Below are 72,089 nucleotides of genomic sequence, written 5' to 3'. Positions count from 1 at the left end.
AGAAAAAAAGAATGAAGTATTTATTGTCATTAGCATTGCCGCAGAGGCCTTAATTGTCTTGTTGAATTTTTTTTTCTTCTGTCACAAGATTCTAGATCCCCAGGAGAGTCTGGGAAGACACAGTTCCTTCCAAAAGCTCATCCAAAGCCTGATAAAATATGCCATCCATTTAGGAACCTTCAGGACTAATAGAAACATAGTCTTCCCCACAGAAAACACAAAAACAGGGCAGGCATTTTCCAAGCCCTGGATAAGTTTGCCATGAAATGACCGAAATTCAATGGGAAAACACACACAAATCAAAGAGATATTTCCAAGACACAGAAGTAAATGAGGATGCCCAGGCAATTACAGGGATATATATGTGAAAATCTTGCTGGCCACACGAAGCATTCAAATCTAAAGGCACTGGTCCGTGAGGAGGACTGCCGGAGATGGTACATTATTAGGAAAACTTCTGGTTCTTTTCCAGTGCAAACTGAGGGATTTCAACCATCCAATAACCCAAGTTTAATCATTAGTGGATACACAAGCAAAGGGCATAATGGCCAGTATTCATTCTGTTGATAAAGTGCCTTTTCTAATTGCCCTGTTGCAGGGCTTGAATACTTTGAATAGCTTCTCTGCATTCACCTATCTATTTAGACTGGACAAGCATTGGTTAAAATCAAAGAATTTGAAACCAGATAGCCAGGCTTCAAAGCTCAACTCTGTCACCAGACGTATGTCCTTGGGCTAGTTATGTAACTACTTCACTTTCATTTCTTCATTTTCACATGGGGAAAATAATTATATCCTCTTCAGTGGTTTACTTTTTGCAATAAAAAAAGTGTGACCCAATACCAAACCATAGAAAAATAAGCCCAGGACACTTTGTACTCTCTCATAATAGGTTATTAACTACTGTTAATATTTATTGTTATTGCTTGCCATTATAATTATTTTTTCATTAATATAGAAATCCTCATAAATTATTACGTAGTGAATGATACGTGTCAGATACAATGCGCCAGATATCAAGAAGAAATGGTCTCTACCCTCAAGGAGTTCACATTGCGGACAGGTAAGAGAAGCACCATAGTAAAACAAATCTAATTAGGACATCACCAGGCTTCCAATTCTTTGTCTTCTCAGTTCCCTGAGGAATCTGGCTTTGCAGGACTTTTGGCTCCAACCTGTAAGCACTGTCTTTCCACTTTCTCTGCTTCAACCTTATTGAATTTATCTTCAACTCCCTAAACAAGGCCCGCTTTTGCTCATCTCTGAGCTTTGTTCTCCAAGGCAATATTAAGCTATTTACTGATTCCTAATTCCGTCTCAAATGTAATTCAAAAAAGATTTTATTTTTTATTGACATAAAGTTTACATTTATATTAAAATTAAAATAACTTGTTCTAAGATTTTTTCTTCATAACCAGTTTATTGAGAATGTTTATCATAAAGTGATGTTGAATTTGTTTTTTTTAATTTAATTTTTTTTCAGTGTTCCAAACTTCATTGTTTATACACCACATAACTTGTTCTAAGATTTTATGATTATAAAAGTAGAGCTAAATTAATGGAAGCTGAATATTGTGGAGTGTTTTATTTTCCTTTGTTTTGTGTTTGTTTTTGTTTCTTAGCTCTCTCTTGCATTATACTTCCCCAATATTATGTTCAGTATGCCTATGGGATAAAACACCACAGGTGTTGACCATGTCCACAACATTTCCCTAACCTTCTATCATCTCCTCACCCTACCCTCTATGCTACTACACTCATCCCTAGCTCCCTTCAGGAAGTCCTTCTTATTTCCTCAGATCTCGTTTTAGCAATTATATTTGGCGAGCCTCCCTTGACCATATAGGGCAAGGTTTCAACATCCATTTGATCTACATTCTCAAACTTGAATGTCACTTAAGTCCCTTAGGTATCTTGCAAAAATGCAGTTTATGACTCAGTACATCTGATATCCTGTATTTCTCACAAGCTTCCAGGTGATGTCAATACTATTGGTTTTTTAGTGCAGAGATCTCTATTAATTTTCCTCCTTTATAGTAATTGTAACACAATATTGTAATTTCCCACATACTTAATTTTATTCTCCACTAAACTCTGTAACATCTCGGGCAATATCCATTTTGTTCACTGTTATCATACCCTCAAATCTTACTCAATAACAGACATATAATATGCATGTGATATTTTTGTAATGATAAATGAATGCATGAAGAATGTTGATAGAAGCATGTATAAGACATGGTGAGATCAGAGAGGAAGGGGATAAATATGAATCATAGGACTAGCCAGAAGAAGATGATAGACAGAGGAAAGGAAGAGCTACATTTCTTTATCCTCTAAAATTGAATGTTTAATAAGTAGGGTAGAATTACCATAATTCAACATGACTAAATCCAAGAGAAGAGAAAGACTTTCATTAGACTCCGGAGGGCTAGTAGAAGTTGTAGGACCTCAGTATTTTTTGTAAATAGCAAATAGATTATTTCTAGACACAATTACTGATGCAATACAGTTTTTGTTGTGATTCTTTGCTTGCTTTTAGGTTTGCCTCTACTATTTGGATATATTAATCCTAAATTATCTGATTTGCCTCTGGCCTCTTGTTCCTGTCTTAGACTGCTTCTTTTAGAACCTACACTGCCTTAGAAAACTTGCAGTCCTGAATCCTGTTTTCCCATTTCTTGATTCAGGGTGACCATCCATATCAGCTATTGCTAGTATGACTAGATAAAATACTTATTTCTGTGTCATTGAGAATTTTTGTTTCCTACATTTTCCACTGCAATAAATGTTCCTCTATATAAAATGTGGCCTGTATCTCTATTTTTCCTCTGAGTAAATTTCTAGAAATAGAATTTAATGGACCTTTTAAGCCAACAATATACTGGAAAATACACTTCCAGAAAGTTCATATGAGCACTGCAAAACAATGCTTAAGTCCATGATAACACAGCAACATAATACTGTGTATTATAAATTTCTTAACAATTTGCTAATTTGGGGGCATCTGGGTGGCTCAGTCAGTTAAGTATCTGCCTTCAGCTTTGGTCATGATCTCAGGGTTCTGGGATCAGGCCCAGTGTTTAGGCTCCCTGCTCAGCGGGGAGCCTGCTCCTCCCTCTCACTCTTCCTCTGTGCTCTCTCTCTCTCTTTCTGTTTCTCTCAAATAAATAAATAAAATATTTTAAAAGTTCTGCTTATTTGACAGGCAAGGATATTTTACTGTTTACTGTAGTAAAATATTGACATTTAATAAATAACATTTATTGCAAGTCCCCATGGCACATTTTTTCTTATTTCTAATTCTGTTCTTCATGTTTGGGTTAACAAGTTTGGAAAATACTAACATGAAGTCCAGTAATATTACAGACTGTGGTATGTTTCCCAGGTTCAGTGGTATTAATATTGACAGATTGATAATGGCATATTCCTATTGCTAAGGGATTTTATTGAGGAGCATTTTGTTCAGACTTTCAGAAGGTTGAATTGAATTACCAATTATTGTTCTGCTGGGCTGGCATGAGAGTAGGGCAGTGAGAAGGACCATCCTTTGAAAGTATGAGTACAATGTGTGTCAGTGCTCTACCACTATGCACACCAGTTCCATGTGCATGCACCAAGCTCTGGCTCAGAGTATACTAAAATATTTTTATAATTCTATTGCTATGAGAAAAAGTAACATTCTTTTGGCCAGGAGATAAATAAACACAATCCCCAAGAAGTTTCTGAGATTTATGGGAATGCAGTCACTGCCCTAGAATTTGCCCAGACTGGTAGAGAAAATGTTTCCAAAGGTCTCAAGAAGTTCACGGTAAGGAGATATAACAGATCAACCTTCATATGCAAAATACAAGTATATACAGCTGACAGAATGTTAACATCCAGGCTAGCACATAACCATGCATACATGGCATACATGCTGTTGGGTTAGAACAATTTGAATTGGAATTAGTGGCAGATGAATGGCATGTGGAGATTCTCTGGAGAATGGGTTTTAAAACTTTAAAGGGTTCCCCAATAGCCCAAGCTTCAAACAGTGGTTGTGACACTTATTAACTGAGAGACCTAAGTAAGTTACTTAAATTCTCTAATCCTTGGTAACTGTATAAATCAAAGTGATAGGGATTCTTTCATCAAATTTATTATCTTACAGTCATGTAGGTCAGAAGACTGATAAGACTCTGACGGAGCTAAAAATCAAGGCATCAACAGGGCTGCATTATTTTCTAGAGGGCATAAGGGAGAACAATACCTTTGCCTTTTCTCCTTCTAGAGACTGCCCACTCCTTGGCTCACTGATCTCCCACCCTCTGCCATCTTCAAAGCTAGCAATGGTAGATCAAGCCCTTCTCAGGCTGCCACCTCTGTTTCTCCACTTTTAAGGACTCATGTGTTAGAATGAACCCACCCAGATAATTCAGGATAATTTCATCTCAAGGTCTTCCAGACCAATCACATCTGCAAAATCCTTTCTACTGTGTAAAGGTAATATATTCATGGGTTCCAGGCATTAAGATGTGGACATCTTTGCAGGGTGCCATTTCCTCTACCAAAAACACTTTATAATATTTTGGGTACAGAATGCATGATAAAGTTTGTTGTTACATTATAAAGAATAAAGTATGTCAGGCCAAGATCTTTTCTGTGATGAAACAGACTGGATGGTAGGGAGAGATAAAGATGGAAGCAGGGAGAATAGTTAGGAAACTATTGAAATTATCCAAGTGAGAGATAATGGTGCTTAAGAAAAAGGAGGCACTTATGGTGGTGATGAAGTCTGATTATACTCCAAGTATAATTTCAAAGATATTAGTATCTGCAGGCTTATATGCAGAGTATAAGACCGAAATCAAGGGTAGACTTCAAGACTCACATGTTCTAGAGTGGTCCAGAAATGGTGGGAACATCTAAGGATCTAAAGGAACCATAAGTAGAAAAGATGGACAGTCTACATCAATCTGTGGGCACTCTATTTACTAAAGCAATTGTCACCTCTTTTCAGATTGCATTACCGGCCAGATCCACCACCCGCAAAGTCTAAGTTCTTGGTACAATGTAAGATCCGCAACATTTAAACACAAGTAGGGGGAATCCCAAGTTATTTTTGTCAGTTTCCTTCCAGTTAGTGTGCTGGGATTCAAAATAGATTCACAGACCTGTACCCCTGGGGATAAAAATATATGTTTATAAAAAAGAAAAAAAAAGAAAAACAACAACAACAAAAAAAAAATAGAAAATAGATTAAGTTATGAAAAAGTAAATAAAAATGTATTTGGTTCATGCCTCTAAGAGAACACTATCACTAATTATCAGTATGGTAATTATCAGCTAAGTGTGATTCTATACTAAACTAAGAGACCATGGACAGTAAGAACAGTGTTGAATCCCCACCCCCACTTTCTTAATCTCCAGCACTTTAGCATGATGTTTAGAATACAGGACAGTCTTATGCAATATTTTACTGGATGTGTGTATAGATGAGTAAATTATGTTTTTTCCTAGTTATAAAAGACAGGCTGCTAAAAAGCACAGGTAGGCTAATGAAACAAGACTACCATGAATAGTAATAGATGCTAACGAGCTACCAAGTGGAATGTGACTTACACTCACCAGATGATATTCCCTTTAGCAATTTAGTATAATATTTCATTTTTTAAAATCCTCTTCAGAGTGACTGCTCATGGGCATGGGATTTCTTTTTGCAGTAATAAGAATTTTCTAAAGGTAGACCATGATGATGCATGTACAACTGGGTACATTTATTAAAAACTATTGAATTGTACATTTTAAATGGGTGAATTTTATGATATGTGAATTATGTCTTAAAATTGTTTTTGTTAAAAAAAACCCACTTCAATAAGAGGGCCCAGGGGGAAAAAAATTACATCAGCCTATAAAGCACATGACCACAATGAGTAATTGCGTAATGGAACAGACAAAGACTGTAAAAGGCAAAAGAAGTCTTCTGGGAACCACCGTACCCCTGGAGACACAGTGAGTGACACCACCACGAGGAATGGGCCTCTCAGCTCTGTGCCTGTCTCCATTCAGGCTGCAACAAGTCTCCTCATAAGCTCTGTCCTCCCCTGGAATCAAGTCTCCTCAGCCTTCTGAGTCAGCCCGAGAGGGACAAGTACAAATTCTGTAAGTAAAACTGTTTTGTTCAAAGAAAAGACTTGACTCTAGGTGAGCTGAATTTTTTTATCCACAGGAAGAATTTCCTCACAATGTTCAGAATTAGATGAGATAGTCAGATGGTGGGCTGAGATACACAGCAGAATTTATAGAATTATTTATTCTCAGGAAACCTGCAGCAAAAGGTCATTTTTCTGCCCCGTGTGGGTTGCACAGTTTGTGGTTTGTTTTGTTTAATTTTATTTTATTCTTTCAGTGTTCCAAGATTGTTTATGCACCACACCCAGTGCTCCATGCAATACATGCCCTTCTTAATACCCACCACCAACCTCACCCATCCTCCCCCACTCCCTCCCCCTTAAAACCCTCAATTTGTTTCTCAGGGTCCATAGTCTCTCATGGTTTGCCTCCCCCTCTGGGAATGCAAGTTGGTACAGCCACTTTGGAAAACAGTGTGGAGATTCCTCAAGAAATTAAAAATAGTTTGTGGTTTGTTAAGCAAATGACTTAATCAGGGTGCTATATATGTTATTATAGTGGTTTGGTACTTGAAAAAGCCAAAAAGGCTGTCAGGAGCTGAAGGAATCATTCCTAAGCCCAATTATTCTTACTAAAAATTAAAAAAAAAATTTGAACATTTACTGCATGCCAGGCATTCTATTAGGAGCAAGATATAGTCTACCTTATAGATGAGGAAACTGCATCAAAGGAAGTTTACACTACTTATACATGAAACCATAATTTGGGGGATCAATTTTTTTTTATTGGGTTTAAAATCCCAATTCTGACATTCACTAGCTGGGTGTGATTCTGAACATGTTTCATAACCTCTCTCATACTCGGTTACCAGAAAAGGGGAATCAAAGTGAATTTAGTAATACTTGCCAAATGATGTTGTAATAAGAATTAAGAGAATGTTTCTCAAATGCTTAGCACTGTAATGTTCACAGAACAAATTCCAATAATAAATGGTAGCTGTTGTTATGAGTAATTTTTTTTTTATTATTGTTACAAATAGTCTCAAAACTAGTTAGTGTCTGAGTGAGGATCTGAACAGAGATCAGTCACACACTATAGCGATGCCATTAGCAATGACTTGGACAATACTGATAAAGCTATATCATCTGTTCTGGAGTTAAAGTCATAGTAGCCATAGCTCATAATAGTGCAGTGAAAGAAGAGCATCACTGTGATCTGGGAGACAGGAAAATTAATTAGGAGACTATAGCTTATATTTTACAGAAGAAAAGGAAGGTTTACCAGAATTGGAGAGGATAGACTGGACAGATTCCAGGGTGATGGCAGCATAGAGTAGTTTTAAAGAATTTTAGTACCTCCCCTTGATAAATCTCTTAGCCCCCTAACAAAGATGTTAGGAACAGGTAAGTTCATTCAATTAAGGAAAGCGCAATGAAGTTCAGCTTCAAGCACCCACCATGAATCACATTGCTATTACTTGACCCTCAAATAGAAACCTCTGGATTTTCCAGTTTTTGACATTTTAGAAGTAAAATCAATATATCGATTTGCAAGTGTTTGATGAACATTTGCATGTACAGGATGAAAGAGAGGGAGAAGAGTGTGTGAACATGTGTGTATGTGAGGGCAGTAACTCTGATGAGATGATTTGTTAGTTTGATGTCATTTACTGACAAATGAGACATAGGAGAGAGAGCCAGGTTTGGAATGGGGGAAGGAATGAGCTCCGTTTGGCCCATATTGAGGTGGAGGTGTCTGATGGATTACAAGGAGGGAGTATGCCTCATGGGTAGATAAAGTAGCTTATTCACTTTTGTTCACTGTCACCAAGCAGAGAGCTTTGACCTGCTCTCCAGACTGCTGCCCATTAGTTTTCCAAATTGCCTGTTTTATCACCTCACTCTAGTTCCAGGATTCACGACTGCCTTCAAGTTTCAGCCCAGACATTTTTGCCATTGCTTCAGATCCTGTTAACTTTCGAAATATAGAACTCAGGAGACTCTATAATTAGATTTCAGATTTGCGTGTCATCTGAATATAAGTGCTATTTAAAGCCGTGGGAAAAACCAAGATATCCCAAGTATAGTATACCAGAGACAAAAAAAAAAAAAAAAAAAAAAAAAAAAAACAGGGGCTTCTTGAAAGAAAAAGACTCTTAAAGAACACCACAACTGGAAAACTGGAAAGACAGAACAAAAACACTGTTCCATAAAGAAATTAAAAAAAAAAAAAAACAAAAAAAACTCACACAGAATAACTATCACTGAACCTAATGAAGGAGAAAGTACCTAAAGAAAAGACAAGAAAAGGTGCCTAAAACAGCAAAAATTTGAGATGAGAGAGAGAAAAACAAATCTGAAGATAAACTTTTGGATTTGGTGTTTAGAAAGTCATTGGTGACAAGTTGGAGAATTTCCCGAGAGCCATTAGACAAAGAACCCAGATTATTACTGAAGGTGAAGGAATAATAATCACAGGCAGACTGTCCTTCAAATAATATTTTTTGTCATTATAAAATGTAAGGCAGGAAATTGAGGGGAAAATAGGGTTTGTCTCTTATTTCCCTTACTAGCGAAGCACAGGAGCCGGTTAAGAAAGATGGTCCATCTGTCATAGTTGAACTTAATGTCATGTTGAAAGCATCTATATAAATGTGTAGGGAGCATTCCTTAATGGTTTGGGGTATAACTTGAGAACTGAAGCTCCAGAAAAGGAGCCACTGGTATTATCTAAGATACTAAAGAAGGAAAGGAATTTTGTTAGAGTTAAGGGAGAAGAAATGAAAAATAATTTGTTTAGTTATTCATAAAATATTTGGAAATGCCTAGCTCTGCAACTAAAATTGACGTTCCCTCTCCTTTCCGTGGAATGAAGACTCTCATGTCCTGGCCTGCTGATTTCTCTCACTCATGTCCCACATCACCCAGCATCATACTTAAGCCTCCAGCATTTTAATTTTCTTGTAGTTGTCCAACAAACCCTGTTATTATTTTATTCAGTTTCTGCCCATGTTGTTATCTATGTCAAGAACACCCTTTTCCTGCTTTGCATCCTTGTAAACTCACATCCACCCATCAAAACATTTCACAGTTCTAATTTATCTACTTAGTTAAGAGGTCTTAGAGCTAATTCCTCTTAACACACACAGACACATTCATGTATACACACACTCAGAACCCGTCACTCTACACTATTCTATCTTATCACTTAGTAATACTCTACCTGATGCACTCTACAGCTAGTAGTATTTCTTTGTCTCTGATTCCTCTTATATGCAGGGTGCCTGGCATGTAGTAGTGCTCCAAACTGGTAAGTTTTCATTTTCATAGACGTCCCTGGACTCTAATTAAAGATAAGGTTTTCAGCCTTAAAAAGATGAAGCGTTAACAACCTCTCTGGTTATCTCAGGCACCAAATCACTGCCATTTTATTTGCTTCATATCCTTAGGGCTGACACAATACCCAGTGAGCTCCCAGTTTGATACTGAAACGAACTAAGTCTTGATGACGGCTGATCAAGAGCTTAGATGGAGTTATTGGCTATAAAAAAGGAATAAGGAATCTTCTGTGTCTGTACCCAGCATGGATAAGGAGAGGGTACAGGAAGACACAGTTGTAGAGAAATGGAAAGAAAGGAATTTGATGGAATTCTCTTCTGCCAGACTCAGCTCAGATCAGTTCAGCCTACACATTGTGTTTTTCTTCTGATTCCTCAACAAAATGAGGAGGGAAAAAATGACAAGAATGAAAATGTGTAATGAATTACACATTGTCTGAATTACCAAAATAATATAAAGGGAATCAGGAAGAAATTAGGATGAAAGATAATTCGTTCTAATAGTAATTTAAAAAAAAATCTCATAGGGCGCCTGGGTGGCTCAGTTGGTTAAGCCGCTGCCTTCGGCTCAGGTCATGATCTCAGGGTCCTGGGATCGAGTCCCACATCGGGCTCTCTGCTCGGCAGGGAGCCTGCTTCCGTCTCTCTCTCTCTCTGCCTGCCTCTCCATCTACTTGTGATTTCTCTCTGTCAAATAAATAAATAAAATCTTTAAAAAAAAAAAATCTCATAAAATTTCTTAGCACTCTATAACAAAGTTACAACTCAATCATTGTATGCCATAGTGATAAGCATTGTGAAAATCTCCATGATAGCCAAACATAAGTAACACCTGTGGAAACACTCTGCACCCCCATAACCCTTTTTTTATCATTCACCACTGTACACTAGATGCTGAAGTTATTATAAACAGTACTATTCCTTCTCCCTCACTTGATTCTAACATCTTGAAGAATTCATTCTGGCTCAACACTTTCACATATGCTGTTCTAGTAGCCTTGGAATACTTCATTTCTATTTACACAAAACATAGCAATCTTTCAAGCACTGATTTTCCTAAGAAGACTTCTCCAGATACCCCAAGCCTTTTATATACAATTGAACTGTTCCCTTTTTTGTAATTACTCTAGCTCCCAAGGAACCTAGGAAGTTGTTAACCTCAAAAGCTAAGACCTATGCTCTGGAAATTAATAGTAAATAAACAGGTCAAAGACTTCTGGAACATGAGAGGTGAACCCATTTCTTTAATTATCATAAGAACTATTCATTTACTAAGTAGAGTTCAATTTGCCTTTCTGATCACTATGTATTTTTTAAAACTATAATTACTAAAATTGTTTTCAAAAATCAAAATATTTATGAAAAGTGCTAAGAGAACTTGTTAAACATCAAACCTGTTAAACTTGTTAACTTTCAGACTTTTAGTAAAGGTATATCTTCCCCTCCAAAGCAAAACAGTAAAATTCTATTAAATATCTCCTGAGAAGTATATCTTAACAAAATGGAGAACAACTAGTCTTCAGGCAGTTCAAGAGAAAACTCTATCTGAACAAGGCAGCATGCTATATCACAGATGGGGGGAGGGGCAGAGGCCTCTATCCCTAAGGTGGTAGGCATGTGTGTTCTAACTCCACTTTCCAAATGAGACACCAGATGCCACATTGCAGGTGTCACTTTCAAGGTTAGATACTGTAGACATCTGCACATGACTGCACTGGTGCCTAAGCCACCTATTAGCATTTCATAGGTGGTACTTTGTATCATAAGTATCTCTTTCTCAGTATTTTCTGGCTTTCCAGATTGTCTATAAGCTTCTCTGCTTTCTACACTTGAGGCTGATATAATATTGCTGCTCCACAGCCCCAGTCTACTTTCCTCTGATGCTAACTATATGGACAAACTAAGCTGCTACCTCTTAAACACAATTTGAAAATCCAGAAAGGATGAAATATAATTGACCAGTCTTGAGTAAAGTGACTTTCCTTCACCCAGTCATCTCTGGCTAGAGAAGTGGAAGGAAAGGTCGCATCATATGAACATAGCTACCAGCAAAGTGTCCCAGGAAAGAAAAATAATGGATAGAGGTATATATAAGAAAAAGAACAGTATCTACTACAGCAGTTGAAATCTTATATTCCTTTATCAATTTCAATGAGCAATTCATTTTTACAGAGTATATAAATATTCATCTTCGGTTAGTTTTTGGTTGAATAAAATTATTTGTAATTGGATTAATACTAGTAATACAGTATTGTTGTTGTTCCAGAGTTTCATCTTGGAACTCTGTGTTTTTAATCTAGCATGTCAAACTTCTGGAATACCACATCTACTTCCATCATTTTCCTCCTAACTGGTGTTCCCGGGCTGGAAGCCTTCCACATCTGGATCTCCATTCCCTTCTGCTTTCTCTACATAACCGCTCTCTCAGGAAACAGCCTGATCCTCTTTGCCATTGTCACCCAGCCCAGCCTCCACAAACCCATGTATTATTTCCTCTCCATGCTGTCCACCACTGACCTCGGCCTGTCCATATCCACCCTGGTCACCATGATGGGTATATTCTGGTTCGATGCCAGGGAGATCAGCTTTAATGCCTGCTTGTTACAGATGTTCTTTATTAAACTCTTCACTGTCATGGAATCCTCAGTGCTGTTGGCCATGGCCTTTGATCGTTTTGTAGCCATCTCTAATCCACTCAGGTATGCCACCATTTTAACTGATTCCAGAATAGCTCAAATTGGAGTGGCAATTGTCATCAGAGGGACACTAATGCTGACACCAATGGTTGCACTTCTTAAAAGACTGTCCTTCTGCCGCAGCCACGTGCTTCACCACTCCTACTGCTTCCACCCTGATGTGATGAAGCTCTCATGCACAGACACCAGGATCAACAATGCAGTTGGATTGACTGCCATGATCTCTACTGTTGGTGTGGACTCAATCTTCATCCTCCTCTCTTACATTTTGATTATTAAGACCGTCCTCAGCATTGCATCCCCAGAAGAGAGGAAGAAAGCCTTCAGCACATGTATCTCCCATATTGGGGCTGTTGTTATTTTCTACTTTCCATTGATCAGTCTGTCCTTTGTTCACAGATTTGGGAAACGAGCCCCAGCCTATGTTCATACAATGATTGCTAACACTTACCTCCTGATCCCTCCTGTAATGAACCCCATCATCTACAGTGTGAAGACCAAACAAATACGCAGAGCTGTGATCAAAATTATCTATTCCAAAGACACATAGAATTCTAGAGATGGCCTAACACTATCAATTTAAAAACAAAGCTGATGATCATGAAACAAAAACTTAGAATTAAAGCTGGAATATATTTAGAACATCAGCTCAACCCTTTATTTTACAGATGAAGAGACAGAGACATAAGAATAGAAGGAATGAGCAGTATGAAGCCTTAAGTCTATCATTTCTCCCATCCATCACTGTTTGTTCTAAACTGTTGTTTATCCTGCCAACAAACTGAATTTTCTGACTTTGTCTACTTTAGAGCAGTTGGTATGACACATTATGAGAAAGCCATATCTTTATGAGAAATAGGCAGTATTTTTCTAAATGCAATAATAATTTTTACTAACATTTATTATTTCCTTTGACTAGTCATGGTTTGCATTTATTAACACACATCTGAAACAACATTAAAAGGTAGTTAGTTCTTTGATCAATGAGAAAATTGAGGCACAAAAATATTAAGTTTCTTGCTTAAACAGCTCATAAACAACAGAACCGTATTTCACATGCATGCAAACTTACTCCATGGTCCCCCAACTCTCTTAACTTTAGCTATGTTGCTACCTATAATATAAACTATATATGAGTATACATGTATATAATTTGTATAGATACATATATATGAGTCCATGTAATTTGTACTAGGGGACATAAAGAAGCAAAAGAAACAAACAAACAAACAAACAACCTCACAAGTCTATCCTCTAGAAATTTTCAACCAAATTATGGAGAAAAAATCCAAAACAGAATTTTCAAACCTGAAAAATACAAATATATTTCTACTTTATGTTCTTTCCTAAGTAAACATATTCCAGAATTTTTCTCTGCCTTCCATCAACTTTCTGCCCCAGCAGAAACTCAAAAATGACTAAGAATTGTAAATGAATTTCAATTTGTGTCATTTACTTGGAAATGTTTAATTCCATTTACTTCACATAATGGCTTAATCCAGCAAGTAGGAATGGCCATTAATTCTCAAATATTTAAAGTGCATATTTCAATGATGCATTGGTATCACTGCATAAAGATGGGCTCTACAGGGGGTATGAGATCCAGCAAGGAAGGATTAGTAAGTGATATCCACAGGAAATTTATTAAGTGACAACAGTACTATTTAATAACTAGATGGTGTCAAAATTCTCAGTAAGCTTTACAATTTTCAGTCTCCATTAGTGTTGGTCTTCATTTCCATGATCTTTGTATGTTGGAATGTTCTAGGATTTTGTACTCAGACCTGTTTATTCTTTATTATATTCCCATTTTTAGTTATCTCATCTAGCATCATGGCTTCAAATCTCACCTACATGCTGGCAAATCCCAAACTAATATTTATAGTCCCGACTCATATCCTATGTATCAGTACTCCTATTTGAATGTTTAATAATCATCTCAGACTCATCATGTCCAAAAACATATCTTAATATTCACATCAACCATGTCTTCCCTAACTTAAAAACTCTATTTTTCATGTGGCTGAGATAGAGTTTTTGGAGTTATTACTGATACCTCTCTGACACTCCTACTCCACATCCAACCTATTGGCAAATGCCGATGACTCTTTCTTTCAGATACTCCAGATATTGATACCTGGAATCTAACTACTTTCTACTACTTCTACTAATACCACCATGTGCCCCGCCATCATAATAGTCTCCTGGTAGATCTTCCTTCATCCACTTTTGCTTTACTTTCCCCATGGTAGTTAGAATGATTATTTTAATACATAAAGTAGAGCATGCCACTTCTTCCATTCAACATGTCCTGTGGCCCCCTGTCTTACCCAAGGAAAACTCACAGTCATTAGAATAGTTTATGAGAATCTGTATGATTTAACTCCCCTCTACCATCTCAACTTCATCTCCTACTACTCTCCCCTTTATTCATTCTATTATACCTGTACTACCTCCAAATATTTCCTTAATATCACCATACATGTTTCAACACCAAACTTCACACTTTCTGTCCTCGCTACTTGGAATGTTCTTCCCCCAGACACCCTTGTGGTTTCCTGCCTCACTTCATGCAGGTCTCTGCCTAAATGTTACCTTCCTACATTAAAAACAACCACCTCCATCAGAAAGGATGAATACCCAACTTTTGTAGCAACAAGGATGGGACTGGAAGAGATTATGCTGAGTGAAATCAGTCAAGCAGAGAGAGTCAAGTATCATATGGTTTCACTTATTTGTGGAGCATAACAAATATCATGGAGGACAAGGGGTGTTAGAGAGGAGAAGGGAGTTGGGGTAAATTGGAAGGGGAGGTGAATCATGAGAGATTATGGACTCTGAAAAACAATCCAAGGGTTTTGAAGGGGCAGGGGGTGGGAGGTTGGGGTACCAGGTGGTGGGTATTATAGAGGGCACAGATTGCATGGAGCACTGGGTGTGGTGAAAAAAATAATGATACTGTTATGCTGAAAATAAATAAATGAAAAAAAAATTTTTTAATTAGAATTAAAAAAAAAAAAAAAAAACCACCTCCTCTCCCTTGATTCTTGTCTGCAATTACTCGCTTCCTTACCTATCTTATGTTTAATACCTGGCACTCCCTTCCCCCACCAAAATATTACATACCTATTTATTTCTTCTCTAGTTTCCCCATTACCAGGTAAGGTCTTTAAGAATAAGAATTTTGTTCATTCGTGGTATATTCCAGACCCCAAACCAGGGTCTGCCACATAATAAAATAATAGTATCCCTGTTACTACTAGCTACTAATAGTGGCTGGCTCTATTTATCTCTCAGTTGAAATTTTAATCTCAAGCCTCATTGTTTGCCCTCTGTTCGGTGCTCCAGGCACAACGAACCACTTGCCTTTCTTAACTGTGACTGCTCTGGATCACTCAAAAGCCTTTGCACAAGCTTTTACCTCCCTCTATACCACCCTCACTATTTCCCTTCTCCTAACATAGAAAAGAAGTAACTCTTGGAGACATTCCCTGATTTCTCAAGCCTGTCTGGTGTCCTTTCCAGGTGCTTTTGCAGTACCTTCTGGTTCTTTCTTAGGACATCCCTTTTCAGACTCTCTCATAACTGTTCTCTTATCACAGATTCTGTGCCCACTTTCTAAGACCAGGGACTTATTCTGGTCTTAGAATGACTGAATGACTCATTCATTCACTATTGAAAAAGTTCAGATGATATAGATTTACAGGCTACATATTTGTTTGTTTATGGTGGGGGAAAGAAACTTAGAGAAAAATGATGGGGTACACAAAGTCCTAAAAATCAGAATGAGAAGGAACTTCAGTCTAAAGACCAGACAGCAAAGATGTTCACACTACTTCTACAGATGTTTCTCTTCTACTTCACCACCCCTTACATACACACTAACCTATGGATGGCCCCTCTATCCAACGACCCTGGAAACTTGTAAGCTTTTCTTACTAGGAAGTGGGTAGTTTGAACATTTGGGAATGGGTGATTTGCAGATCAAATGTCACTCTACCCAAAGTTGACATGTTCACAGTGAATTGAAGACTTTCCTGAAAGCTGGGACAGTACTAAATACATGGCTGCTGTTGTAGCTACCTTTATTCAGACTCCAAGTTAAAAACTTTAACTGACCTGTAAAAAGTCCAATAAAGCCCTATACAATCCAATTCCATATTATCTATCCCTATATATCTATTTTTCTTCTCTTTGTTCTCCCTGCCCAGACACACCAGCCTCCTTATTATTCTAAACCCCTAGATACACTCCCTTCTCAGAAACTTTGTGGTTTTTGTCTTTCTTCTTTGGATGGTCTTCCTCAGAGATCTCATGGATATATTTCTTGCTCCCTCCAGGGTAGTCCTCAAATGTCTCCATTATATGAGGCATTCCCTGCCAACTTCAAATTAAAATTTCAACTGCCCATTCCAATACTTACCTGTTCTCTTCTTCCCTTTATTTTTTTCTTCTTAGGTAGTCATAAGGAGAAACTATTTCATTTCTCATATTAACCATGGACTGTGTGTCCCTCTCGTCAAGATATATAATCTATAAGGGTGGGTTTAAAAAAATTGCATATCTTGTTACATTGCAAGCCCCTGATAAATATTTGTTAAATGGGGATGAATAAAGAATCAGAATACCTAGTTCTCTGACCAGTATCACTAAAAACTCTGCGACCAAGGCAAAGAGCCTTCATCTCCTTCATTTCTTATCTGTAACACAGGTGCAAGAGAGTGACTTCCCTATCTCAAGGTCTATTTCATCAACTAAAAGAAGAGCTGAAAATGAAAAACTGAGATGCATGCTCTTATCCTGAGTTATAGGAATTACTAGTTTTGTGTATCCATCTTGGTTTTTAAAGAGGATGTGAATTCCTAGAGCCCAGGGACATAACCATAAACCCCTGTTGTCTGTCATGTCTAGGGAAGTGGTTAATGAGGAAAATTTCTAACCACTGTTGCTACCTGGGAGAGTATGAGTTATTTGGAAGAATGGGGATAGATTGTCAAGATCCCTGTATGTGTAAGTGTGGGAATGATGGCAGAGGCAGTGGCAGTGCCCCCTTCTTGATCACCCCCCACAACACACACACCAGACAGAAAAAGTGGGAAGCCTGTGGGACTGACTCACAAGTGAATATGGAGATACTGTCTCCTGCCCGCCAAGCCCCAGAGACCTCAGTACATACTCCCGCAGCCTGTTCCCATGGGCCTCTTAGGCAGCATTATAAATAGGCCTGCACTTGAAAGGGTAAGCCAGCTCCACCTGCTCTCTCCTAGGATTGCATGGATTTCAAGTGAGTGCACCCTCACCCAGAACTAAGAAGGCCAAACTCCTACGATTTTAGGAGATCACGAGGACCCCACAGCTGTCTCATATCAGGAAGAAGAAACCCTTGTGTCCCAAATGCATCTTCATGGGCTAAGAAGAAATATCCCACAGCACTAGCAGACAGAACAGAAAGGCAAGTAATAATGAATGCAGAAGCCACATCCAGACTCAAGAGAAGCTAAAATTGGATCTAGCCAAGGGTCACTTTGGCCAGAAAGCCAGACAACATGGGAGAGAAATATGTGGTATTCTGGGTACGTAACTGGGGAGACAATATAATGGCCCAAAGCCTTAGACTGCTACTAGAAAAGCAGAAAAGATGCCCTGAAGAAAGAGGAGTCAGGAAAGGATCCAACTCTGTGGCCAATAAAGACCCGTGTATCTGTAGGTACTCACACAGTAGCATGGGCAAGAGGCTTAGGGAAAGGGGAAATACATTACTGTGCTCCCCCTGCAATCCCTCCATGCCTTTTCTTTCATTCTGGGCCCCACAGAGGTCTAGTGATCTGGTCTTCTTCTGGGGAAGTTTCCTTAGCATTACACAGACTTTTCAGCCTGAATTGTTTAGATTTCTGAATCTCTCTCCCTAAACTACCAATGGTAGATGCATAGATGGTTGCATGGATATAAGATATAAACTTTTATCTTATTTAAGGATACAATTATCTGCCTATTACAAAGGCTTCTCATTCTCTGATAGCAGTGTGGGCCCATATTTGGAATCTCACATTTGTCAAGGAGAGTAGCTATTACATCTTTACATAAGATCTGAGGATAGGGAGAAGCGCAAATAGTGGTCAGAGGTATGAATTCTGTGATCTTTGGATCTTGGATTTGAATATTCTTTGCTTATCCATGATGGGGATCATCCAAGTTAAACATTTTAGTTCCTATTTTATCACACTATATTTTAAGACCGCTGTTCTCCAAACCCTCTCCCCTAAAGAGCATCCCCCAATTGCTGTAAAGACCCAGATCAGGAGTGATGAAGAATCCTGGGGAGATGAATAACTTTACCTATCATTGATGAAGATACCTATTGAGTTTATTCCCAAGATTCAGAGGTCCTTTTTCTTGAAGCCAAGCCCTTAGCTCTTTAGAGGCAATTAGCTCTAAAGAAGAGGGTACCTAAGAAGCCTAGCAGGGAAAGTATTTGATGAGGTCAAAGCCTACGTGTTTGGGTGGCATGGCAGGGGCAGAGCAATGCTGGGCTTCCAAAGCTCTAGGAGTATCAAGGATCAACCCAAGTTTTCCCTAGGGCAAGAGTATAGCCTGGAGGTCGCTTTCAGGTGCAGAGAGACAAATCAGCCAGGAGCAGAGAGAAGAGCCTTCACAAGGGACAAGTCTGGCAGCTAGGATCTGATGGAGGCCACATATCTTACCAGCACCTTCATCTCCAGATAAGTCACTGGAGAGAGCTACTCCCTTCCATTTGATGACCCCAAAGGAGTTTCCAGACTTTTTTTTCCCCTTAGGTTTTTTTCTCATCTTTTTAAAAAACTGTCATTTTTGTGTTTCTTTTTCCCCTTGCTGACCTTCTACCTGGGAACCCAGAATCCTGAAAATTTGAAGGAAAAAAATCCCCCTCCCCACTGGCTTCATATACCCATTATTCCCTTCTCTGTCTCACTCCTACTCATGTTTGAAGACTGATCAAAAGGATTATCTTTGTCAGGAAGTCTCCTCTGATCATGCCTCTCCCCATCCTATGCATTAAATGCACACCTTAGGCTAACACTCACCCCAAAGGTCTAATAATTGGGTTACTTGTCTATCTTCCACCATAGGCAGGGTATCTGAAGAGCAAAAGATGTGTCTTTCATCTCTGTATCATGAGCATCTAGCAAGTAGCCTTGTACATAGTAGGTCATATAAGTAGATGCTTATAAAAATGAATGAATAATTGAGGGAAGAAAAAAAAAAGAACATACCTGGAAAGGGTTCTCAATAGGGTACCTCTTAACACCTGTCTGAGAAAAGGACCACCCAATATCTGGGTAGTGAAAGTGTGGGCCAGGAGGAGTCCAAAAGAATTTGGAAAGGATACATTTTGGGATAAACTTTGTTCTCCCTAGATTCCATTTTTTAAAATGTAAATGGGAGATGCCTGAGTGCTTCAGTCAGTTGGGCATTCCACTCTTGGTTTCAGCTCAGGTAATGATCTTGGGGTCCTGGGATCAGACTCCACATTGGGCTCTACACTCAGCAGAGTCTGCTTATCCCTCTCCCTCTCCTCGTCCTTCCACTGGTGCTCTCTCTTTTGCTCTCGCTCTCTCAAATAAACAAGTAAATAAATAAATCTAAAAAAAATTAATGTAAATGGACCTGGAGAGGAGCAATTGATAAATGAGTTTTTTTTTTTAATATTTTATTTATTTATTTGTCAGAGAGAGAGAGAGAGAGAGCACAGGCAGAGTGGCAGGCAGAGTCAGAGGGAGAGGCAGGCTCCCTGCGGAGCAAGGAACTCGATGTGGGACTCGATCCCAGGACGCTGGGATCATGACCTGAGCCGAAGGCAGCTGATTAACCAACTGAGCCACCCAGGCGTCCCGATAAATGAGTTTGAACTATCATTTTCCCCTTGGAAGAGGGCTTCAGAGCTTATGAAAGAGCCTAAAGGGCTTGGAAGAGTGAGAGGGAGGAGTAGGAGAGGGAGAGCTAAGGTGCATTCAGTTTCCAGGTTTCCAGGGTTGGCCTCTGATTGTGCTCCATGTCCTAGCAGGCTAGCAGGTTGTCAGGGTGACCTCACCCTCTCCAGCGCCCCTTCTCGATGCCAGCTATGAGTTCCTGCAACTTCACACATACCACCTTTGTACTTATTGGTATCCCAGGATTAGAAGAAGCCCATTTTTGGATCGGCTTTCCCCTGCTTTCAATGTATGTCGTGGCAGTGTTTGGAAACTGCATCGTGGTCTTCATCGTAAGGACAGAGCGCAGCCTACATGCTCCCATGTACCTCTTTCTCTGCATGCTGGCAGCAATTGACCTGGCCTTGTCAACATCCACCATGCCCAAGATCCTCGCCCTCTTCTGGTTTGATTCCCGGGAGATTACTTTTGATGCCTGCATTACCCAGATGTTTTTTATTCATGCTCTCTCAGCTATTGAATCCACTATCCTGCTGGCCATGGCCTTTGACCGCTATATAGCCATCTGCCACCCACTGCGCCATGCAGCAGTGCTCAACAATACAGTAACAGCCCAGATTGGCATGGTGGCTGTTGTCCGTGGATCCCTCTTCTTTATCCCACTGCCTCTGCTCATCAAGCGGCTGGCCTTCTGCCACTCCAATGTGCTCTCTCACTCCTATTGCGTCCACCAGGATATGATGAAGTTGGCCTATGCAGACACGTTGCCCAATGTGATCTATGGTCTTACTGCCATACTATTGGTTATGGGCGTGGATGTTCTGTTTATCTCCTTGTCCTATTTTCTGATTATACGAACAGTTCTACAACTGCCTTCCAAGTCAGAGCGGGCCAAGGCTTTTGGAACCTGTGTGTCACACATCGGTGTGGTATTAGCTTTCTATGTTCCTCTCATTGGCCTCTCAGTGGTACACCGTTTTGGAAACAGCCTTGATCCCATTGTGCATGTTCTCATGGGTGATGTTTATCTACTCCTGCCTCCTGTGATCAATCCCATCATCTACGGTGCCAAGACCAAACAGATCAGAACTCGTGTGCTAGCTATGTTCAAGATCAGCCACGACAAGGACCCTCAGGATGTGGGAAGAAGGTGATCATTACCACTCTACTTTCCCTTATCTTTAAGGGCTTGACATAAGGATTTCCTAAAGCTAGCTTAATTCTAGTTATCTATAAGCATATCAATGATTTTCTCTGCTGTGAACTCCAAATTCTGCCTCTGCTTGCAGTGAAAGTTTGGAGGCTACTGTGATTTCTTTCCATAGGTCAAAATGTTATTGATAATGTTACTGTACCAAAAGTCAAAAATAGAAAATCCACCAATGTTCCAATATGTAGTAAAAAAACATAAAGAAGAGTGACAAAAAATACAACTGGCTTTTTAACAGGGAAAAAATTATTCCACCTGACTAATAATCTGAGAAATAATATATTAAATCAACAACTAGACAGCATTTTTATCTATTAAATTCACAGTTTTTATTAATGAAAATTCACAATGCTGTAATATAAATGCATGACCATCAAAGGTGATGGTATGATTGACATATGTAGCAAGAATTTTTTAAATTTTTTATTTTTTATTAACATATAATGTATTATTAGCCCCAGGGGTACACGTTTGTGAATCATCAGGCTTACACATTTCATAGCACTCACCATAGCATATACCCTCCCCAATGTCCATAACCCAACCACCCTTTCCCTACCCACCTCCCCACAAGCAACCCTCAGTTTGTTTTGTGAGATTAAGAGTCTCTTATGGTTTGTCTCCTTCCCAATCCCATCTTGTTTCATTTATTCCTTCCTTACCCCCCAAATTCCCCACATTGCAGCAAGAATTTTTTTAAAGTTCTATGCTTTAATGCTATATTCTCACTTTTGGAAATCTATCCTAAAAAAATATTCCTAAATGCAGAAAGCATGTTTCTCATAAAATATATTGATTACACAATTATTTAAAGAAATCATATTTAAAATACTAGGATATAATACATAAAAGTAAAGAATAGTAAACTCAAGTATGGCCCATTTACTTAATGGAATATTATGTGTAATAATCTATATAAAAGGAATATTGGGTAACCTTTAAATAATCTGCTATAAAATGAAAAATGCATATAATATTAAAAATAAACAATAAGGACACATGATTGAAATTAACTTGAAAAGCACCTATGCCTTGCCTTGAAGGAAATGTGTTCAAATTAATAGTGACTCACTTTGGTTTTACTTTTTAAAGTTCTTTATTATGGAGGTCTTATAAACTGACATGTAACTTTCCAAATGAAGAAAATGAAAGTGATAATTTACATAAAACAAAGCTTGTCACAGATCTCACTGTTGGTTTACTATGCATTATCTGGGAATTTATCTAAGCCCTACACAATAATGCCAATGAACAGGTCTTGAGTGCTTACCATGTTTTAGGCACTATGCTAAGTACTTCAGAGGTTTTATCTAATCTTCATGACAAGTTTTTGGAGTTGTTGACCCCCATTATAAGTGAGAGAAAGGAGGCTATCATTAACAAGATAACTAAGCCGTACAGTTTGTGAGTGCTGTGCCAAGATTTGAAACTGAATTTGATAACCAAATACAGTCATTTAATTTTCATGTTATATTGCTTCCTGTTAACATCTGCCTTTTATTTCCTGGACCTGTGTAAATTCTGTTTGCTCTCTGCTGTGTGACTTATAAAATGAATTATGATATTTGTGTTGAGAGATAACCCTGCCCTCATGAGCATCAAATCCAGAGAACTGTTCATGTTTTATAGCCACATTTCACATTCCACAGTCTGTTTCTTTCCAGATTAAGGAAAATATTTTTGTCTTTTTATCTCTTACATCTTCTCAATCGTATCTCCCTTTTTAAAGTATATTTTGTACCTGTCAAACATTTTGAATGTCTGGGCTTTAACTTAGGTAAAAGATATAATAAAATTTTATTTTAAATGTTGCTGTTATGCCTACTGCTTTTATATTTATAGAATCCTTTAAACTCAGATTTGAAGATACAGGAGGTTCCCTACTGCTGGTATAACTGTAAAGATGCTGAATGTATCAAGGTGGGATATTTTCTATTTTTTTAAAGATTTTATTTATTCATTTGCCACAGAGAGAAACCTCGAGAGAGGGAACACAAGCAGGGGGAGTGGGAGAGGGAGAAGCAAGCTTCCCTCAGACCACGGAAGGCTCTATCCCAGGACCCTGGCATCATGACCTGAGTTGAAGGCAGACGCTTAACAACTGAGCCACCTAGGCACCCCGGGATATTTCCATTGTATTGTTGAACTCAGATCTCATGAGAAACTGAAATCTGACTACAATCATTGGTTTCCCTTAATAGCTTCACTGAACAAATCTTGTATGGGGGACTTGGGTGGATAAACCATGGGGGAGACTCCAACCTGTGGGTTCTTTCTTAGGGAAAGGAAACCTCAGACACTTAACCTCTCTTCTGGAGAAGGGCCCTCCTAGTATATATATCTGTGAATATCTAATTGTGATTAATAAAGTGGCCTCCAAGGTCATGCAGCTCATCAATGCAGATAGATTAGGCTGAGAGAAAGAGAGAAGATGGAAGAAATGGGTGACTTCGCTAAAGAAACAAAGAGATGCCCGTAGTCTGTAAAAGTAGAGATTCAGCTATCAGGACCCACCCCAAATAATGATGTTAGGACCTCATTTTATTAGCTTGAACCTCATTATGTCTCTCCCTACCACCTCCATCGTCTTCTATCTTCCTATGCATTACTCAGGAGTGTACTAAATCGTTCCCTCCTGCCTACCTCCACATGCTTAAGAGCATGGCCAGGTTGACAATTTAATAAAGCTTGTATGTTTTGCTTTCAGGCCTCTCACAGTATTCCAGTGCAGCCCAACTTACTCATGTTTTCCCCATCTTCCCCACCCTTCTCTCTGCCCTAAGATTTTCATTTTTTTTCTATTAAACACTGCTTTCATTTTCTAAAGTTTTATTTTAATTGCAATTAGTTAACATACTGTTATGTCAGTTTCAGGTGTACAATAGTGTTTCAACACTTCCATACAACATCCAATGCTCATCACAAGTACATTCCTTAATACCCATTACGTGTTTCACCCATCCCCCCACCACCTCTCCTCTGGTAACCATCAGTTTGTTCTCTTTGGTTAAAAGTCTGTTTCTGGGGGGAGGGGGTTGGGGAGAAGGGGGTGGGATTATGGACATTGGGGAGGGTATGTGATTTGGTGAGTGCTGTGAAGTGTGTAAACCTGGTGATTCACAGACCTGGGGATAAAAATATATGTATATAAAAAATATATGTTTATAAAAAATAAAAAAAAATTAAAAAAAAAAAAAAAATCAAAAAAAAAAAAAAAAAAAAAAAGTCTGTTTCTTGGCTTGTCTCTCCCTTCTCTTTTCCTTTGCTCATTTATTTTGTTTCTTAAATTCCACATATAAGTGAAATCATATGATATTTCTCTTTCTCTGACTGACTTATGCTAAGCTAAATAAGATTTTCATTTTTTAAAAGTATTTCAGGGACACCAAGGTGGCTAGATCGGTTAAGCATCAGACTCAGTTTCAGCTCAGGTCATGATGTCAGGGTCCTGGCATCAAGCCCAGAGCAGAGTCTACTTGTCCCTCTCCTTCCCCCTCTGTTCCTCCACCTGCCCCTGCCAAATAAAGAGAATATTTTTTAAAAAGTATTTCAAAGCCTTGTTTGCCAATATTCATAGCAACACTACATTCATAATAGCCAAAAAAATTGAAATGACCCAAATGTTCATCAACAGAGAAATAGATAAACAAAAGACAGTAAATATATACAATGGAATATTATTCACATAAAAAGGAATAAAACTGAGACACATTTGACAATATAGATAAACCCTGAGAATATTATGCTAAGTAAAACAAGCTACCCACAAAAGAACAAATATTGTGTGATTCCATTTATATAAAATATGTAGGACAGGCAAATTCACAGAGATAGAAAGTAGAATAGAGGTTACCAGGGGCTGGGGAGGGGAGGATAAGGTGTTATTTAATGAGTACATAGTATCAACTTGGACTGATTAGGAAGTTTTAGACATGGATAGTGGTGGGTTGCACAACAATGTACAACTTAATGCTACTAAATTGCACATTTGAAAATTATTAAAATGGCAAATATTTTATGTTATATTTATTTTACAAAAATAAAAATCACCAAAGGAAAAAGGTGAAATTTTCACTATCATTATAGGGCTTTTTTTTTTTTTTTTTAAATCAAGAACATGTTAAGGAGGCTGGGTGGCTCAGTCAATTAAGCATCTGACTCAGTTTCAGTTCAGGTCGTGATCTCAGGGCCATGAGATAGAGTCCCATGTTGGGCTCAGGTCTCAGTGCTGAGTCTGCTTAAGAATCTTCCCCCTTCCTTTTCCACTCGACTCTGTTCCTCTTCCAGCTCAAACTCTAAATAAATAAATAAACTTTTAAAAAATTGAAATGGGATGTGAAATGAGCAGGGGGACAAGATGGCGGGGAAGTAGGAGGAGGCACCTTTTCGACCTGTACCCCAAAGTGAGCTGATTACCTACCAAAGAACTCCGATAACCCATGAAAGCAGCCTGAGATCAGAATTAACACATCTGGATCTCTACAGGGGCATAAGATGCCAGTGGGCAGGTAAAGTGGAGTGGGAACAGCAGACTGATATTGGAAGACAAACAAAAGGGGGAGGGAGCACCAGAGGCAACCGGTTGGAAAGTAATACCCCCAATACGAGCGAGAGTGCCCTGCATCTGGGGACCAGCATTAACTTGGAGACTGGTTGAAAGCACCCCAAAAGATAAACCATTGGCCACACTAATCCAAAAGAAAAGAGAGAAAGCCCAAATTAATAAAATTATGAATGAAAAGGGAGAGATCACAACTAACACCAAGGAAGTAGAAACAATCATCAGAAGTTATTATCAACAGTTATATGCCAATAAGCTTAGCAACCTAGATGAAATGGAAAACTATAAACTATAAACTCCCAAAATTGAACCAGGAAGAAATAGACAACCTGAATAGACTGATATCTAGTAACAAGATTGAAGCAGTGATCAAAAATCTCCCAAAAAACAAGAGCCCAGGACCTGACGGATTCCCTGGGGAATTCTACCAAACTTTCAAAGAAGAAAGAACACCTATTCTCCTGAAGCTCTTTCAAAAAATTGAAGCAGAAGGAAAACTTCCAGACTCTTTCTATGAAGCCATCGTTACCCTGATCCCCAAACCAGGTAAAGACCCTGCCAAAAAGGAGAATTTCAGACCAATATCATTGATGAATATGGATGCTAAGATTCTCAACAAGATCCTAGCAAACAGGATCCAACAGCACATTAAAAAGATTATCCACCATGACCAGGTGGGGTTCATCCCTGGGCTATAAGGATGGTTCACCAATCGCAGATCAATCAATGTGATTGAACAAATTAATATGAGAAGAGAGAAGAACCACATGGTCCTCTAAATCGATGCAGAAAAAGCATTTGACAAAATCCAGCATCCGTTCCTGATTAAAATGCTTCAAAGTATAGGGATAGAGGGAACATTCCTGAACTTCGTCAAATCTATCTATGAAAGATACACAGCAAATATCATCCTCAATGGGAAAAAGCTTGCAGCCTTCCCGTTGAGATCAGGAACAAGACAAGGATGCGCACTCTCACCACTCTTGTCCAACATAGTATTAGAAGTCCTAGTAACAGCAATCAGACAACAAAGAGAAATAAAAGGTATCCAAATTGGCAATGAAGAAGTCAAACTCTCTCTCTTCACAGATGACATGATTCTTTATATGGAAAACCCAAAAGACTCCACCCCCAAACTACTAGAACTCACACAGCAATTCAGCAACGTGGCAGGATACAAAGTCAATGTACAGAAATCAGTAGATTTCTTATATACTAACAATGAAAATACAGAAAGGGAAATTAGAGAATCAATTCCATTTACTATAGCACCAAGAACCATAAGATACCTGGGAATAAACCTAACCAAGGAGGTAAAGGATCTGTACTCGAGGAACTACAGAACACTCATGAAAGAAATTGAAAAAGACACAAAAAGATGGAAGACCACTCCATGCTCTTGGATCAGAATAAACATTGTTAAAATGTCTCTACTGCCTAGAGCAATCTATACTTTTAATGCCATTCCGATCAAAATTCCACTGGTATTCTTCAAAGAGCTGGAGCAAATAATCCAAAAATTTGTATGGAATCAGAAGAGACCTCTAATCACTAAGGAAATGTTGAAAAACAGAAATAAAACTGGGGGCATCACGTTACCTGATTTCAAGCTTTATTACAAAGCTGTGATCACCAAGATAGCATGGTACTGGCATAAAAACAGACACATAGACCAGTGGAACAGAGTAGAGAGCCTAGATATGGACCCTCAACTCTATGGTCAAATAATCTTTGACAAAACAGAAAAAAATACACGGTGGAAAAAAGACAGTCTCTTCAATTAATGGTGCTGGGAAAACTGGGCAGCTATATGTAGAAGAATGAAACTCGACCATTCTCTTAGACCGTACACAAAGATAAGCTCAAAATGGATAAAAGACCTCAATGTGAAACAGGAATCCATCAGAATCCTAGTGGAGAACATAGGCAGTAATCTCTTCGATATCAGCCACAGCAACTTCTTTCAAGATATGTCTCCAAAGGCAAAGGAAACAAAGGAAAAATAAACTTTGGGACTTCATCAAAATCAAAAGTTTCTGCACAGCAATGGAAATAGTCAAAAAAACAAAGAGGCAACCCACAGAATGGGAGAAGATATTTGCAAATGACAGTACAGACAAAAGGTTGATATCCAGGAACTATAATGAACTCCTCAAACTCAACACACACAAAACAGACAACCATATCAAAAAATGGGCAGAAGATATGAACAGACACTTCTCCAATGAAGACATGCAAATGGCTATCAGACACATGAAAAAATGTTCATCATCACTAGTCATCAGGGAGATTCAAATTAAAACCACATTGGGATACCACCTTACACCAGTTAGAATGGCCAAAATTAGCAAGACAGGAAACAACATGTGTTGGAGAGGATGTGGAGAAAGGGGAACCCTCTTATACTGTTGGTGGGAATGCAAGTTGGTGCAGCGTCTTTGGAGAACAGTGTGGCGATTCCTCAAGAAATTAAAAGTAGAGCTTCCCTAAGACCCTGCAATTGCACTCCTGGGTATTTACCCCAAAGATACAGATGGAATAAAAAGAAGGGCCATCTATACCCCAATGTTGATAGCAGCAATGGCCACGGTCGCCAAGATGCCCTTCAACGGATGAATGGATAAGGAAGATGTGGTGCATATACACTATGGAGTATTATGCCTCCATCAGAAAGCATAAATACCCAACTTTTCTAGCAACATGGACGGTACTGGAAGAGATTATGCTGAGTGAAATCAATCAAGCAGAGAGAGTCAATTATCATATGGTTTCACTTATTTGTGGAGCATAACAAATAGCATGGAGGACATGGGGAGTTAGAGAGGAGAAGGGAGTTGGGGTAAATTGGAAGGGGAGGTGAATCATGAGAGACTATGGACTCTAAAAAACAATCTGAGGGTTTGAAGTGGCAGGGGGTGGGAGGTTGGGGTACCAGGTGGTGGGTATTATAGAGGGCATGGATTGCATGGAGCACTGGGTTTGGTGAAAAAATAATGGGCGCCTGGGTGGCTCAGTGGGTTAAGCCGCTGCCTTCGGCTCAGGTCATGATCTCAGAGTCCTGGGATCGAGTCCTGCATCGGGCTCTCTGCTCAGCAGGGAGCCTGCTTCCTTTTCTCTCTCTCTCTGCCTGCCTCTCAGTGTACTTGTAATTTCTCTCTGTCAAATAAATAAATAAAATCTTTAAAAAAAAAAAAAAAGAAAAAAGAAAAAGAAAAAATAATGAATACTGTTATGCTGAAAATAAATAATAAATAAATAAATATTTTTTAAAAAAGAAACAAGAAAAAAAATTGAAATAATTATATTTTGAATATACTGGGTTAAAGAAACACCCTTTTAACGAAGTACCTATCGGTACTTTTACCTCTTTGGGATTTTATTTAATCTTTGAGATTCTATGTAATCTCCTGTATTAAGGGTGGGAAAGAGCCCTAGTATGGGACTTATGAGCTCTGCGCTGTAGTTCCTATTCTCCCTCTAGGTGGGTGACCTTGTCTAATAAACATAATCTCTCTGAATTAACTCTATAAAACATGGTAATTAAATTAGATGATCTCTAAATTCCAACCTATTTTGAATATTATGTGCTCTGAACACTGAGAAGCCTTAAACAATTCCACAGACCTGCAAACCTGGAACCCTGCAGGGACTCTTGGAAAAGCCTTCTGCCTCACATATGAAAGTCAAGCCCCTTCCCTGAGGCCACACCTGCTATTTGTCCAAATATAGTATTTATCAACTTGATCTCCTACCCCCTATTCTTCCATTAAGGCCCTTCCAAAACTCAAAACTGCTCCACAAAGATGGTGATTTTCCACCCCAGAAAATATTCACAAACTCTCTATAAAAGGCAGCTCAATCCAATAGAAAAAGCAAACAGTTTTGACTCATAAAGTCAGCTCACCCTCTGTGAGGCTTGTTTTCCTCATCTGCTTATTAGGGATGATAACAGAGTAGCTATCCCTTAGGGTTTTATGAGAATTGTGTGCAACAAGCCACACATAATCCTTAGCACAGAATCTAGTACATAGCAGGAACTCACTAAATACTCATTATTACCATGGAGGGGGTAGCGGGTGATAATCCCTGCCTCAAAGTGATATTGAGGAGACAGAAATGTGAGTTTCTGCCTGTAGCAAACAAGCCACTGATTTTTCTTAAGTACTCATCTAATTATTAGCATTGAAGCTTGGAGCTTTCTCTCTCTCTCTCACCTATACCAGGACTAAGTGTGGTGAATGGGAGAAGTAAGATTCAACTGGGATTGAAATGTCTGATCTTATACAAAAAAGGAAGAAAAACAACAGAAGACCATAGTTTTAAAAGTTGTCCCAGGAAAATGTGATTGCATTCTAGAAGGTGGCAAACTAAAGTGGGTATTCTGGCCATTGCTTATTCCTGGTTCACATGGACTACAGTCCTGGGAGAGTGTTTGCCTTCTGGTTCCCATTGATCTGGAAAGACTTCCAGGAGGAGGCCCTCTGGGAACTTGGGGAGGTGAGTCAACTTATAGAGGTGGTCCCAGGCAGCCCATGCTGTGAGAGGCCTCTGGGTCTTAAGCAAATGCTCACTGAAGTGAGAGTGTCTTTCCCAGTGAACAAGGATCTCCAGGGACTGAGGATCATAAAAACACTGCCCTGTTCCCAGTCATGTTTATGTTGGCCTGGTCAGTGGAGGGCACTTGTTTAGGTAGCCATTTCCCCTTGAGAGACAGAGTCTGAGTTTGCCCGATAAGCAGGACAGCTCCCATCCCCAGTAATTTCATTTGACCCCCATCTCTGAGCAGCAAATCATTTATTCCAGACAGGATTGACAAGAAATAAGGACAGAAAATAAATTTGTTTGTTTCTGGGGACAGACATTCCCCTAAGGTTTTTTGTTGTTGTTGTTGTTGTTGTTATTAGAAGAAAAGATTCACTGTCAATATATATTTACAACCAGAGATTCCCAGCATTACATATCTGAGATTCTTTCCAATGCTGATCACCACAAATTCTCCCAGCCTAGGCCAAAATTCATGCCCAACTTCCACTTTTATATCATTCAAAGTTAAATATTCAAGAATCATTTATAATATTCTGGGCCCTATAAAAGGTGAAAAGAATACAAAATAAACAATAGTGGGTATTACAGTGAACATCAGATAATATTAAAAAAAAACAAGAGATAACAAGTGGCGACAAGGATGTAGATAAAAGGGAACACTTGTACATTTTTGGTGGGAATGTAAATTGGTACAGTCACTATGAAAAACTAAAGGAAGGTTACTCAGTAAATTGAAAACAGGACTGCCATATAAGATTAGGCAATTTCACTTCTGTCTGAATATTTGCCCAAAGGAAATGAAATCATTATCTCAAGGAAATATCTGTACTCCCATATTCATTGCAGGTATTAATCCCTATCACTAAGATACAGAAACAAGAAAAGGATGGAATATTTAGCCTTAAAAAAGAAGGAAATTTTGCCATTTGCAACATGATGGAGGAATCTAACAGGCAAGATGTTACATGAAATATTCGAGATAGAGAAAGATAAACTCTGCAGAGTACCACTTATATGTGTAATCAAGAAGACAACAAATCAAATTCATAGGAACAGAAAGTAGAATGGCTGGTGTCAGAGGCTGTGGATGGGGAAATATGGAAAAAGAATATGGTAAAAGAATATAGACTTTCAGTTATAAGAAGAATGAATTTTGAGGACTGAAGTATATAACATGATCACTACAGTTGATAATACTGAATTGGTTAATTAAAATTTGATGAGAGGGTAGAACTTAAATGTTCTCAGGAAAAAAAGAAAGAAAAGTAAAGTAAATATGTGAGAAGATGGATGTGTTAATTAACTCAAAGGTGGGAATCCTTTCACGATGTATATGGTTACAAAATCATCACATTATAACCTTTAAATATATTACAAATTTATTTGTTAATTGTACCTCAATGCATATGTAAACTAACTCAAAATTGACCACTGACTTGAATGTAAAAAAAAAATTAATGTAAGCATAAATCTAAAACTTTTAGAAAAATTTAGGAGAAAATCTTCAGGATAGAGGGCAAAGTATTCTTAGCCTTAATACCAAAAGTGTGATTCCTCTAGGGAAAAATTGATAAAGATTTATTAAAACTAAATAAACTAATAACTCACTCCTTCTGAGTCAAAGACTCAGTTAAAAGGACAAAGAAACAACAACAACAACAAAAAAAAAAAAACAGAGTGGGAGAATATATTTGCAAATTACATATCTAAGAAAGGCCTGGTATCTAGAACAGATAAAGTACTCTGAAAACTCAACTAGAAAAAAATCTAATTAGAAATAGACAAAAGACATGGAAAGACATTTCATGGAAAAAGGAACAGATGCAAATGAACACAGAAAAATTCAAAGTTATTAGCTAGGATGATATAAAAATTAAAACTACAGTGAAATATCACTATACATCTATCAGAATAGCTTCCTTGTTCTTTTTTTTTTTTTTTTTTTTTTTTTTAGGTGAAAACATCAAATGCTGGCAAGGATGTGGGGAAACTGGATCACTGGGTCACTCATACACTGCTGGTTGAAATGTAAAACGGTATAGCCAGCCACTCTAGAGAATATTTCGACAGTTTCTAAAAATACTAAACATGCAACTAGCATATGGCTGAGCATTTGTACTCCTGGGCATTCATCCCAGAGAAATGGAAAGTTATGTTCACCAAAAGTTTTCACGCAAATGTTTATAGCAGCTTTATGCACAATAGCCCAAAACTGGAAACACAGATGTTCTTCAACAGAAGAATGGTTAAGCAAACTGGTACAACAAGGCCCTGTAAATACTACTCAGCACTTACAAGGAATGAACTCTTCACACACAGAATAAGCTGGCTACATCTCCAGAGAATGATGCAGTGGGGTTAAAAAAAAATTACATATTGTATGATTTCATTTATATGACATTCCTGAATAGAACACATTAGTGATTGTCAGAGGCTAAACAGGGGATGGGAGGGAGAAGAGTGGATGGGGCTATAAAAGGACAGCATGAGGGATCCTTGTGGCACTGGAAGTGTTCTGTATCTTCTCTGTAACAATGTCAATATCTTTATTTTGATACTGCACTACTGTTTTGCTAGATGCTACCCTTGGAAAAATTGGGTGAAGGGTATTTGGGATCTCTATATTAAATATTATAACTGCATGTGAATCTACAAACATCTCAAAATAAAAAGCCAAAAAAGAAAATCTTAAAGACTTGACAAGGTTGGAAGATGGTGTTGGAGTTGGAGGGCCCTAAACGCACCTCATCCCACTAACACAACTAGGTAACTATCAAATCATTCTAAATACTGCAGGAATTGACCTGAAGGCTAGCAGAACAAACTTCACAACTAAAGTTGGAGAAGAGGCAACACTGAAGAAGGTAGAAAGTGCAGAGACATGGTTTGGGAGAGAAAAGATCATGGCTAGGGGAGCCACAGTCACAGAGAAGGGCAAGAGATAGACTAGCACAGAAAGGAGCACATAAGGAAAATGAATTCCCACAGCAGCTGGCTTAGAAAGCAGCTACATTTCATGAGTTCCTGCAACCAGTGGGTCTTAAAACATGGAGTTTTAAAGGCCAGTATTTTTATTTTGGTAAGAGACTGGAGGGCGCTGGGGATATTCTTAGAGAGGAGACAAACAACCCACAGACATACAGCATGGAAACAATTATCTGAAGAATGCCTATGGAATACAGTGGGAAGGTTATTTGCTCTTCTCAGTGCATATCCAAGAGAGACAGCAATCAAGGGAAGACCCTTGAGAACTGGTCAACACCCTTTCCTTCCCATGCCCCTCAGCATAAGCACTAGCCACCAGTGGGAACCAGCACAATGCTGACACTCAACACTTGCTTACTCCAGCAGAACCACTCCTCCCAGTCATGCTTGCCTCAGTCCCAGAATGAGGACCACTTTCCCCACCAGACCTGCCCAAACCCCTACTCACACCTTATCTTCCGAAAAGGGGGGGTTTCAGAGCTATGGTTTCTGTGGGTGAGGCAACAGGTATGATCTCACAGACAAGAACTCACCTAGTTAAAATGCACCACATTCAGTCCAGGAACCAAACATTGCCCACAACAGACAAAGAGAACCTCAGCAGATGACTGGCCTAAAGGATAGATGGGCCAGGACACAAGAGCAGAGCACATGCAATGCACAATGGAAGCACTCATGGAAGTGTTCCAACAGGGGACACTATACTGCAGGGTACTAGAGGACCTCTTCTTCAGGATAGAAAGTCTATCAAGAAGGCGAAAAAATTGTAAATAGTTATACACCCAAATGGGAGTACCCTGATACATGAAACAGTTAATTATAAACATAAAGGAGTTAGGGGTGCCTGGGTGGCTCAGTGGGTTAAAGCCTCTGCCTTCAGCTCTGATCATGACCCCCGGGTCCTGGGATCGAGCCCCATGTCAGGCTCTGGCTCAGCAGGGAACCTGCTTCCCTTCCCCTCTCTCTGCCTGCCTTTCTGCCTACTTATGATCTCTCTCTGTCAAATAAATAAAATTTAAAAAAAAACATAAAGGATCTAATCAATAAGAATACAGTAACAGTAGGGGACTTCAACACTCCACTTACATCAATGGAACAACAACAACAAAAAATCAATGAGGAAACAAAGTGGCTTTAAATGCCACACTGGAACAGCTGGATTTGATACATTCAGAACATTCTATGCTAAAAAAAAAAAGCAGAATATACAATTTTTCTAGTGTACACAGAACATTTTCCAGAAGAGATCACATATTAGCCCACAAAACAAGCCACAACTATTTTAAGATCACAGTCATACCATGCATCTTTTCTGATCACAGTGCTATGGAAGTAGAAGTCAACCACGAGAAAAAAAATCTAGAAAGAGCACAAATACATGCAGGTTAAATAACATGCTACTAAATAATGAATTGATCAACCAGGAGATAAAAGAAATTATAAAGTACACCCAACTTTTGTAGCAACATGGATGGGACTGGAAGAGATTATGCTGAGTGAAATAAGTCAAGCAGAGAGAGTCAATTATCATATGGTTTCACTTATTTGTGGAGCATAACAAATAGCAGGGAGGACAAGGGGAGATGGAGAGGAGAAGCGAGTTGAGGGAAATTGGAAGGGGAGGTGAACCATGAGAGACTATGGACTCGGAAAAACAATCTGAGGGTTTTGAAGGGGCAGATGGTGGAAGGTTGGGGGAACCAGGTGGTGGGTATTATAGAGGCATGGATTGCATGGAGCACTGGGTGTGGTGCAAAAACAATGAATACTGTTACACTGAAAAGAAATTTAAAAAAAATTCCTTAAAAAAAAAAAGTACATGGAAACAGACGGAAATGAAAACATGGTGGTCCCAAATCTGGGATGCAGGAAAAGTGGTTCTAAGAGGGAAGTTTATAGCACTACAAGCCTACCTTACGAAGTAAGAAAAATATCAAATAAACAACCTAACCTTACATGTAAAGGACCCAGAAAAATAAAATTAAACAAAACCTTAACCCAGCAGAAGTAAGGAAATAATAAAGATTATAGAAGAAATAAATGATATACAAACAACAAAACAAACAAACAAAAGAGAGTAGAACAGATCAATCAGGCAAGGATCTGGTTCTTTGAAAAAGTCAGTAAAATTGATAAACCTCTAGCCAGGCTTACCAAGAAAAAAAGAGAAAGGACTCAAATAAATAAAATCACAATAAAGGAGAAGAAATAACCAACAGAACAGAAATATAATTATAAGAGAATATTATGAAAAACTGTATGTCAGAAAATTGCACAACCTAGGAAAAAATGGATAAATTCTTAGAAAATAAACCACCAAAACTGAAACAGGAAGAAATAGAAAATTTGAACAAATAACCAATAAAGAAATTTAATCACTAATCAAACACCAAAAGTCCAAGACCAGATGGCTTCACAGAGGAATTCTACCAAACATTTAAAGAAGAGTTAATACCTATTCTCAAATTTTTCCAAAAATAGAAATGGAAGGAAAACTTCCAAATTTATTCTATGAAGGCAGCATTACCCTGATACCAAAACCAGATAAAGACTCTACTAAAAAAAGAACTACAGACCAATATCCCTAATGAACATAAATGAAAAAGTCTTCAACAAAATAATAGTGAACTGAATTCCACAATACATTTTTAAAAATCACTCACCACAATCACATGGGATTTATTCTTTCATTGCAGAGTCGTTCAATATTTGTAAATCAACTAACACCACATCAATAAGAGAAAGGAAAAGAACATGATCATTTCAGCAGATGCAGAAAAAGCATTTGACAAATTACAACTTTCACTCATGATAAAAACCCTCAACAAAGTAGGTTCAGAGGAAACATACCTCAATGTAAGGAAGGTCATATATGAAAAACCTACAGCTAATATAGCTTAGCTATAGAGAAAAGCTGAGAGGTTTTCCCCTAAGGTCAGGAATAAGGCAAGAATGTCCACTTCCATTCAACACTTCCATTCAACATAGTACTAGAAATCCTAGCCACAGAAATCAGACCAAAAAGAAAAAGGAAAAAGGCATCCAAATCAGTAAGGAAGAAGTAAAACTTTCACTAATTGCATGTGACATGATACGCCAGCAAAAAACTGCTAGAACTGATAAACTGATTTAGTAAAGTTGCAGGATAAAAAAATAAATCAATGTATAGAAATCTGCTGCATTTCTTTTTTATTATAAGATTTATTTTTTTAGTTTAAATTCAATACATTAATTAACATATAATGTATTATTTGTGTCAGGAGTTCAGTTCTGTGATTCCTCAGTCTTATATAATACCCAGTGCTCATTACAATTCTGTTGCATTTCTATACACCAATAATGAAGCAGCAGAAAGAGAAATCAAGAAAACAATCCCACTTATGATGGCACCTAAAATAGAAATATGCCTAGGAATAACCCTAACCAAAGAGGTAAAAAACCTGAATTCTGAAAACTATAAAATATTGAGGAAGAAGTTAAAGATGACACCAAAAAATGGAAAGACAATCCACGCTCATGGATTAGAAGATCAAATATTGTTCAACTATCTATACTACTTAAAGCAATCTAATCATTTACTACAATCCTTATCAAAATGCCACCAGCATTTTTCACAGAACTAGAACAATTCTAAAATTTGTATAAAACCATAGAAGACCCCAAATAGCCAAAGACAACTTGAAAAAGAAAAGCAAAGCTGGAGGCATCACAATTCCAGACTTCAAGTTACATTACAAAGCCTTAGTAATTAAAACAGTATGGTATTAGTACAAAACCACACACGCAGATCAATGGAACAGAATAGAAAATTGAGAAATAGACCCACAAATATATGGTCAGTTAATCTTCAACAAAGCAGGAAAAAATATCCAATGGGAAAAAGACAGTCTCTTCAACAAATGGTATTGGGAACCTGGACCAATTTGTTACATCATACACAAAAATAAGTTCAAAATGGATCAAAGACCTAAATATGAGACCTGGAAACAACAACAAAAAATCCTAAAAGAGAGCACAGGCAATAATTTCTCTGACATTGGCCATAGCAACTTTTTTCTAGATATGTCTCCTGACACAAGGGAAACAAAAGCAAAAGTAACTATTGAGACTTCATCAAAATAAAAAACTACTAAGCATGTAGATGGGTTTTGTTTTTTTATCCATTCTGATACCTTGTGTCTTTTGACAGGTCTCTAAAAAAATAAAAATAAAAATAAAAATAATAAAAAAATAAAAATAAAAAACTACTGCATGGTGAAGGAAACAATCAAGAAAACTAAAAGACAACCTACAGAATATGCAAATGAAAAGGGTTAGTATCCAAAACTTATAAAGAACTTATGAAACTCAACATCCAAAAAACAAATAATCCAATTTTAAAATAGGCAGAAGACATGAACAGACATTTCTCCAGAGAAGCATCTAGATGGCCAACGGACACATGAAAAGATGCTCATCATCACTTATCCTCAGGGAAATACAAATCAAAATTGCAATATCATTTCACACCTGTGAGAATGGCTAAAATAAAAAAACGTAAGAAACAACACATGTTGGCAAGGATGTAGAGAAAAAGGAAAACTCTTGCTCTGTTGGTAGGAATGCAAACAGGTGCTTCCACTGTGGAAAACAGTATGGAGATTCCTCAAAAAGTTAAAAGTAGAGCTACCCTAAGATCTAGCAATCATACTACTGGGTATTTACCCAAAGAACAAAAAACACTAATTCAAATGGAAACATGCACCCAATATTTATGCCAGTGTTATTTATAATAACGAAGATATGGAACCATCCCAAGCATCCATTGGTTGATGAATGAATAAAGAAGATGTGGTGTGTGTGTCTGTGTGTGTGTGTGTGTGTGTGTGTGTGTGTGTGTATGCATAAAAAAAGAATGAAATCTTGACATTTGGAGCAACATAGAAGGAATCTGAGAGTATAATGCTAGGCAAAGTAAGTTAAATACCATATGATTTCACTCCTATGTGGAATTTAAGAAACAAATAAGCAAAGGATATAGAGAGAAAGAGATCAAAATAGAGAGAGAGATCAAAAGAGAGAGAAAAAGACTCTTAATTATAGATAACAAACTGATAAACTGATGGTTACCAGAGGGGAGGTGGGGGGATGGATGAAATAGGTGATGGGGACTAAAGAGAATAGTTGTCATGATGAGCACCAGGCCTTGTATGGAATTGTTGAATCATTATATTATACACCTGAAACTAATATAACACTGTATATTAGTGTTTATTTTAAACTGAAATTTTTAATTTTTAAATTATGTATTTTTTACATACATATTTTTTTAAATATGAAATTTTTTAAAAATGTAAGAAAACTAAATAAATGATGAAATTTTTAAAAAATTTTTAAAAATGTAAGAATTTTTAAATTTTTTAAAAATGTAAGAAAACTAACTAAATAAATAATGAAAAATACCTTAAAAGAGTCTTAGGTTACATGTTATGGCAGTCAAAATAAAAATTTTTTTTAACGGTATGTGATGGGCACACAACAAAGAAGTGGTTAGAAGATGGAGAGGGGGCTGACATGAAGCACCGTGTCCCATTAAATGGTCTTCCTGGCAGGACATAGATGTTGGAGTGGAAGTGAGTAAGAGCAGATGGGTTGTCCAAGAACCTTAGAGAAGGCACACGTGATGGCCTCCATTTCCCATGGGAAGTCAGGAGAAATGTCAAATAAGCTGCTTGGAGAAGAGATTGGCAGGTTGAGTAAAGAGCTTGAGAAGAATGGTGACAATATAAAAACTGAAAGAAATTACAGAGTGATGCAGAAGTCTCAGCTCAGGCTAATGGCCATAAAGCATTTTGATAAAAGATTTCAAAGGTGTGTGATTTTTTTCCCCCTAAGTTTGTTTATCATCTCAGGGGGAGTAAAGTAGATAGGCTGGGCCCAGTTCAGCTGGGAGAGGGCAGCTAAAATCAAAGAGGAGAAAGATCAGTGTATCCCTAGAAAGCAACTGTAGGTGAATGACCACAGTCCAAATCAACTGAGGTATGAGCTGAGGTGAATTTGTGGCAGAACTCTCCAGAAAGTGAGAAAGAATGGAGACAAAGCTTGTATATGGTGAGGAAAACAGAACAAGTATTCAAACCCTAGCCTGCCTGGTTCTGTAGTACATATTCTTTCCACTGTCCAGGTTCCCTCCTTTTTGAACTTTGACTCAGCCCTAGGCTGAATGTGGGAAGAATCTGTGCCAGCACCCACCCCCTTATTGTTTAATTCTTTCAAACATTTCCCCTGATTCCAAAGCTAGCCTTAACTTTTCCATTCCCCAGGGATCTGGGCAGAGTCACTCCATAGTGGCCCAAACCTGACCTCCCCTGGAGACAGGCACTGCTGCCAAGACGTCCTTGTGTAATGAGATAAAACTCAATCCCTCTGCCACAAAGACCTCCTGGGCTCTTGCAGAATGTGGCACGGCAGAGCAACCTGGAACAATAGCCAGGGTGAGTAACCTATGGCCTCATCACATCCCCTTCTCCACTTCCCAGATGGGTGACCACCAGCACCTTAGCCTCAGATGTAGATAACAGTGGGAAGAGTCAAATAACACAGAATTTCTGTGCACAGAATTTGCAAATAACACGGAAGAAAGAGAAATAATCAGTCTTGGACCATGAGAAATACTGGTCCTATCTCCTGCTTGGAGAAGAGGGCCTGAAGGAGGCTACCTATCTGAGGTTCAGGGAGTTTAAAGCTCAGACCACATTCTAGGGAGACAGGTCCTTTATAGCCAAGTTCTCTTCCCATCTGGCATTCCGAGATCATTTGACCTCTGGTTCAGCATCTCAGCTATCCTTCTTCTTGTCTAGACTGGCATTTCTCCACAAGCATTCTCTGTCGCACAGGTCTGGCTTCCCATAGTGGCCTACGGTGGTACAGAGTAATGCTGATTACCATGCCTTTGTGAACCAAGTGGTGAAAGAGAGCTGGGAAGGCTCACCTTTCCTCAATTCCCTTGTTTTCAATATTGTCCATCTTTCCTTTCTGCCAGTTTCTTTCCATTCTTCTTATGATTGCTCCTCATCCGTGATATTGTTGATATACCTTATATCCCATCCTGTTCTTCTGCCACTGTCAGATAATATATTTTTAAAATTTTTGCTATCATTTAAATGAGATTTTGGAAAGAGTAAATGTTTGTGTGCAATTCACCGTGTTTAATTAGAAATATCTTCCCATTAAATGTTATTTTTACAGAGTAAAACTGTTGATTTATTCATATTTTATTATGAAAAATAATAAAATCCTGTCTCAAAATTAGAGAGGACAGACTTGATCTCTATATACCTACAACTACCTACCAAAATCATAAGCTTATAGCCTCTCTTGGTAACTTGGCACTACACAATTCCTACCACAGGTGGCCCCCACTTATCCAATTATTTTGAAGTCAATATAATGTCTTATTTTATAAATATTTTCAAATCTTAAAACACAGCCATAGTATTATAATCACACACACAAAAAAAAAGATCATCATCAAGAATAAAAGTATTTCTGAATGTTAGTTTACTTACTTTTTTTTTAAGGTTTTTTTTTTTTTTTTTTTGACAGAGATCACAAGTAGACAGAGAGGCAGACAGAAAGAGACAGGAGGAAGCAAGCTCCCTGCTGAGCAGAGAGCCTGACACAGGGCTCGATGCCAGGACGCTGAGATCATGACCTGAGTTGAAGGCAGAGGCTTAACTCACTGAGCCACCCAGGCACCCCATAGTCTGCTTACTTTTTATATTTGATTTGCTCAAAACAAGATCCTAACAAGGTTTTTCCATTGCATTTGGTTGATATGAATCAAATCTCTCTTAATCTGTAGGTTTTCACCCTTTTAAAAAATTTTCTTATAATTTATTTATGGAAAAAACTGAAATTTTGTCCTGGAAGCTTTCTTTCTGTTGTTTGGATTTTACTCATCACATTTCTTGGTGTCTTTAAACATATCTGTTTGCCCAGTGTTTCCTATATTCTCTATAAACTGGTAGATAAGAGACAGGCCTGTTAATTTAGTAAAATAGAGTGTCTAGTTTTCTCTCATTTGTGATAATATCAGCCCCTGACGATTTTTCTGCCATCATTTTTTGGTTTTGTTAAAAAGTATTACGTCAGTTCTGTTACTTTTTTTTTTTAATATTTTATATATTTATTTGAGAGAAAGAGAGCACAAGTGGGCGGGGGCAGGGTAGAGGAAGAGGGAGAAGCCGACTCCCCTGAGCAGGGAGGCCAATGCAGGACTCCATCCCAAGATCCCAGGATCATGATGACCGAGCCACCCAGGCACCCAGTTCTATTACTTCTTAATAGCTGGAATGCTTCTGTGGAGAGAAGCTTCCCACCTTCAGTTCCTTTCTTTACACCATGCTACAATTATAGAAGAAAAGTAGATTATTTGTCAGTTTTTAGAATACTGAATGCCTACCCTTGCTGATCTCATACTTACACATACACTAGCTAGCCTTAACACTCTCTCTTTCTCTGTGTTTTGATCTGCAGCAGTTATTATTCTCACTGACGTTTGGTTGACCCATATTTGGCAAGTCGGAGACTCTCTGAGTTGACTTTCTTTGTCTTTTAAAAATAATCTCAGTTGTCTTTAGTTCCCTGTTTTCTACTATTAAAAGATATCCAAGGTCATTTGGTGTATTTCCAGGGGAAGGCTTATCATCCATTTATGAAATTGGGGGAAAGGGCATCTAAGCATTAGGTGTGTTCCTTGTTACTGAACTGTTCTGGTTTGTAGCTATTTTCTGTAAATAAAGCTAAAAGATATGTATTTTTAAATTTTTTTAAATTTATTTTCAGCATAACAGTATTCATTGTTTTTGTACCACACCCAGTGCTCCATGCAATCCATGCCCTCTCTAATACCCACCACCTGGTTCCCCCAACCTCCTACCCCCCCCACCACTTAGAATCCCTCAGATTGTTTTCCAGAGTCCATAGTCTCTCATGGTTCACCCCCCCTTCCAAGTTCCCCCAACTCCCTTCTCCTAACTCCCCATGTCCACCATGCTATTTGTTATGCTCCACAAATAAGTGAAACCATATGATAATTGACTCTCTCTGCTTGACTTATTTCACTCAGCATAATCTCCTCTAGTCCCGTCCATGTTGCTACAAAAGTTGGCAACCCACGGAATGGGAGAAGATATTTGCAAATGACAGTACAGACAAAAGGTTGATATCCAGGATCTATAATGAACTCCTCAAACTCAACACACACAAAACAGACAATCTTATCCAAAAAATGGGCAGAAGATATGAACAGACACTTCTCCAATGAAGACATACAAATGGCTATCAGACACATGAAAAAATGTTCATCATCACTAGCCATCAGGGAGATTCAAATTAAAACCACATTGAGATACCACCTTACACCAGTTAGAATGGCCAAAATTAGCAAGACAGGAAACAACATGTGTTGGAGAGGATGTGGAGAAAGGGGAACCCTCTTACACTGTTGGTGGGAATGCAAGTTGGGGCAGCCTCTTTGGAGAACAGTGTAGAGATTCCTCAAGAAATTAAAAATAGAGGGACACCTAGGTGGCTCAGTTGGTTAAGCAGCTGCCTTCGGCTCAGGTCATGATCCCAGCATCCTGGGATCGAGTCCCACATCGGGCTCCTTGCTCAGCGGGGAGCCTGCTTCTCCCTCTGCCTGCCATTCTGTCTGCCTGTGCCCACTCTCTCCCCCTCTCTCTCTCTGATAAATAAATAAAATCTTTAAAAAAAAAAGAAATTAAAAATAGAACTTCCCTATGACCTTGCAATTGCACTCCTGGGTATTTACCCCAAAGATACAGATGGAGTGAAAAGAAGGGCCATCTGTACCCCAATGTTGATAGCAGCAATGGCCACGGTCGCCAAACTGTGGGAAGAACCAAGATGCCCTTCAATGGACAAATGGATAAGGAAGATGTGGTGCATATACACTATGGAGTATTATGCCTCCATCAGAAAGAAGATATATATTATTTAAAGGAGAAATATCTCTTGAGCTTACTCTGATATTCCCAAGTTGATATTCTCAGTTTCATGATTACAGCATTTTAACTAACTTGTTTGAATTTACATACATATCCTCCATTCTTACCCTAAAAATTTTGCTTCCCAAATGCACTAAAATAATGACTCAAATGATGTATCCTATACTAATAATAGCCCATATTATAAATAATAATACAAATATATTGACTTGTATTTTTTTTCTTTTCCTCCTGAATAATATCTAAATATATTAATAATGTGTAGATTACATCAATTTTTCTGCAACTCTCTATGAACATTGATCTTTTCTTTGTAGTCTAGTGGTCAAGAGATTTCTGAGATAAGTGGTAATTTTTTCATTTTGAGATTCATTGCTTTTATCAGAGCACCTATATAATTTTCGTTTACTCTTGTAATACAATTACCATACTTAAATACATATATATTTGCTTATTGGTTTTATTTCCTAGTACTTGACAAAAACTTTAATGTTTACATTTTTTTCAATTTTCAGAAAAATATTTTATGACATATTTTAGTATCTTTCTGGTTTTCATTTTTATTTTACTCTTCTTCAGGAATAGCTATTATGTTTAAAATTCTACTATTTATTTAGCATCTTTATTATAGACTAATTACTTTTTATCATTGTTTTCATTTAATTATATTTCATTATTTTCAACATTGTTCTCCATCTTGGAGTATGTTATTTTCTTTGGTTTACCATTTTGATGTTCACTTTCTTTTTTATTACCAACTCATTTTTATACCTTAATATCAAATATTTTAATTTGGTTCATGGTTTCATTCACTTATTCGCAAATTTTTATCCATAATTTTCTTCTCCTTCCTTAATAGTTCCTTATCTCAAAGAGTATTTTTATACACCTTTAACATCTCTTATCCTTTTTAATTTTTACATACTATGTCTGCACAAATTATATGTTGGAATTTTCTGTTACTCATCTTTGAATGGGGTGAGTTCTACCAGGAATTAATATTTATCCAAAATATGTCTGAGAGAGAAGAAATGGGGGATGATAGAACTGATACTGTCAAAACTTTATTTCAAATATTCTCTTTTAAATATTCTACTAGAATACGTGCAAAGAGATCAAATTCTGTCATCTCCTTCAAAGAAAAAAAAAGGTCATTCTTGACTTCAGAGTAATCTTATGTCATTGGTAAGATATAGCATAACTGTACACCTAAGCTTCATAGTAAAACACCATTCAGCTCTCAGATTTATTTTTGATAGGTTTTTTAAATCTTTGCTAAAAAATAATTCATTGACTATTGCCCTTATGTAGTTTTTATTGACCTATTTTAGAGGGGTTTTTGGTGTTGCTCTTTGGGGTTGGGTTGTTTTTTTGTTTTGTTTTATTTTTTGTTTTTTGTTTTTTGTTTTTTGCTTATTTACTTATCTGTTTGGAAATTTAAAGGTGAATCCAAGAAAAGAAAGATAACAAACTCATGTTATCGACCCTTTAGTCTTCTATCACATGTTTATTTACTTCAATGAGACCATTGTTTCTTGTTTAAAATAAAACACTTTTTATTAGGCTTTTTAGGATCAACCCATATTCTTAAAGAAAACACTGCTTTCTTCAAAATACAAAGAAATCAGTGTTACACTATAAAATGACACTGCTGTAGACAATAGATTTAAATTAGGGTCATTCTCTAGTTGGTTTTTAGGTGTACATTTTTAAATCTCCTTACATTGCATATTTGCTTCCATGTAGGAACTCATGTCACCAAATATCAGAGCTACTCCATTTTCCAATGATTTTGTCCTTATTTTTCTTCCCAGACTGAAGAGGCCACATCTCTCTGGAAACCTCAACTACTTTCCAAAGATGCTGCCTTCCCAGTCCTATGTCAATATCTCCTTCTTCCAGCCACATGCCTTCCTAATGATTGGCATCCCAGGGCTGGAGGCTGTTCATGGATGGATCTCCATCCCCTTCTCCTCCATGTACACGGTGGCCCTCACTGGAAATTGCCTGATCCTCTTGGCTGTAAGGAGAACTCCCAACCTGCACCAGCCCATGTACTACTTTCTGTCCATGCTGGCCCTCACCGATGTGGGCCTCACTCTGTCCACACTGCCCACCACCCTGGCTGTGCTCTGGTTTGACCATCGGCTCATCGGCTTCAATGCCTGCCTGGTCCAGATGTTCTTCCTCCATTCTTTCTCTGTGGTGGAGTCGTCGGTGCTCCTGGCCATGTCATTTGACCGCTTTGTGGCCATCTCCAACCCTCTTCGCTATGCGGCTATCCTCACCAATAGTGTCATCATTAGGATTGGGCTGGCCATTGTGGCTCGAGCCACTATATCCCTGTTTCCTGGGCCCTTCTTACTGAAGCGACTGAACTACTGCCCTGATAAGAACCTTCTGTCCCATTCCTTCTGTTTCCATGCAGATGTCATGAAACGGGCCTGTGCTGATATTACTGTCAACATCCTTTATGGGCTCTATGTAGTTTTATCCACAGTGGGTGTAGACTCCTTGCTTATCGTCCTGTCCTATACCCTTATTCTTCATACGGTGCTGGGCCTAGCCTCTCCCAGAGAGCGTGTGCGGGCCCTAAACACATGTGTGTCTCATATATTAGCTGTTCTGGTTTTCTATATCCCCGTCATAGGCGTGTCAATGATCCACCGTTTTGGGAGGCACCTGCCTCATATTGTACATGCTCTCATTGCCTATGTGTACCTGGTGGTGCCCCCTGTGCTCAACCCCATCATCTATAGTGTGAAATCCAAGCCCATCAGGGAGGCCATATTCAGAATGCTGAGAGAGAAGAGGCAAGGCCGATGAAACCAAGAAACACCACAGAATATGAGGAAAAGCATGGCCAGTCTTATGTCCAGAAACCCCTTACTCAGATCCCTGACCCAGACACATTATCAAGAATATGACAACTGGATACCGTCAAATTGATGGGTGACAAACAGTCTTCTTGATTCTTTCCTGCACTCATTAACTTCAGCTTTTTAATTCAGTATTTACTTGTGCAAGAGACTCTGTGCTCATTACTAGGGATAGTAAAATGAATTATATGTGGTCTTGTCCCTCTGTTGCAGGACAGAAGCTTCTAAATACACAATTAAATTAAATGTAATAAGGCTATGATAGGTACACACAAAGTGCTACAGGAACCTGGAAGAGGGTTTCCTGTCTCATCAAGAGGAAATGAGAAAGGAGTCAGGGAAGAAGAATGGAAGGTGAGTGGAGTTTTGTCACACAGAAAAGGTGGGGAAGGGGAAGGCATACCTAATAAAGGGGAAAGAATGTAAAACACAAAACCACTGAGGTGTGGAGCACCAGGGTGCTCAGTTGGTTAAGTGACCCATTCTTGATTTGGGCTCAGGTCATGACCTCAGGGTCCTGAGACTGAGCCCACCTTGGCAGGCTCCATACCAACAGGGAATCTGCTTGGGATTCTCTCTTTCCCTCTCTCTCTCCCACTCTACCACCCTTCTAAAATAAATACATAACTCCTTAAAACAAAACATTGAGGTGTGGAACTCTCTGGTGTGTTTGTGGAAACGTGAGTAGTTAGATGTGGCTCCTCATAATCTGTGCGTGTTGGAGAGAGAAGGACAGGAGATGAGATAGAAATGATGAGCATACTTTGTGCTCCTTGGGGCCTTTCAGACCTCAGGGAAATATCCGCCCTCATTCCTTATTTAAGAGTCAGCCATGGGAAGCCTACTGCTTTGTAAAAGTTACACAGGTTTAACTGTGTGCTACAAGTTAGAAAGGCGAAAGTGGAGAAAAAGAATGCAAGAAACACATTTAAGAGACTGTGATAACAGTCTCGGAAAAAGAGAAGGGAAGCTAAAGTTAAGTTAATAATGGGAAAATTAGATGTATTCTTAAAATCTTACCTCTATAGTTCTCTTCTTTGTCCTCTGAAAATGCCAGAAGCAGTGAGCAAAGCTGGGGCCCACATACTGGTTTTAAATACCATAGCCCACTCTAAATAACCTAGAATCCTTGGAGCAATGACTAACTCTCAGTATGAAGCAGAAAAAATTATAAAATGATACTGGAATAGTTTATGCCCTGTAGAAATAAAGAACATAAAAACTGTAAGGTCATGGTGAAAAAATACACAGAAACTCATTTGAAGAGGCTACCAGTGGCTCCAGATGGGTCAAATAGAACATTAAAAATAATTTTGATAGCGAACAGTTACAACAAATTGAATTTTTAAAGAAAGTGTGAGTTTACAGTGGTATTTAAGACAAAGAGGAAGAAAAGAATGAAAAAAGAACTCTTCTTTATAAAGTACTCGTAGATTTAGAAAATTACCTTTTGCAGTTTTAATGTAATTTAAAAATATTCAAAAACGGCTGAAAAGATACTGGGAAAAAATATTCACACAGTTTCAAAGTATCACTGAACAAGCTATTTACTTAATAGGAAAGGATGAATATGTCTTTATGATAAAGAGACTCCCAGGGACCACCGTAAGCAAGTGATCAAATTTAGCTTAACCAATAATAAGATCATCTAATGTTATATAACTTCTGATTTGAGCAATAAGGACACAAAATCACACCTGTAAAATGCCTACCAAAATTGTCCAACCTGAATCTAACTGTGGGAAAGTAATTGGAAAAATCTTGAATATGGAAACACCACACACACATACACACATTGAAAAACACACACATACACACATTGACCGAGCATCCTTAAAAATTTAATTTTACTAAAAAAATGTTGGGGAATTAATCTAAATTAAAAGAGATTAAAAGGATATTACAACCAAGCACTAGCATTAACCAGTAATTATTAGGATAATTGTGAAACCTGAATACGTATTTTATATTGTAATATTATTAGTTTAGTGTAATTTGCTTAGATTTGAAAATAGTTTTGTGATTCTGTAGGAGAATCTACTTTAGGAGGCATATGATTAATGTTTATTGAGAAGTATTGCAATGTCTACAACTTACTTTCAAATGAATCTGCAGAAAAAGTGTGTATGTGTGTGGTGTGTGTTTGCGCATGAGCACATGTCTGCGAGGGGAAGAGGGGGAAGGCAAGTGAGCCCCAAGCCCTATGCCCCAAATCCTATAATCTCAAGAGAGACAACACAGTCTCTCAGGTCATTATTGAATGAATGCTGAGAGAGATTCTAAGACTGAGCCTGGGTAAGCTAATCCATTGGTGTTAAGAATGCAGAATCAGAATGCAGAGGAACCAAAATAATTCAGTTTCTTCTTGACTAGAATGTGCTTTCCATTAACACTTGAATTGGGATTTTGCCCAATCCCATCCAAAGCCAGGGATTTCTACAGTGATCTCTAAGCACTTTGTGCTTTCTTCAACTGCAGTGCTTAAAGCTCTATATTATAATTATATACAGTTGTGTATGAGACTTTGAAAGTAGGGATCAGTGATGATGTTCTAGTTATTTCTGTCTTCTCAATGGTTAACTTGGGTCTAGCATAAAAGAATACATTCCTTAATAAATAATGTTTTAGTGAATGAAGGAAGGAAGGAAGGCAGACAGTGAAAGAATGTAGCACAAAGCCAATGGATCTGGTCAGAAATGAAGATCTCTGGGTACAGGGTCCAGCGCTCCTCTCCCAGTTTACCTCCGAATGCAGGCAGCAGAGGATGAACCCATAACTCTACAGCCCTTGGAAGTGGATCCCCAGCTTTGTCTCTTACTGTAGTAGTCACCTACTACTTTCCCACCTTAACTGGAAGACTCTTGTCCTTCCAGGAAGAGATCAAGCGTTCTGTCTTCTGTTATTCCCTCATCTTCTCTCTTCCACTCTCTTTGAAACTGGCATACACCTCTCTCAAAGAATTTGCCACTTGCTATTGAAATCATCTTTTTACTAATGTATTCTACTTCCTGGAAGGCAATTACTGATTCACTCATTTACACTGAATGTCTTCATTACCCATTAAAGGGATTGGCCTAGACATTGCTTCAGGAACATAATTTGAATAAACCTATTTATAAATTATAATTCCTGAAGAAATATCCTGATGTTTATTCAATAAAACTTGTTATTAAGTTCAAGCCATACCCCAAGCAATGGAAGCTATAGATGTAGCTTTTCACAGATGTGGAGCGAATGGGCATCCTTTGCTCCAAAAAGCATCTTCGTGCTCAAGAACGGATTTCCTCCAGCCTTCCACAGTTGCCTCAGATTGTATTGGTAGAGACTCACTCATTTTATTTTTCCGCAGCTCATTTTTTTAAAATTTACTTTTTATTTATTTTCAGCGTAACATTATTCATTATTTTTTCACCACACCCAGTGCTCCATGCAATCTGTGCCCTCTATATTACCCACCACCTGGTACCCCGACCTCCAACCCCCCACCCCTTCAAAATCCTCAGATTGTTTTTCAGAGTCCATAGTCTCTCATGGTTCACCTCCCCTTCCAATTTCCCCCAACTCCCTTCTCCTCTCTAACTCCCCATGTCTCAGCTCTTAAAATTGGATGTTCCTGGGGTAGATACATCTTCATTTAAAAGTCATCTCCAAAAGACCAGTGAGGCAGGCACTATCTTCACTGGCAGGCACACTGGCAGAAAACTGGGGAGTTGGCAATTTGAAATAGGATTTGGAGGCCAATGTTTGGGAATATAAGTGCTCTTTTAAGATGCTTCTGTGAATATCTCTTTGAATCCTGACATCAATTCTTTTAGGTTTACATCCAGGAATGGCATAACTGGATGATATGGTAGTTCTGCTTCTTTTTGAGAACCTGAATACTGTTTTCCAGAGAGGCTACACCAGTTCACATCACTGCCAACAGTACACACAGGTTCCAATTTGTCCACATTCTTACCAATATCTGTTATTATTTGAATCATTCTCTTTCTTTCATTCTTTCTTTCTTTCTTTCTTTCTTTCTTTCTTTCTTTCTTTTTCTTTCTTTTCTTTTCTTTCCTTTCCTTCCTTCCTCCTCTTTCCTACCTTCTTCCTTCCTTCCTTCCTTCCTTCCTTTCTTTCGTTCCTGGTGATAGCCACCCTAAGAGCTGTGGGATGATATCTCACTGTAGTTTTGATTTGCTTTTCATTAGTGACGAGTGATGTTGAGCACCTATTCATATACCTGCTGGCCTTTTGTATGTTTTGGAGAAATGTATATTCAATTCCTTAGACCATTTGTTAATAGGTTACTTGGGGTTTCTGCTATTGAGTTGGAAGAGTTACTTATATATATTTTTATATTAGTCCTTTATCAGGTATGTGGTTTACAAATATTTTCTCTTATTCCATGGGTTGCCTTTTTACTCTGTTGTTTCCTTTGCTGTGCATTAAATTTTTAGTTTGCTGTAGTTACACTTGTCTAATTTTGTTTTCTATTGATTGTGCCTTTGGGCCATATCTAATAAATTATTGCCAAGTCCAAAGTCATAAAAATTCTTCTCTGTTTTTTTAAGGAGTTTTATAATTTCAGGTCCATTTTTTTGTATATGGTATAAAATAAGAGACTGATATCATTCATTTGCATGGGGATACCCAGTTTTACCAACAATTTGTTAAGGAAAATGTCTTTTCCCCATTGCATATTCTTGGGAACCTTGTCAAAAATCAGTTGACTGTATATATACCATTTATTTCTGGGCTCCCATTACCAAATGTCAGTTTTTATGCCAATAGAATACTGATATTTTTAATTTTTAAATAATCTCTACAGCCAGCATGCTCATCTACAACTGAGCCAGCCAGGTACCCATACCATACTGTTTTAAATTGCTGTAGATTTACAAAGTACTTTAAAATCAGGAGATGTCACACCTCCAAATTTGTTCTTCTATCTCAGACTACTTTGACTATTTCGGATCTCTTGTGGCTCCATATGAATTTTAGGATTATTTTCTCCTATTTCTATAAAAAATGGAATTGCAATTTTCATAGGAACTGCACTGAATTCAAAGATCACTTTGGATAATATGGATTTTTGTGACAATATTAAGTCTTTTAATCTGTGAACATGCAATATCTTTCCACTTATTTGGGACTAAATTTCTTTCATCAATAATTTATAGTTTTCTGTATATAAGTCTTTGACCTCCTTGATCCAGTTTACCTTAAGCATTTCATTCTTTTTTTAAGATTATTTTTTTGAGAGCGAGAGCAAGCACAGCAAGGAGAGGCCAAGGGAGAGACAGTCTGGAGCAGATGCCATTCTGAGCATGGAGCCCCTGGCTGGGACTGGTCTCACTCCAAGATCACAAACTGAGCCAAAACCAAGAATCAGATGCTCAAGAACTGCACCACCCAGGCACCCATTTTATTTTTAAGAATATTTTATTTATTTATTTATTTGGAAGAGTGAGCATGAGTAGGTGGAGGTGCAAAGGGAAAGGAAAAGGGACTAGCAGACTCCCTGCTGCGCACAGAGCCCAACACCTGGCTCAATGCAGAGCTCCATTCCTGGATCCTGAGATCGTGACCTGAGCTGAAGTCAGTCACTTAACTGACTGAGCCACCCAGGCACCTCATCTCAGTATTTTATTCTTTTTGATGTCATCGTAAATGGGACTGTTTTATTAATTTTGTTTTTGGATAGTTCACTGTTCATATATAGACACACAACTGATGTTTTTATGTTGACTTTGTTTTCTGCAACTTCACTAAATTTGTGTATTGGTTCTAACAGGATTTTTAAGGAATTCGGGCGTTTTCCATACATAAGATCATGTTGTCTACAAAGAAAGATAATTTTACATCTTATATTACAATTTGGATGCTTTTATTTCTTTTTATTCTCTAAGTGCTCTTCTTAGGAATTTCAGGTCTGTGTTAAATAGAGGTGGAAAAAAAAAAATAGAGGTGGAAAGAATGGCCATCCTTGCCTGGTTCCTGATCTTAAAAGGAAATCTTTGAGTTTTTCATTGTTGAATATGAAGTTAGCTGTGGGCCTGTCATAAAAATCTTTTATTATGTTGAGATCTATTTCTCACATATCTAGTACTCCCATTTTCATTGCCCCATTATTCATAACACCCAATATCCAACAACCCAAGTGTCTATCAAAAGATGAATGGATAAAGAAAATGTGGTAGATACATACTGTAGAATATTATTCAGACTTAAAAAAAAAGAAATCTTGACATTATAACAAGGAAACTTTTGGAGTTGATAGATATGTGTATTACGTTGATAGTGATGATAAATTCATGAATGAATGCTTAGATCCAAATTCATTAAAGTGTATACATTGAATAAGTACAGTTTTTTGCACATCTGTTCTATCTCAATAAAGATGCTATGCATGTACACACACACACACACACACACACACACACACCAGATACTGCTCTATTTCAGATGTGTGGCTTCTTCGGGTTTTCAGTTTATTTTACTCTATTAGGATAAAGAAGAAACTCCTGGGGATGGAACACAATAGCAAAAAAAAAAAAAAAAGTTTCCTAGGATGGAAGACACTCTGTTTTAAAAACACAAAAACAGAGATATGGAAGCTCTCAGTAAAGATGTGTGCCTTCATTCATCTCTCTCTGTCTTCGGACAATTTATTCTCCATCTGTCTCCTCCAGTTACTTGAATTATATATTCACTGTGCAACAGAATGAGACTTTGATTTCACAATGATATTACATGAAGAACAGACACAGGAAGTAGGGGCACTTAACCTGCCTGAGCCCTGGGGGCCATGGAGTGAGTGGACAGAGACACAAAGAACCCTGAGTGTCTGAAAGATTCTACTGGGGTGGGGGGTTGGCAGAAAATGTTCAGTGGGACTCCAGAAGCCTGATCTGGTATCATTAAAAGGCACAATAAAAGAAAAAAATGAAAAGGCCAATAAAATTTCCTACAGATATGGTAGAATGGATAAACCTAAAGATAATGACGATTCTAGGCATCTCCTCCACAGTTCAGTTGCTCAAATATCTCATTTGGTGCCCTCTATGCCAACGCATGTATCCCACACATTTTCTGTTGCCCAGAAAAAAGTAAGCACAGACTATCCTCTGTGGCTATGGCTTGGACATCCCTAGGGAATAGCAACTCAACTCACTAAGGCATCCAGCCAGTGGTATAAAGGTAGTATCTTAGTTGCATATTTTTCCAGGCTCCTTCAGGATGTGGAGAGTTAGAGAAGGCTGTGACAAGCAAAGTGAGTACCTTGGGGCCCAGATACAGTCTCTTCTACACTCTTTAGAAAGACGGAGGTCTGGTTAGTGAGTCTGAGAGCCCCTTTCTTCAGCTGCTGCCAAGAGGAAGAGCCAATGGGATGGGGGTGAGCAGATGTTAGAAGCAGGAAGAAGAGTGAGGAGGCCTGGACTTCCAGAGACAGCAGGTCTATGCCCCTAGATACGGCACAGGAAAGGAAGGCAGCTACTTACCTAAAGCACAGAAAATGTCCTGATTCAGGTAATTGTTTGGAAACCCAGACTCTGTGTCCAAGCAGATTAGTACTCTTTTGCTTTTCTAAGGAGAGCAACAGTGTAAGAGTATCTGAAAAATCCCATCCCAGCAAGCATCCTGCCAGTTTTCTGAATGTTTGCTTGGTGTCTCAACTCTCATTATGAGATTGTCCTTCATAATCTTCTGAGTAAGAGCCTTTTAAAAGAAAATCACTTGGCATATACATTGCAAAATGATTACACCTCAGTGTTGGATCATATCTCCATCACATCACATAATTATCATTTCTTTTTTTTTTTTTTTTGTGGGAAAAAAAGGAATTAAAAAAAAACGTAATGCACTCAGCTTTGGGTTCAGAAAGCATGGTGGATTCAGCCCTTTGTTTCTAGGCAACTTAACTTTCCCTAGACACACCCAGTAACAAGTTCCCAGAATCCTAGACTGTTCAAACAGAAATTATTTAGTTCCTCAGTGGAGAGCTATAATTTGCAATATCTTTGATCCTTTAGTATCCTGGAAATAATAACAGAAAACCAAACCCAGTCTCACTTCCAGGCTTAAGCAACTTAATATAATACTTTTGGATTTCATGGGAGCCAGGAAACTTGTCAATCCAACTTGGCTACGAAAATGTGCAGAAGAAATAAAATCTGTCCTCACCACACAGAATCCCTTCCCAATGTCAGACTCTTAGTAAAACTATAATATCCACAAAATGTAGTAAGTGATAGAAAAACCATTACCTGAATATAAGGGAAAAATTGGCTTGACTGCATAAGAGCTGTCCCTAAATTTTTACAACTAGCCTTAAAGGATATCATATAATCTTCCCTTGTGAGCTCCAGGCTTCCTGTAATATTCAATTTAATTTAACATTTGGATACTTCACAACAGTAAGAGCAATAGATCACATAAATCCCAGACTTGCATAGGACCTCCATATCAATGAGGCAACAAGGGCAATTTCTATAACAAATGGAGGATATGTCAATTACTCAGTATTGGATAAAGCAGGATGAAAAGAGAGAGAATGGTGATATAAATCCCAGGTAAGACCAATCCTCAAATCAATCCTGCAAATCAAAGGAAACCACAGAATGCATCCTCTATTCTGATTTAAGCTGCCAATGACAAAGTATTTCCTGGGTTGATCTTAAAATAGTATGATAAAAGTAGATACTAACTGCATTAAACTAAAGGAAACATGAGTCTTTACTATATATAAACTATACAGTATAAATTGTGAATATATGCACTTAGGAGATGCATAAGAAATGTGACTTAGATTAGCAAAAGGAAAAACAGGAATGAGATAATTAGCACAATAAAAGGCAAATGGCTTTATAAGAAAAACACAAAAGGTCACAATGAGCAGTAAAAAGACAATTTTGTGAGAAATAAGAAGGCGCTCTATTCGCACAGCTTCAAATCATGTAACCATGGAACAACAGGAGATTATAAACTCTTCCAGGTAATCTGATCCAACTACCCCCACACTTCACAAATCTCTAGCATGTAGAACAGCTCATGGCCAATACAGGCAATATAAAACCACTGAAAGTGTTTAAGCCATATAGACCTGAGACTCATTTCCAGAATGGCCTATAGGAACTCACTGAGCCTCTCCCCTCCCATTTTATTATTTTTACATTATCATTTTTAATGTTTATTATATTATTTAAGGGGCGCCTGGGTGGCTCAGTGGGTTAAAGCCTCTTCCTTCAACACAGTTCATGATCCCAGGGTCCAGGGACTGAACACATCTGGCTCTCCGCTCAGCAGGGAGCCTGCTTCCTTTCTCTCCATCTGCCTTTCTCTCTGCCTACTTGTGATCTCTGTCTGTCAAATAAATAAATAAAATCTTTTTAAAAATATTTTTTTTAAATACACACAATACTTAACTTACATGGGTTTTTTTTTTTTTCAGGTTGTATTTATTTCTTTGGGAGGGACAGAGAGCATGAGAGAGGGGGGCAAAAGGAGAGAGAATCTCAAGAAGATTGAGATTCTGACCCTAGATCAAAATGCTGAGATCACAACCTGAACCAAAACCTAGAGTCGAACACTCAACCAACTGTGCCACCCAGGGGCACCAAACTTATATGATTTTTTTTTTTTAAGACAAACAGATATTATTTACAAAGAAGTAAGTGAGGGGTCATGTTTTCAGTGTGTGGCTGTAGAAATTCAAACTCTTGGAAAAGCATCTCAGGGCCCATATTCCCTGTAGTTATGGCCCTCCCAGCTAGGTCAGGTGTCTGTGCTGCCTGATTCACAGGTAGGCATACTCAAGGACAAATCAAGACCTCAAGCTGAGTGTACTGGGGGCTAAACAAAATGCTTGGCTGGAATTTTATAGGTTTGGAGGAATGTCAAGTGAATGGAATGAAGGGATGATTCTTGAAAAGCAATGGGTAGCCTGGATTACAAGAACATCAAATTATTCAGGCTGATATTCTCTGGGCAAGGCATAGGTGAATCACAAATATTTAAGTGTTCCAGTGACCTGGGGAGCATCAAATGTCTCTTCATTTATCAATCCTTTGCTAGTACTTATGTTCATTTTCAGCCTGGGACTTTATAATTACTGGGACATAATTAAAAGAGAAGGTCCTAGGATCTATATTCAAACCCTCCAAACACAAAAAGATTTTGTGCGGGCCCTAAACACATGTGTGTCTCATATATTAGCTGTTCTGGTTTTCTATATCCCCGTCATAGGCGTGTCAACTCAGGGATGCCTGCGTGGCTCAGTCATTAAGCATCTGCCTTTGGCTCAGGGCATGATCCCAGGGTCCTGAGATGGAACCCTGCATCAGGCTCCCAGCTCTGTGGGAAGCCTGCTTCTCCTTCCCCAACACCCCCTGCTTATGTTCTCTCTCCTCTGTCAAATTAATAAATAGAATCTTCAAAAAGTAATAACAATAATAACTGACTTGGAAGAACGCTGCAGTATTATCTTCTTCAGATGGACTTCAAATTTTCTTTTCTTTCACTTTAACTAAAATATTTCTCTTCTCTATCAGGAAGGTAATTATGACACAAAAATGAAATAATGATGTAAAAGCATTTAGAATACTGCAAAATGCAGTATTAACAGGAAAAAAGTAATGACCAGGACCCAGAAGACAATGACGATGAAGATGATGATGATGAGCATTTAGAGAGGGCTTTACATATTAAAGAGCATTAACATGAATCCCTTCATAACAATGAATCGTGGAACACTGAAAAAATAAATTTTTTTAAAAAGTGCTCCCCAAAAAAAAGAAAGAAAGAAAGAAAGAAAGAAAAGAATTAACTAATTTCTAATTCTTTTTCAATCATTTTTGTATGGTAATCATGAGAAAGTTAAACTATCCCCTACAATCTACATTGATTTGAAGACATATTAGCTAACATATGTATATTCCTGGAACAGTTATTAATACAAAGAGCTGAGAAGATGGGAAATAATGAAATAACCCACATAGCATAACTAATGGTCTTCCTAATAACAAGTGTCTTGTCATTATCTTTCTGTCTCCCCAGAATAATCACATCTTTCCAGAAACCTCAACTGCTTTCCAAAGATGCTGCCTTCCCAGTCCTATGTCAATATCTCCTTCTTCCAGCCACATGCCTTCCTAATGATTGGCATCCCAGGGCTGGAGGCTGTTCATGGATGGATCTCCATCCCCTTCTCCTCCATGTACACGGTGGCCCTCACTGGAAATTGCCTGATCCTCTTGGCTGTAAGGAGAACTCCCAACCTGCACCAGCCCATGTACTACTTTCTGTCCATGCTGGCCCTCACCGATGTGGGCCTCACTCTGTCCACACTGCCCACCACCCTGGCTGTGCTCTGGTTTGACCATCGGCTCATCGGCTTCAATGCCTGCCTGGTCCAGATGTTCTTCCTCCATTCTTTCTCTGTGGTGGAGTCGTCGGTGCTCCTGGCCATGTCATTTAACCGCTTTGTGGCCATCTCCAACCCTCTTCGCTACGTGGCTATCCTCACCAATAATGTCATCATTAGGATTGGACTGGCCATTGTGGCTCGAGCCACTATATCCCTGTTTCCTGTGCCCTTCTTACTGAAGCGACTGAACTACTGCCCTGATAAGAACCTTCTGTCCCATTCCTTCTGTTTCCATGCAGATGTCATGAAACGGGCCTGTGCTGATATTACTGTCAACATCCTTTATGGGCTCTATGTAGTTTTATCCACAGTGGGTATAGACTCCTTGCTTATCGTCCTGTCCTATACCCTTATTCTTCATACGGTGCTGGGCCTAGCCTCTCCCAGAGAGCGTGTGCGGGCCCTAAACACATGTGTGTCTCATATATTAGCTGTTCTGGTTTTCTATATCCCCGTCATAGGCGTGTCAATGATCCACCGTTTTGGGAGGCACCTGCCTCATATTGTACATGCTCTCATTGCCTATGTGTACCTGGTGGTGCCCCCTGTGCTCAACCCCATCATCTACAGTGTGAAATCCAAGCCCATCAGGGAGGCCATGTTCAGAATGCTGAGAGAGAAGAGGCAAGGCTGATGAAACCAAGAAACAACCACAGAATATGAGGAAAAACATGGCCAGTCTTATGTCCAGAAACCCCTTACTCAGATCCCTGACCCAGACACATTATCAAGAATATGACAACTGGATACCGTCAGATTGATGGGTGACAAACAGTCTTCTTGATTCTTTCCTGCACTCATTAACTTCAGCTTTTTAATTCAGTATTTACTTGTACAAGAGACTCTGTGCTCATTACTAGGGATAGTAAAATGAATTATATGTGGTCTTGTCCCTGTTGCAGGACAGAAGCTTCTAAACACACAATTAAATTAAGTGCAATAAGGCTATGATAGGTACACACAAAGTGCTACAGGAACCTGGAAGAGGGTTTCCTGTCTCATCAAGAGGAAATGAGAAAGGAGTCAGGGAAGAAGGATGGAAGGTGAGTGGAGTTTGTCACACAGAAAAGGTGGGGAAGGGGAAGGCATACCTAATAAAGGGGAAAGAATGTAAAACACAAAATCATTGAGCGTGGAGCACCAGGGTGCTCAGTTGGTTAAGTGACCCACTCTTGATTTAGGCTCAGGTCATGATCTCAGGGTCCTGAGACTGAGCTCACCTTGGCAGGCTCCATGCCAACAGGGAATCTGCTTGGGATTCTCTCTTTCCCTCTCTCTCTCCCACTCCACCACCCCTCTAAAATAAATACATAACTCCTTAAAACAAAACATTGAGGTGTGGAACTCCCTGGTGTGTTTGTGGAAACGTGAGTAGTCAGTCAGATGTGGCTCCTCATAATCTGTGCGTGTTGGAGAGAGAAGGACAGGAGATGAGATAGAAATGATGAGCATACTTTGTGCTCCTTGGGGCCTTTCAGACCTCAGGGAAATATCCGCCCTCATTCCTTATTTAAGAGTCAGCCATGGGAAGCCTACTGCTTTGTAAAAGTTACACAGGTTTAACTGTGTGCTACAAGTTAGAAAGGTGAAAGTGGAGAAAAAGAATGCAAGGAACACATTTAAGAGACTGTGATAACAGTCTCGGAAAAAGAGAAGGGAAGCTAAAGTTAAGTTAATAATGGGAAAATTAGATGTATTCTTAAAATCTTACCTCTATAGTTCTCTTCTTTGTCCTCTGAAAATGCCAGAAGTAGTTGTAAGGTTTTTCCGGCGAGATAAACACAACACCAGGCAAAGTGAGTGTAAGGCAAGGTTTATTAAAGGTTCTCTCCGGTGAAGTTTCAGGGCCCAGGTGAAGGGGAGCCGAGAAAGTTGCACCGGGAGGAGGTGGGCACCCTCAGGCGAGGTTCCGCAACTCTGGAAAGCAGAGTGGGGGAAGTCGCGCCCAAGGCAGAGAGGAGGGGGCTTTTAAGGGGTCTTGGGGAAAGCTCAGGGGTCTTTTGGCAAGTTTCCCTTATTTGGATATCCCTCCTGCTCATCAGGATCCCATTGGTCCACAGGAGCCCGGGGCGGGGGTCTCAGGTTCCTGCTTGGGTCTTTGTTCTCCTGTCCGAGTTCAGGTCTTGTGGTGGGAATTTTCACCATCTTTGGTAGCCCTTCCTGCCAGCCCAAAAGTAGTGAGCAAAGCTAGAGCCCACATACTGGTTTTAAATACCATAGCCCACTCTAAATAACCTAGAATCCTTGGAGCAATGACTAATCCTAGGTATGAAGCAGAAAAAATTATAAAATAACACTGGAATAGTTTATGCACTAAATCAATAAAGAACACAAAAAACAGTAAAGTCATGTAGAAAAAATACACTGAAACTCATTTGGAGAGGCTACCAGTGGCTCTAGATGGGTCAAATAGAACATTAAAAATAATTTTGGTAGCAAACAGTTACAACAAATTGAATTTTTAAAGAAAGTGTGAGTCCATAGTGATATTTAAGACAAAGAGGAAGAAAAGAATGAAAAAAGAACTCTTCTTTAGAAATTATTGATAGATTTAGAAAATTACCTTTTGCAGTTTTTAATGTAATTTAAAAATAAACAAAAAAGGCTGAAAAGATACTGGGAAAAAATATTCACACAGTCTCAAAGTATCACTGCACAAGCTATTTACTAAATAGGAAAGGATGAATATGCCTTTATGATAAAGAGACTCCCAGGGACCACCGTAAGCAAGTGATCAAATTTAGCTTAACCAACAATAAGATCATCTAATTTTATATAACTTCTGATTTAAGCAATAAGGACAAAAATCACATATATAAAACACCCAGCAAAATTGTCCAACCTGAATCCAACCATGAGAAAGCAATTGGAAAAATCTTGAATATGGGAAACACCACACACACATAGATACACACACTGACAAATACACACATACACACATTAACTGAGCATCTTTAAAAACTCAATTTTATTTAAAAAATATTGGGGTATTAATCTAAATTAAAAGAGATTAAAGGGATATTACAACCAAACACTAGCATTAACCAGTAATTATTAGGACAATTGTGAAATTTGAATATGCCTTTTATAATGATAATATTATTAGTGTTATTTGCTTACATTTGAAAATAGTTTGGTGATTATGTAAGAGACTGTACTTTTAGGAGGCACATGATTAATGTTTATTGGGAAGTAATGCAATGTCTACAACTTACTTTCAAATTAATCTGCAGAAAAAATGTGTATGTGTGTGGTGTGAGTTTGTGCATGAGCACATGTCTGCGAGGGGAAGAGGGGGAAGGCAAGTGAGCCCCAAGCCCTATGCCCACAATCCTATAATCTCAAGAGAGACAACACAGTCTCTCAGGAAATTATCGAATGAATGCTGAGAGAGATCCTCAGACTGAGCCTGGGTAAGCTAATCCATTGGTGTTAAGAATGCAGAATCAGAATGCAGAGGAACCAAAATAATTCAATTTCTTCTTGGCTAGAATGTGCTTTCCATTAACACTTGAATTGGGATTTTGCCCAGTCCCATCCAAAGCCAAACCAGGGATTTCCACAGTGATCCCTAAGCACTTTGTGCTTTCTTCAACTGTAGTGCTTTAAACTCTATATTGTAATTATATACAATCGTGTATGAGACTTTGAAATTAGGGATCAGTGATGATGTTCTAGTTATTTCTGTCTTTTCAGTGGTTAATTTGGGCCTAGTATAAAAGAATACATTCCTTAATAAGTAATGTTTTAGTGAATGAAGGAAGGAAGGCAGACAGTGAAAGAATGTAGCACAAAGCCAACGGATCTGGTCAGAAATGAAGATCTCTGGGTACAGGGTCCAGCACTCCTCCCCCAGTTTACCTCCAAATGCAGGCAGCAGAGGATGAACCCATAACTCTACAGCCCCTGGGAGTGGATCCCCAGCTTACAGTCTACAAACTATAGTCTACAGACTATAGTCTCTTACTGTAGTAGTCACCTACTACTTTGCTCCACCTGAACTGGAAGACTCTTGTCCTTCCAGGAAGAGATTAAATGTTCTGTCTTCTGTGTCTCATTCCCTCATCTTCTCTCTTCCACTCTCTTTGAAACTGGCATACACCTCTCTCAAAGAATTTGCCACTTGCTATTGAAATCATCTTTTTACTAATGTATTCTTACTTCCTGGAAGGCAATTACTGATTCACTCATTTACACTGAATGTCTTCATTACCCATTAAAGGGATTGGCCTAGACATTGCTTCAGGAACATAATTTGAATAAACCTATTTATAAATCATAATTCCTGAAGAAATATCCTGATGTTTAATCAATAAAACTCGTTACTAAGTTCAAGCCATACTCCAGCAATGGAAGATATAGATGTAGTTTTACACAGCTGTGGAGCAAATGGGCATCCTTTGCTCCAAAAAGCATTTTCTTGCTCAAGAATGAATTTCCTCCAGCCTTCCACAGTTGCCTCAGATTGTATTGGGAGAGAGTCATTTTATTTTGCCTCAGCTCTTAAAATTGGATGTCCCTGGGGTAGAGACACCTTCATTTAAAAGTCATCCCAAAGAGACCACTGAGGCAGGCACTATCTTCACTGGCAGGCACACTGGCAGAAAACTGGGGAGTTGGCAATTTGAAAAAAATTTGGAGGCCAATGTTTAAAAGAGCAATATAAATGCTCTTTTTAAGATGCTTCTGCGAATATCTCTTGGAATCCTGACATCAACTCTTTTGGGTTTACATCCAGAAATGCCATAACTGGATGATATGGTACTTCTACTTCTAACTTTTTGAGGACCTGAACACTGTTTTCCAGAGAGGTTACACCAGTTTACATTACTTCCAACAGTACACACAGATTCCAATTTTTCCACATTCTTACCAATATTTGTTATCATTTGAATCAATCTATCTTTTTCTTTTTCTTTTCCTTCCTTTCTTCCTTCCCTCCTTCTCTTTCTTCCTTTCTTCCTTTCCTGATGATAGTCACTCTAAGATCTGTGGGATGATCTCTCACTATAGTTTCTATTTGCTTTTCTTTAATAATTAGTGATTTTCAGCACCCTTTCATATACCTGCTGGCTGTTTGTAGGTTTTTGGAGAAATATATATTCAATTTCTTTGTCCATTTGTTAATCAGGTTATTTGGGGTTTCTGCTATTGAGTTGGAAGTGTTCCTCATATATATTTTATGATTAGTCCTTTATCAGGTATGTGGTTTACAAATATTTTCTCTTATTCCATTGGTTGCCTTTTTACTCTGTTGTTTCCTTTGCTGTGCATTAACTTTTTAGTTTGCAGTAGCCACACTTGTCTAATTTTATTTTTATTGATTGTGCCTTTGGGCCATATCTAATAAATTATTGCCAAGTCCAAAGTCATAAAGAGTCTTCTCTGGTTTTTTTAAGGAGTTTTATAATTTCAGGTCCATGTTTTTTGTATATGGTATAACATAAGAGTCTGATATCATTCATCTGCATGGGGATACCCAGTTTTACCAATCATTTGTTAAGGAAATTGTCTTTTCCCTATTGCATATTCTTGGGACCCTTGTCAAAAATCAGTTGACTGTACACATGCCATTTATTTCTGGGCTCCCTATATCAAATGTCAGTTTTTATACCAATAGCATACTGATTTTTTGTTAATTTTTAAATAATTTCTACAGCCAGCATGCAGATCTACAACTGAGCCAGCCAGGTTCCCAATACCATACTGTTTTAAATTACTATGGACTTACAAAGTACTTTGAAATCAGAAAATGTGATGCCTCCAAATTTGTTCTTCTATCTCAGACTACTTTGACTATTTTGGATCTCTTGTGGCTCCATATGAATTTTAGGGTTATTTTCTCCTATTTCTACAAAAAATGTAATTGAGATTTTCATAGGAACTGCACTGAATTCAAAGATCACTTTGGGTAATATGGATTTTTGTGACAATATTAAGTCTTTCAATCTATGAACATGCAATGTCTTTCCACTTATTTATGACTAAATTTCTTTCATCAATAATTTATAGTTTTCTGTATATAAGTCTTTCAACACCTTGATCCAGTTTAACCTAAGTATTTTCGTTGTTTTTTAAATTTATTTATTTATTTATTTTTATTTGTTTTATTTTTTTGAGAGAGAGAGAGCACAGCAAGGAGGGGCCAAGGGAGAGAGAGTCTGGAGCAGATGCCATTCTGAGCATGGAGCCCCTTGCGGGGACTGGTCTCACTCCAAGATCACAAACTGAGCCAAAACCAAGAGCTGCACCACCCAGGCACTCATTTTATTTTTAAGAATATTTTATTTATTTATTTATTTATTTATTTGGGAGAATGATCACGAGTAGTTGGAGGTGCAAAGGGAAAGGAAAAGGGACTAGCAGACTCCCTGCTGCGCACAGAGCCCAACACCTGGCTCAATGCAGAGCTCCATTCCTGGATCCTGAGATCGTGACCTGAGCTGAAGTCAGTCACTTAACTGACTGAGCCACCCAGGCACCTCATCTCAGTATTTTATTCTTTTTGATGTCATCGTAAATGGGACTGTTTTATTAATTTTGTTTTTGGATAGTTCACTGTTCATATATAGACACACAACTGATGTTTTTATGTTGACTTTGTTTTCTGCAACTTCACTAAATTTGTGTATTGGTTCTAACAGGATTTTTAAGGAATTCGGGCGTTTTCCATACATAAGATCATGTTGTCTACAAAGAAAGATAATTTTACATCTTATATTACAATTTGGATGCTTTTATTTCTTTTTATTCTCTAAGTGCTCTTCTTAGGAATTTCAGGTCTGTGTTAAATAGAGGTGGAAAAAAAAAAAAATAGAGGTGGAAAGAATGGCCATCCTTGCCTGGTTCCTGATCTTAAAAGGAAATCTTTGAGTTTTTCATTGTTGAATATGAAGTTAGCTGTGGGCCTGTCATAAAAATCTTTTATTATGTTGAGATCTATTTCTCACATATCTAGTACTCCCATTTTCATTGCCCCATTATTCATAACACCCAATATCCAACAACCCAAGTGTCTATCAAAAGATGAATGGATAAAGAAAATGTGGTAGATACATACTGTAGAATATTATTCAGCCTTAAAAAAAAAGAAATCTTGACATTATAACAAGGAAACTTTTGGAGTTGATAGATATGTGTATTACGTTGATAGTGATGATAAATTCATGAATGAATGCTTAGATCCAAATTCATTAAAGTGTATACATTGAATAAGTACAGTTTTTTGCACATCTGTTCTTTCTCAATAAAGATGCTATGCATGTACACACACACACACATACACACACACACACACACACACACAACAGATACTGCTCTATTTCAGATGTGTGGCTTCTTCGGGTTTTCAATTTATTTTACTCTATTAGGATAAAGAAGAAACTCCTGGGGATGGAACACGATAGCAAAAGAAAAAGTTTCCTAGGATGGAAGACAATTTAAAAACACAAAAACAGAGATATGGAAGCTCTCAGTAAAGATGTGTGCCTTCATTCATCTCTCTCTGTCTTCGGACAATTTATTCTCCATCTGTCTCCTCCAGTTACTTGATATATATTCACTGTGCAACAGAATGAGGCTTTGATTTCACAATGATATCACATGAAGAATAGACACAGGAAGTAGGGGCACTTAACCTGCCTGAGCCCTGGGGGCCATGGAGTGAGTGGACAGAGACACAAAGAACCCTGAGTGTCTGAAAGATTCTACTGGGGTGGGGGGTTGGCAGAAAATGTTCAGTGGGACTCCAGAAGCCTGATCTGGTATCATTAAAAGGCACAATAAAAGAAAAAAATGAAAAGGCCAATAAAATTTCCTACAGATATGGTAGAATGGATAAACCTAGAGATAATGACGATTCTAGGCATCTCCTCCACAGTTCAGTTGCTCAAATATCTCATTTGGTGCCCTCTATGCCAACGCATGTATCCCACACATTTTCTGTTGCCCAGAAAAAAGTAAGCACAGACTATCCTCTGTGGCTATGGCTTGGACATCCCTAGGGAATAGCAACTCAACTCACTAAGGCATCCAGCCAGTGGTGTAAAGGTAGTATCTTAGTTGCATATTTTTCCAGGCTCCTTCAGGATGAGGAGAGTTAGAGAAGGCTGTGACAAGCAAAGTGAGTACCTTGGGGCCCAGATACAGTCTCTTCTACACTCTTTAGAAAGACGGAGGTCTGGTTAGTGAGTCTGAGAGCCCCTTTCTTCAGCTGCTGCCAAGAGGAAGAGCCAATGGGATGGGGGTGAGCAGATGTTAGAAGCAGGAAGAAGAGTGAGGAGGCCTGGACTTCCAGAGACAGCAGATCTATGCCCCTAGATACGGCACAGGAAAGGAAGGCAGCTACTTACCTAAAGCACAGAAAATGTCCTGATTCAGGTAATTGTTTGGAAACCCAGACTCTGTGTCCAAGCAGATTAGTACTCTTTTGCTTTTCTAAGGAGAGCAACAGTGTAAGAGTATCTGAAAAATCCCATCCCAGCAAGCATCCTGCCAGTTTTCTGAATGTTTGCTTGGTGTCTCAACTCTCATTATGAGATTGTCCTTCATAATCTTCTGAGTAAGAGCCTTTTAAAAGAAAATCACTTGGCATATACATTGCAAAATGATTACACCTCAGTGTTGGATCACATCTCCTTCACATCACATAATTATCATTTCACTTATTCAGTATTAGATAAAGCAGGATGAAAAGAGAGAGAATGGTGATATAAATCCCAGGTAAGACCAATCCTCAAATCAATCCTGCAAATCAAAGGAGACCACAGAATGCATCCTCTATTCTGATTTATGCTGCCAATGACAAAGTATTTCCTGGGTTGATCTTAATATAGTACGATAAAAGTAGATACTAACTGCATTAATCTAAAGGAACCATGAGTCTTTACTATATGTAAACTATACAGTATAAATTGTGAAATAATGCATCTAGGAGGCGCATAAGAAATGTGACCTAGATTAGCAAAAAGAAAAACAGGAATGAGATAATTAGCACAATAAAAGGCAAATGACTTTATAAGAAAAACACAAAAGGTCACAATGAGCAGTAAAAGGACAATTTTGTGAGAAATAAGAAGGCGCTTTATTCGCACAGCCTCAAATCATGTAACCATGGAACAACAGGAGATTACAAACTCTTCCAGATAATCCGATCCAACTACCCCCACATTTCACAAATCTCCAGCATGTAGGACAGCTCATGGCCAATACAGGCAATGTAAAACCACTAAAAACGTTTAAGCCAAATAGACACCTGACTTCAAACTCATTTCCAGAATGGCCTATAGGAACTCACAATGATATCACATGAAGAATAGACACAGGAAGTAGGGGCACTTAACCTACCTGAGCCCTGGGGGGCATGGAGAGAGTGGACAGAGACACAAAGAACCCTGAGTCTCTGAAAGATTCTATTGCTGGGGGGCGGGGGGCCCGCAGGGCAGAAAATGTGTGTGACTCCGGAAGCCTGATCTGATATCATTAAAATGCACAGTAAAGGAAAAAACCAAAAAGCCCAATAAAATTTCCTACAGATATGGTAGAATGGATAAACCTAGAGATGATGACGATTCTAGGCATCTCCTCCACAGTTCAGTTGCTCAAATATCTCATTTGGTGCCCTCTATGCCAAGACACAGGAAGCGTTTCCCCTCCCATTTTATTATTTTTACATTATCACTTTTAATGTTTATTATATTATTTAAGGGGCGCCTGGGTGGCTCAGTGGGTTAAAGCCTCTGCCTTCAACTCAGGTCATGATCCTAGGGTCCTGGGATTGAATCCCTTAGCTGGCTCTCTGCTCAGCACAAAGCCTGCTTCCTCCTCTTTATCTGCCTGTCTCTCTGCCTACTTGTGATCTAGGTCTGCCAAATAAATAAATAAAATCTTTTAAAAAAATAAAAAATGAAAGACACACAAATACTTAACCTACATGGTTCTTTTTTTTTTTTTCAGGTTGTATTTATTTATTTGGGAGGGACAGAGAGCATGAGAAAGAGGGGCAAAGGGAGCGTTTCTCAAGCAGATTGAGATTCTGATGCTGATATCATGACCTGAGCCAAAACCTAGAGTTGAACACTCAACCAACTGTGCCACCCAGAGACACCAAACTTTTATGATTTTTTTAAGACCAAGAGATATTATTTACAAACAAATAAATGAGGGGTCTAATATCTGAAATATAAGAGATAGTCAATAATTGATAAATTGGTAAATTTAGTTGCCCAGGATCAGATACTAAAATGGTGACGTTAATAGGATGGATCCCACTAAATACTAAAGGAGACTAGACTAAAACATGATTCATGTTTTAAGTGTGTGGCTATAGAAATCCAAACTCTTGGAAAAGCATCTCAGGGCCCATATTCCCTATAGTTATGGCCCTCCCAGCTAGGTCAGGTGTCTGTGCTGCCTGATTCACAGGTAGGCATACTCAAGGACAAATCAAGACCTCTGAGTGTGATGGGGCTGAACAAAATGTTTGACTGGATTTTTAAAGGTTTGGGGGAATGGTGAGTGAATGGAATGAGGGGATGATTCTTGAAAAGCAATGGGTAGCCTGGATTACAAGAACATCAATTTATCCAGGCTGATATTCTCTGGGCAAGGCATAGGTGAACCACAAATATTTAAGTGTTCTCAGTGACCTGGGGAGCATCAAATGTCTCTTCATTTATCAATCCTTTGCTAATACTTATGCTCATTTTCAACCTGAGACTTTACAATTACTGGGACATAATTAAAAGAGAAGGTCCTAGGATCTATATTCAAACCCTCAAACACAATAAGGTCTTGAGTTCTAATAGCTAACTCTGGGGTGCCTGCGTGACTCACTTGTTAAGCATCTGCCTTTGGCTCAGGGCATGATCCCAGGGTCCTGGGATGAAGCCCTGCATCAGACTCCCAGCTCAGTGGGACGCCTGCTTCTCCTTCCCCAACTTGTGTTCTCTTGTGTTCTCTCTCCCTCTGTCAAAAAAATAAATAGAATCTTTAAAAAATAATAACAATAATAACTGACTTGGAAGACTGTGCAGTGTTCTCTTCTTCAGATGGACTTCAGAATTTCTTTTCTTTCACTTTAACTAAAAGATTTCCCTTCTCTATCAGCAAGGTAATTATGACACAAAAATGAAATAATGATGTGAAAGCATTTAGAATACTGTGAAATTCAGTATTAACGGGAAAAAATAAGGACCAAGACACAGAAGACAATGACGACAACGATGATGATGATGATGAGCATTTAGAGAGGGTTTTACATATTAAAGAGCATTAACATAAATCCCTTCATAACAATGAATCGTGGAATACTGAAAAAATAAATTTTTTTAAAAAGTTCTCCCCAGGGGCGCCTGGGTGGTTCAGTGGGTTAAGCCTCTGCCTTCCGCTCAGGTCATGATCCCAGGGGCCTGGGATCGAGTCCCGCATAGGGCTCTCTGCTCAGCAAGGAACCTGCTTCTCCTCATCTCTCTCTCTGTCTGTCTCCCTGCCTATTTGTGATCTCTCTGTCAAATAAATAAATGAAATCTTTAAGAAAAATTAAAATAAATAAATAAATAAATAAAAGTTCTCCCCAAAAAAAAGAAAGAAAGAAAGAAAAGAATTAACTAATTTCTAATTCTATTTCAATCATTTTTGTATGGTAATCATGAGGAAGTTAAACTATCCCCTACAATCTACATTGATTTGAAGACATATTAGCTAATATATGTATATTCCTGGAACAGTTATTAATACAAAGAGCTGAGAAGATGGGAAATAATGAAATAACCCACATAGCATAACTAATGGTCTTCCTAATAACAAGTGTCTTGTCATTATCTTTCTGTCTCCCCAGAATAAAGAAGTCACATCTTTCCAGAAACCTCAACTGCTTTCCAAAGATGCTGCCTTCCCAGTCCTATGTCAATATCTCCTTCTTCCAGCCACATGCCTTTCTAATGATTGGTATCCCAGGGCTGGAGGCTGTTCATGGATGGATCTCCATCCCCTTCTCCTCCATGTACCCGGTGGCCCTCACTGGAAACTGCCTGATCCTCTTGGCTATAAGAAGAACTCCCAGCCTGCACCAGCCCATGTACTACTTTCTGTCCATGCTGGCCCTCACCAATGTGGGCCTCACACTGTCCACACTGCCCACCACCCTGGCTGTGCTCTGGTTTGACCATCGGCTCATCGGCTTCAATGCCTGCCTGGTCCAGATGTTCTTCCTCCATTCTTTCTCTGTGGTGGAGTCATCGGTGCTCCTGGCCATGTCATTTGACCGTTTTGTGGCCATCTCCAACCCTCTTCACTATGCAGCTGTCCTCACCGATAATGTCATCATTAGTATTGGACTGGCCATTGTGGCCCATGCAACCCTTTGTCTCTTCCCAGTGCCCTTCCTGCTTAAACGTCTGAACTTCTTCCCTAATAAGATCCTCTTGTCCCACTCATTCTGTTTCCATCCTGATGTGATGAGAAGAGCCTGTGCTGACATCACAATAAACATCCTCTATGGGCTTTGTATGGCACTGTCCACCGGTGGCATTGATTCTCTGCTCATCGTTCTCTCCTACATTCTCCTCCTACACACAGTGCTAGGACTGGCATCTCCCAGGGAACACATCCGAGCCTTCAACACGTGTGTCTCCCATATCCTGGCTGTTTTTGTCTTCTTCATCCCAGGCATTACTCTGTCCATGATACACCGTTTTGGGGGGCACCTACCTCCCATTGTACATGCCTTAGTTGCCTATACATACCTGGTGGTGCCCCCTGTGCTCAACCCCATCATCTACAGTGTGAAATCCAAGCCTATCAGGGAGGCCATGATTAGGATGCTAAAGAGGAAAGACCAAGGCTGATGAAACTATGAAATATAACAGGGTCTGGGTACCATAAAAGAGACTTCCTATTCCTTGCAGGAAACTGCTACCCTTAGGAAGCACTAAAAACCCCTGGTCAAGGCTAGTGGGAAGACCATCAAGATAATCCATGTTGCAAATTTACATTCACTGTTTACTTGGTACTGGAAACAGTGCTGGGGATTAAAGACTGAAAAATATATTAAAAATGATCCTTTCTCTCCTGGTACAAACACAATCTTGTACCAGGACAAAGGCAGGTAAATACAGAACCAGAACACAAGTGCCATAATAACATTCTGTGCAAGAGATTACTAGAGGAACTGCAAATTAGTAGTTGCCAGAATTTGCCTGGGAAGATCAGACAAACCTCTACAAAGGAGAAACTGTTTTTTGTTTCATCTTGAAAAATGTATGGAGTCTTTCTAGGCCAAGTACAAATTCAGTAAGAAAGATAAAAACCTAGGAAGAAAGAGCAACATTTTAAAAAAGACTCCATATTTCAAAGAAATAAATGTGGTTGTGGGAAGATAACCATTCCTGAACTTCTTTATGCCTTTACCAGTTGTTATACTGATACAAGTGTGACTGTGTATATATAGAGTTTGAAGAGGGAGTGGTACAGGATGAAGCCAGAAATATTGTACAAACTGTACAGAATTGTACAGAACTACGCATACTCTGCTGAGATTCATTTGTCCAAAACCATATGAATCACTTATTAAATATTTTTTACTGTAAAATAAGTTAGGAATATGAATTGCAGATTTAAAGTGTGTTGACATATAAGTGAGACTGGAGCCAAAAGACTATCAGTTTAAGCTCTTACCTGGCCTCAGGGTCTTCTCAGACATCATTTACTCTGCCTGTAATGTTCTCACAATCCCCCTTCCCCCTTACCCATGTATCAATCCTAGCTTCATGTCTCATTAGTCAAGTAGAAGCTTAATTTCTCAGAAAAACTTGGCCAATTCTTTTTTTCACATTATTCACTGAACTGTGTTTGTGTCCTATGCAATATATGTACATATATAATAGTTTGTCACTTGACTAGACTGTAAACCCCAAGCAAGGGTGCCAAAATATACTGTTTGTAGTGGTATCTGTGAAATAATAGCTGCTTAATAATTCCTTTGAATGTATACATGAATTTGAGTGGGAAAAAGGGCAACAGATTAATTAATTAAGAGATAACTCAGAAATGTTTACTCCTGGAGCCTCTAGTCTTTCAGAGAAAAGAATACATATAAATAATTGCAAAGTTTGTGAAAAGGTTTCAAGTTGAGCTTAGATAGCTGACCTGGAAATATGAGAAATGCAAACCAACTGATTGAACTAAAGTCCCTCACCTAATTAAAGGTTTTCTACTTTTTCACCATACAGGATCTCCCAGGCCATTTTCCCCGAATTAATGTCCTTCATACCTGAGTTAAATACTCTGGTTCCATAAAGAGTTTTTTTAAGAAAGAAAATTACAATACTAATATTTGTTAATATATTTCTGCGTGAGTATACCTTTTTTTTCCAAGATTTTTTATTTTAGAGAGAGAAGACATATAAGTATGAGAGGGGCAAAGGGAGAAGAAGATG

At 38.5% G+C, this 72,089-nt stretch overlaps 5 protein-coding genes across 6 annotated transcripts; all 5 read left to right on the top strand.

Annotated features, from left to right (window-relative positions):
• The first annotated feature begins 5,971 nt into the window (after nt 1-5,971).
• Nucleotides 5,972-23,075, top strand: LOC131808303 (olfactory receptor 51E2). Of its 2 annotated transcripts, none has more exons than XM_059134302.1 (2): nt 5,972-6,144; nt 20,189-23,075. In XM_059134302.1, exon 2 carries the CDS (start codon nt 20,237-20,239, stop codon nt 21,206-21,208), a length of 972 nt encoding a protein of 323 aa, XP_058990285.1. In that variant the 5' UTR covers nt 5,972-6,144; nt 20,189-20,236; the 3' UTR covers nt 21,209-23,075. The 2 variants fall into 2 exon arrangements, with proteins under 2 accessions (XP_058990285.1, XP_058990276.1); XM_059134293.1 differs by having other exon boundaries at nt 17,415-23,075.
• LOC131808314 (olfactory receptor 51F2-like) lies at nt 11,753-12,998 on the top strand. The gene has a single exon (XM_059134314.1). It carries the CDS (start codon nt 11,753-11,755, stop codon nt 12,695-12,697), a length of 945 nt encoding a protein of 314 aa, XP_058990297.1. The 3' UTR covers nt 12,698-12,998.
• Nucleotides 23,076-45,225: 22,150 nt separating the features above from the next.
• On the top strand, nt 45,226-46,191 carry LOC131833834 (olfactory receptor 51I2-like). Its single transcript, XM_059177699.1, has one exon. It carries the CDS (start codon nt 45,226-45,228, stop codon nt 46,189-46,191), a length of 966 nt encoding a protein of 321 aa, XP_059033682.1.
• An 11,134-nt stretch (nt 46,192-57,325) lies between these two features.
• On the top strand, nt 57,326-58,288 carry LOC131820866 (olfactory receptor 51I2-like). Its single transcript, XM_059156713.1, has one exon. The coding sequence runs from the start codon at nt 57,326-57,328 to the stop codon at nt 58,286-58,288; it is 963 nt and encodes a 320-aa protein (XP_059012696.1).
• An 11,248-nt stretch (nt 58,289-69,536) lies between these two features.
• On the top strand, nt 69,537-70,499 carry LOC131820856 (olfactory receptor 51I2-like). Its single transcript, XM_059156706.1, has one exon. It carries the CDS (start codon nt 69,537-69,539, stop codon nt 70,497-70,499), a length of 963 nt encoding a protein of 320 aa, XP_059012689.1.
• The last annotated feature ends 1,590 nt before the right edge of the window (nt 70,500-72,089 follow it).

This window comes from Mustela lutreola, chromosome 1 (assembly GCF_030435805.1).
Source record: "Mustela lutreola isolate mMusLut2 chromosome 1, mMusLut2.pri, whole genome shotgun sequence".
Lineage (NCBI taxonomy): Eukaryota > Metazoa > Chordata > Mammalia > Carnivora > Mustelidae > Mustela > Mustela lutreola.
This window is presented reverse-complemented; position numbering and strand designations above follow the sequence as displayed.

Coding starts and splice junctions, on each gene's coding strand:
- LOC131820866 (XM_059156713.1), top strand. CDS start 57,326: ATGCTGCCTTCCCAGTCCTATGTCAATATCTCCTTCTTCCAGCCACAT.
- LOC131808303 (XM_059134302.1), top strand. CDS start 20,237: ATGCCAGCTATGAGTTCCTGCAACTTCACACATACCACCTTTGTACTT.
- LOC131808314 (XM_059134314.1), top strand. CDS start 11,753: ATGTCAAACTTCTGGAATACCACATCTACTTCCATCATTTTCCTCCTA.
- LOC131833834 (XM_059177699.1), top strand. CDS start 45,226: ATGCTGCCTTCCCAGTCCTATGTCAATATCTCCTTCTTCCAGCCACAT.
- LOC131820856 (XM_059156706.1), top strand. CDS start 69,537: ATGCTGCCTTCCCAGTCCTATGTCAATATCTCCTTCTTCCAGCCACAT.